Raw genomic sequence first — 72,089 nt, 5'->3', positions numbered from 1 at the left:
TTAAAAAAGAAACTTTATATTTTCTAGTTCAGCATAAGATTTTTATAGATGAACAAATCAAATCTTGTTGATGAAGTGATTTGCTCAAGGTCATATAACTGATTAGTGGCAGAACCAAAACTAAGACTCACATCTGCTTTCTCCTAGGTTAGCATATTTTACTTTGAACCATATTACTTTATAATTTGAAGTTATAATTATGTCCAACTGTTACTCTTCACTTTAGTAATCTGGGATTATAGAGATGTCCACATAGGTTTTATACTCTTAGTCAACTTTTTTTTGTTACAGTGTCTGAACATTTGGATAAAATTTTCCATTATTCTAATTAATTTTGTCACTTTTAAAATAGCCCCCCCAAAACATTAAAAACTGCTATCTTACAGTAGCAAAGTTTCTATTTACAAATCAAACAAAAGCAGAGACTGAGATTTTTGTTTCTATGGCAGGGAGGGTGCAAGATGTAGTAACCTGAAGAAATCTGTTTGTGTGCAGGATTCAAAAACTCCACTAGTTACTTTGGTCTAGATCTTGAAAACAGGTTAATAGGTGATGGAAATTGATTACTTTTTTGGTTACTGAAATAGCTACTTTCGATATCCTCAAAATATAATATCAGGAATATTAAGCGAAAGTGTCAATGAAAGCATTCACTCATAGATACTATGGGTTTAGATTGGAGTATTTACTTATATATCTGGTAGTGTGGGATTGAGGGTGATTAATGCCTTGTACTTTGTGGACAGTTCTGGGGTGCTGATTATTTCTAAAGTAAAAAATTCTAACAGTGCCCAGCGCAAATGGGAGAAATGATATTGCCAATTATCCATTAGAATTCTATGTTTACCATAGTCACTTTTATGAACATTAAGCAATATATCCAGAAAAAAAAGGCTCATGCCCTGCTTTTCAAATCTTATTCTTATTCAACATGATCCTAGGTTACTATTTGCCATTCCGTGGTTCTTTAGTTGTTATACTCTGAATTTAACACATCAGAAAAAGTTTTATAACATATACATGCACATATACACACACTCATATCCCTTTCCCCAGAAGAAAAATTGTATTTAGGACAAATGCCTAAAAGGTTCTTTACCAACTGCCCCATTTTGTAATCTGTGAATATTTTTTTTAAGCAAGAGCAGTGACTGGAAAATCTCCAAAGGAAAATAAAATGGCTCCTCAATTCTAAGCCTCTTTATACAGAACGATTTTTATATATCTAAAGATAGTAGTATTCTAACAAGTTTTAAGTGGGGATGTTTAGTAAAGTAGGATAACTATTGACTGAGAGTTAAATATACATATATACACCTATATATATATATAAGTATACATATAGATATCTAAAATAATTATATGATTAAATATATGTGAAAATATGTGGTTAATACATAATGTATAATATAATAATATATGGTTAAATATATGTGTTTTTATGTGAAGAATTTAAGGGAGATCAAATGTTATAAGTGAGAAAACTTCCCCATCCCCATTTTCTTTGCTCTTCTTTTATTAGTCACCTCTTCCAGTTATTCTGGACATTTTTAGTTCTCATTCTTCCTAATTTCTCAGTTCTTTGCCTTCTACTTTTCATCTTATTCTTTATTTGCTCTAATTTCATTCTTATCTCTCATTTTCTAGTTCTCTCATCCTCCTGCTTTTTAAAAATTTAAAAACTTTTTCTTTGCATTGTCTTTTCCTTCTGCTTTATTATATCTTTAAGCACAGAAGACAAATTGTTGCCACCAGAGGGCAATCTGATCTTACACACACACACACACACACACACACACACACACACCCTTCTGATTACTGTTTTTCTCTCCCCCTTTCCCTCCATCACCCCTCCTGTGGTCATCTTTAATACAGTATTACGTGATTTTCCTCATCATAATCTTAAATATAGAAGATATCTTTCTTAATGGGATTTGGGGAAATATTTAGTGAAAATTGAATAATAAAATTATTCACGTATAGCCAATTCATAATTATTCATAGAAGTAGTGGTTAGGGAGCATATAGCCAATTGAAGTCACCAAATAGATATTTAAAATGAGAGAACAAGCAAAAATCCCACAATTTATTTTGGTCATTGACTTCTCTGCATAAAGCTAATGGTCTCATTTGCATTTGGGAATCAGCTCTTTCAATAACAAAATATGTTAAAAAACTAAAAGTTTCCCCATCCATAAAGACAAGAGAGAGTTGGAATAGGTCTCCAAGATTTTTACAGTAGTGTTGTGATCCCACTTCTAGTTTCATGTCAGTGTTGGAGAAGACCTGTTCTATGTTTATTACTGAGGGGCAATGTAGGTAGCATTGGAATGTTGGGTAGAACCATGGATAGAGAGCTATGGGTGTGCCCTTCAAAGCACAGTACTAGGTTCAAGTTTTTTTTTTTTTTTTGTTTTTTTTCCCCACTGACCATTAGGACATGCTGCTTCCTCAGCTACATAAATTGCTCTCCATATAGCATCAAACCTAATATCAACTTCCTGCTCAACCAAGTCACTCCAAAATAGTCACCAAGTCAGGATTTAGTTGTATTTCCTCTTGGCTCTTGCTTATGTTGGATGAAAGGGCATTTGAAATACAAGCATTCAGACCAGTGATCCCTAACTTAGTCAATAGCAAAGCCTACTCTGATTGACATTTCCAATAAGGAAGGGCCATGATTGGCAGTTACCAGAATAGGTTTTTCCCTGAAAAATGTCAGCAAATCACTTTCCCCCACCCCTAAACCAAATCACAATTCCATCTTCATCACTTTTCTTCTCCCTCTTCTCAATGCTTCTCCTCACAAAGTGGCAGGGGATTCTAATGTACAGAGTAGGTAGGGAATGTTTCTCTTTGTCTCACTGTACAACACTAAGGTGATAGTAGATGCTAAATAAAAACATTAAGTAAGAAAAGTGGGTTTTGCTCCCATTTAATTATACATAGCAGCAAGCTTATTAAAGTTGACAGGCTATGATTCATTGAATAGTTCAACTTCAAAACCAAAACTGAGTGTATGTATATCTCAGGAAGTTCAGATGTGTAGTCTCGTTAGCTTAAATGTGTTATTCAAATTTCTCTTTTGAGTATTCTCTCCCCATTACATATTTCCTTTCAATAGACCCAGATTAATAGTCAGTTCAAGTTTACTATCACAATGATATCAAAAACTATACTTTGTATATATGAAATTTAGTTCAGTTTCTCATTCATGTAATATCGTGTACTTTACCATTATTTTAATTTCTCCTAATTTTATGATAATTTAAAACATTATTTAAACACTTTCAAATTTTTCTCCATATTAAAATTATACTATTGGAAAAAGTGCTTAATATGAATCAGTTTGGATAGCAGTAGAATATGCCGGAACCAGCTCTAACCTGCTATGGAGACTTGATTGTGAGCATTTAGAGCTCAGCAACCACTATAAATCAGGACTTGATTTATTGTTTTGCTCATGTTTAGATTTAGAAAGCATCAATAATGCAAATTAAATATAAAAGCTTATAACACATTCTCCCTTTAATCTCCCTAACCCCATCTGATTGTTAAATATTTACCAACATGCTCCTGTATTGCTCTGTAAGTATTGATTGAGCTCAGAAGAAATGCAGTAGAAGGCTCAAGGAGAAAAATTAATAGCAGACAGGAGGCCTAAAAACTGTAAATTAACAAGACCACCACCACCACCACCACCAATAGCAGCCTCCATTTACATAGAGCTTAAGTTTTTAAAGGTGGTTTTGCATCCATTATTGCTTTGAGGTATCACAATACCCCAGATTAGTTACAAGGAGGGCTGAATAGTGTGCAATGTGATGGAAGAACTATAGATTTGGTTTCCAGTCCAAGTTCCACTACTTGCTTTTTTGTGTGTACTTGGTAAAATTTTAAACTTCATTTGTTTTCTTATCAACAAGAAAAGCACAATAATTAATCGATCAACATTTATTAATCCATTTAGCTCAATACATACAATGCTCACTCTGAAATCAGAAAGACTCATCTGGAGTTCAAATCTGAACTCAAATACAAACTAGCAGTGTGACTCTGGGCAAGTCACTTAATCCTGATTGAGAAGGAAATGGCTAATAACTGAAAATTGATTGAACTTGAACTTGGTGCAAGGCACTGTACCAACCCCTGGAAATACGAAAAGAGATGAAAGTTGGGTTCTGCCCTGAAGAAACTCATAGTCTGCTACTGAGTTCAAATAGTTGGTATGAGGAAATTGCTTGGCAAAGCTTAATGTGATTTAAATATGTGAATTGTGATTCTTTTTAAAAGGAGACAAAATACTTATATTCCCTCCTTGATAGAGCTGGTAAGCCAAGCATAAAATAATGAAGAAAGTAGCCTAATTTAGTTTTACAGATTGCATAGAAAAAGTTACCAAGCTATATATTTTTTTAACCTTGCAAAATTCTCACAGTTATTAGAGTCACTTAGACATTTGCCTTCAATCAGTACTTTATAAGAAGGCAGAAGAGGAACCATTTTTACAACTTTTGGTGATATGTTGTACTAGTTAAAACTCTTCCTCAGTTGGATTTCATATGAATTAGTTAAACTCTGAAGTCAACACTAGAAGAAAAGGTAAATTGTTTGTTTCAAGGACCCCTACCAACCAAGGATACATTTTCCAAGAACAGCACTAAACTTAAAACAAGTAAGCAGAAAATTTCTTGTTCCTTTCTTGCTTACTATTAATTATTATTGTTAACTATAATATTAGGCAGATAGATGACATGGTGGAAAGAATACCCAGTTTTGAATTAAGTTTCCAACACTTATTAGCTTAATGATCTTGGGCAAATCACTTAACTTCTGCCTGCCTTGGTTTCTCTAACTGTAAAAGGGTGATAATGGTAGTACCTAACTTACAAGGTTATTGTGACATAAAATGAAATACTGTTAGCAAAATGTTTATAACAGTATCTGGTATATAGTAGATGTTTAAAAATTGCTTCTTTTCTCCTCTTCTATTGCTTCTAGAAACTCATAGTTATATAGGGTTTTGAGACTTACAGATTTTTCTCCATGAGGAAGGTCATACCACCCTTATTATCCTTATGTATTACCAAGGCATTTGTTATGCAAATGATTGCTTATATTGTAGAAGTATTGTAATTTTGAATTCCTAATTATGAGAAGTGTGCTTTGAAGATGAAGGATCTACAGAAGAACAAATATTCTTATAGTTAATTTTATAAAAATATGTCATTGATGAGGAAAAAAATTTTGAAGTGTGATTTAATTTGACATAAAAATTCAAGTGCTCAACTAGAATACCTTTGATCTAGCTCTGGCTTTATTATTATTGTTATTATTAATCTTTTTAGTTTTTATATCAAGAAATCTTGGTAGAAATACTGCATGTAAAACACTTTAAAACTTGAGTAATATAGCAACTATTATTATCGATAATAACTTATTTTGTTAATAATAGCAGATACATATAATACTTTTAATTTTTGCAGAGTAAGAGTAAACAAGTTCTTTATAAACACAACAATGTTGTGTATGTGTTGTGTTATATGTGTACTGTGTTGTGTATATGTTGTGTGTACCTTGTGTTATGTGCATTATGTTGTTTGTGTTGTGTATGCGTTATGTGTTGTAGAGGAAATAGCCCAAGTATCTATTACTATGATGCTTCTTAGGTTGTTTTGCTATTAATATATAAAATTATGGTGGAGCTTCACTTGCCAGGGTCTTCCATGGATAAAGGTAAGAATGTCTTGGCTAACAGAATGATTTCCTGAAGCCTTGTTCCTCTAAGATGAAGAATTGCTGCATTTCTATTCATTTATTATATTCTGAGCAGCCTGGAGTTGGTGATTCTTTGAGACACCAACTGTGGTTCTGTACACTTGCCCCCAGCACTCTTGAAGAGCTATAGAGTTAAAAGGTCCTTTCAATTGTCTGTTCTCACAAAGGAGAGAGAAAAAAGCAAAGAAATGTGTCCTAGAGCTTAGGTATTCTCTTTATAGTTTTAGTCAGATAAAGTGGAAGACATTTTTGCTCATGTGGAAAATTCTTTGTTCTGAAAACTTTTAAATGATTGAGTCTTGGAATGCGGCAGCATGCTCACTCCTTTGAGACCCTAGGCCTAATTAATCACTTTATCAGGTAATTATTTTCTGGTAAGGCCTATGATGAAATAGTATTGTATTAAACAAACAAAATTTAAAGATAATTTGGGACAAAGGGGTTGCATAGTATGAACTCATAGATAGGTAGCTAAGTGATGTGTAATGCAATAAATAATGCAAGAAAACTGTTCAGAACTTCATAATACAGAAAACAAAGCACTTGATGCAGTTATATGGTGCAAGAAATAGAGCTCTGAGCCTGGAATCAGAAAGAGTTGAGTTCAAAACTGATTTTAGAAACTAGTTGTGTGACCCTGGACAAGTCGACTCTAAAATAAGGTTAAAAACAGAACCTATATCTCAGGGTTGTTGTGAGGATCAAATGAGGTTATATTATAATGTACTTAACAATGCTGACACATAATAGGAGCTTAATGAAAGCTTTTTTCTCTTCTCTTTTGTATCTTAGTAATCTAGAAATACAACATTGCATATCATATATATCATTAGGTAAAGTCACTTTAATAGATATCATTGCTTAACTTTTTTGTATTGTTACAAAGAAACTTTTTTTGTGGGGAGAGGGAGAGTAGTGATGTGAAGTATTTTCAAAATGGCTATCTGAAAGCAAATGGCACAATAAAATTTATTTTTAAATTGCATCACTGAAGACTTTTATTGATGAATTTTATCCAAGGTAAAATAAATGATAGGGCACAAGATCCAATAAAATAAGTGTGATAACAATCTTGAATTTTTGAAGCTAAGATTTATAGTGTTTTACTTTTTCTTGGTCATACTTAGTGGGCAAGATTTTAGCCTATACAATTTAATATTGGCAAGTAATGGATGAATGTTTCAGAGATTCAGATTAAGACTTGAGATGCAGAAATGTTTCCAAAAGCTATCCCCTTCCCCAAATGGCATGGGCTGTCTTGGGAAGTGGTTTCTTCTCTCTTAATATCTTCAAATCAATCTTGGATTTATAGTAATTTGTTGAGATTGCTGTAGAAGGTATATTTGAATAGTTATGAGTAGGATTAAATAATTTCTCAGGCTTTCTTAAAGGCTAGGATTCTATGATTCTGTTTATTTCCACTGGATACTATATCTTCAATTTTCCATGCTGCTATCTAGTGAACAGTGTTACCTTTGACCATTTTGATCAACATTCTCCATTGAAAATCTTTGGGTAAATCTGAGGCTGATCTTTGTTCTTCTAAGCATATAAAAGTACTATTTGAACTGAACGGAACTGCATCAAGACCAAGTTGTTCTTGCTCTTCTTCTTATTATTATTTCTGGATTTGTGAATTTATTGGTACAAGGATCTTTTAGTAAGGAGATGTCTTTCACTACATCAATACAACTGTTCTGTATCTTATAACTTTGGTTTCCCAAAGTGAGAAATGGTGAATTGAGAGGTGAATTGAGACTTACCTAAGATCACTCATTTAATAAATAGCAGAGGGATTTAAATTCCATTCTTCATGACTATAAGGCTAACTCAGTTTATATCATTTTATAAGACTGAGTTATATATATAATTTTAATGTGTTTGAGACTCAGCACCAAATGATGAGATTGAGATTCAGGTACCAGATGATGAAATTTAGGAAAGCAATTGCCACCAAATATTAGGTCTTGGCACCAGATGTTAGGATTTGGTCATATGAAGAATTCACAATGGCCATTCTCTTTGGGAAAAGGTATAGGTTTATTTAGAAGAAGTAGTTACAGACAAAATGAAGAGATAAAATAGATACCAGAAATGGTAAATATTAAATAGAGTTGGGAGACATATAGTTAAACAAGAAAAGTGTTTTTTTTTTTTTAAACAATTAATGATGGAAAAGACAAGTTCTCTAGTGGAACTCATGATCAACCAGGAAAAAGGAAATTTTTCATGAGGTGGGAATATACCATTGACTGGCAAGCTAAATCCACAGAAGAGTTTAGCACTCTAAAAGAGTTAGTTAGCTATAAGAGGAAGAAAGGCACCATGAGCCTTTGGGTGGGGGTGGGAGGAAAGGTATTATGAGGGATGGGAGAAATGTGGGGAGGACACAACAAGGTAGAATATTACAGTGGCCTGACCCAAAAGCGATTCAGTAGAAAGGGGTGGGACATGGACTGATTTATAGGGGAAATTTTACCTTGGGGTTTGATATAACTCATATTTCTGACTGGACACAGCAAGATGGGGCTACCCATGACTTCCTCAGAGGATGGGGCCATAAGCTTGAACTGATCCCTATCAGTGCTCAAGCCTTAGGGAGTTATCTTATCAATCTTTCTCTGCCAGTCCCACCTAGTTGCTCAGGCCCTCATCAATTTGAATCATTTTTAAGTCTGTTTCCTCACTTAGTCCACTTTTTATCAGTCCTCTATAATTACAACATTTCTTTTTTCCTCCTCCTCTTTCTGATCTGTAATGAAGGTGTGCAGGTATAAACATACTCATGCAGACATCTATCTTTATCAAGGCAGAAAAACATCTGTGCAGAGCTTTGGTAGGAAGTTACACTCACCTGCATTTGCCTCCCTCATAGCTTCACTCCTGGCTGCTCCCCATCCCTCTACAACTGGAAACTTCCTTACCTATGCCCTTTGAGTCTCAGGTTAGTTCAGTTACTTGTAGTTCTGACTAAAGTAAATGGTATTTTTTTCTGGGAAGTATTGAAAGCCTTTTCTAGCCATCCAATAATATCAAATGCCATTGCTAGAATATTCAACATTTTTTCTAATTAATGATGTGAAATGTAAAAAAAAAAATGCCTTTCTTGAGTTTCTCAAAGATGGCAATAATGAATCTCTGAAGGAATAGCCAAGGGACTGGGGCTAATTAAAATGCAGCAGGGTGTAGAAGTAAAGGTAGCAGCAGCTCCCCATGTATGCCATGTCTCCAGTAATCAGCAGTCCCCAGTTTACCCACACTAATTGACAGGAGATGCAGTGCTACTGAGAGTGCACACAGCCAACGTTAATGGAGTCAGCACACGCTGCTCTTCCCTGCCTGATTCGTCTCATTATCGACCTTGAACTGGCCAAGGTCAGAGGCTTGGCTGCTTTCATCACAATGACAGGTGTCTGAGGTTCTTCTCTTTGTAGTCTCATAATTTGGCAGTTGTCTTATCCTGTACATGAATTAGTGATCTGATGCTTGAGATATGGTGGGGGTGGGAGGTAGAAAGAATGTTGTCAGCTCTGCACAGGGCTTGAGTTTCCCAATGTCTGTATTAGCAATACGGTTTGCACGCAGGTTTAAAGCTGCATCTCTACCCCTTCTCCTCCTACCCTTTCCACTTTCACCACTACTATGATAAACATGAGTCTGGACAGAATGTTTCCTGTGGAGTCAACCAAGGACCATTTTTCCCCAGAAATTTGGTAACTGGAGAGCAAATTGATGACCAAATTATTAGAATTCACCAGCCAGTTTCTTTCTGCAAGGCTGACAATGACATCTGACATGCTTTATGGTGTGGGTGCATTGATAATGACCATCCTCTGAGCATACTTGAAATCATTCCATTGGTCACATTCATTGAGCAACCCGTGAAGTTCTGGGCACTAGACATAAGGCAAGGGCTGGTAAAATTCAGGATATAAAAAATGCAGCCTAAGAGACTGGTACCAGTGACATAAAAGTTATATATGAGGAAGCTAAGAATATTTTCACAGGACATGTGAATAAGTTCATAATATTGTGATACAAATAGAATTTGTGAGTAAAACATAACATTAAATTAAACAACAAAAATTAAAGAACACATACAAACGATTGCAAGTTGAGTAGATGATGCAGAGAGATACAAAGAGTATAAATAGAGTGGGGTTGGAATAACCAGAAAAATCTTTTTGGACAATGTAGTTTTTGAAACTGATTTTCAAGAAGGGGAGGAACATATATATCAGCAGAGAGGAGGCAAGAAGATATTCATTCCAGATGGAAATAATGATTGTATGCAAAGGCACAGAAGAGGAATGAGCAAATTATATCCATGAGTAATGTAGAAAAACAGTAAACCTATCTCAAATCCTTGCTATGTGGAGGAGATAATCAGAGCTCCAAGTGCTTTACATACATTATATTCCTTGAGTTTCATAAACCCCTCTGGGGTTTGTAGTGTGAGGATTATTATCCCCACTTTACAGAGACTCAGATAGGTTAAATGATTCATTGAAGGTCACAAAGCTGATATATGATGGATGAACCAATACTTTAACCCAAGTTCTTCAGTACTATTTTTACTGTTAGAGATTCTCTCAAAGTTCCTTTTTGGTTGGATCAACTCTGATTGAGCCTTGGCAATTACCATACAATTTTATTCTTATCAATCAATTCTTGTCAGAGTATTTGATCTTGAAAGACAGCTGAGATGAAATCAGGTGGCCATTGTCTTCCACGTAGGGATTTCTTTCAATGGTATGGAATTCACAAAATGCTGTCTCTGGAGCTTAGAAGAGTAGGATAAAAGATCACAATAGTTCTTGTGCGGTTGTTTTGCAACCCCTGATAAAGATGGTTGGTTTAGAGTGGTCATCTTGGTTTGGACAGGGTGTGAAAGAAGCAGCTGCAAGATCTGGATAAAGTTACCTTTTTCTCTTTCTGCCAGCAATCCCAGCTATCATTATCAATGTCCAGCTGAGGTTGTCTACACAGAGGCAAAATGAAATAAAAAGTTGAAACCATCATCAGGATAATTCAAGCAAAAAATGTATATAGTTGCTGAGGGGGTAAGATAAGGTTTTCATATTTGTCTGAATTATTCAGACTGACTGACTACATTGATCAAGTCACAGTATAATTGCTCAACTCTCTGTTCCATTTTGCTAAATGGGAAGAGTTTGCTCTCAGTTTTTCACAGCCAAAGTGAGATGTATGGGTGAAGTAATTATACAGATAATATAGACAGGTGTCCCTTCCCCTTCAACCTAAATCACCAATTTAACTGGATAAATGTCTCCAGGCAATATGAACCAATTGAATTCAAGAACATCTATCTTGGACAAAATGCGTGAAACATTCACTTTCTTTTGGATTCCTGCTGGTGTTCATAAAGCTACTCAACAAGAGCATTTGATGGACATGCTGAGTTTTTCTGTTGAAACACCTGGGTGATGTGATCTTCCTCAATAATATAACTAATTTTATTGACCATGCCACACTTTCTAGTTCCATTTAGCAGTGAAAATACAATAAATAATTTCAGAAGAAGTATAAAGTGGATAAGAACAAATAAGTGTTAGGTAAATCAAGGATGGTTTCCAGGACAAATAAATAACCTCTTTTAATGAATGCTATTGATAGGATTAGCTTTTCAAAAATTATTTAGACTGAATTATCTCTGAGGATCCTGTCAACTCTATAATTCTATGATTTTAGGTACTTTCATGTGTTATATACTAGTATTTCTAAAAGGTGCCCCGGAGCACACTCATGTGGTTTGAGTTTCATCAAGTGTGCAGTGAATGGATATAGAACTTATGTTTGCAATCTCATGCATATATACAAGCCTATCATAAATTGTTTGGAATTTACATTTCCAGTCCCTTGAAGAAGCATAAGACTCTCAACTCTTGCTGATGTTTTTTAATGGCAAAATGATACTGGGGCCACAATGAAAAAAAGAGAGACATTGGTTTACATTTATCCAATAATATTTTATTTGTTTAGAGCATGTTGCAATATTGGTCTGCATTGAATCTTCAATATGAACTATCTGTATCTTGGAAATTGACTGTCACTAGAAATCAGAGTGTGATTTACTGCTGTGTTGATTGTCTAGACCCCCATCTTCTTAACTGCAAGCCAGCATTATATAAACTGTGCCACAATGCTTCTGCCATTTGATAAAACATTTTTAGAGAGTGTGACTACAAAATAATGAGATAAATTTTCTTCCATGATATTCTTGTTTCTTTTTCTTAAAAATAAGATTTATATATGTATTTTTTGGCAACATCCTAGTTTTTGTGGATACTCACTATGTGGAATTGATGTGAGGCCTTCTCAGAAAACTGACCTTGCCATAGTTTGGGGCTACAGTTTCAGAAAAAACAAAACAAAACAAAAACTCTTGCCTGTACCCTTGCTTATTCTTGCACAAAGTGCTTTGTAATCTGTAGTCCCCCTGTCCTTGTACCCTGAGGGTGGAGTAAGTCATCGGCAGTTGGAGCCCAAGATGTGATAAGTTTTAGGGTATTAAAAAACCCAATTCTGTTGCCTGTCCTTTGCCTCACTCTATTAGGCTATGCTAATGGAGGTGATGCCCTTTTTTCTGCAGAAATTGAATAAACTGCTTTCTGCTCTGGCTCTGAAAACCGTCTATTTGAATTATTTTGGGTTAGTGTCACTGTCTCACACACATCTTTCACACCATCTTTTTGTATCTCTTCTTTTGAGCCATGCATGGTCTTTATAATTTTTGCATCATTCACTCTTGACTTTTTGTCTATATGTGATTTTTTCCTGTTTACAGTATGCAGTCATTGTATTCTTGGCTGTGTTTACTTCAGTTTATATCAATTTATATGGATCTTTCCATGTTTTTCTGAATTTATTTATTTTATTTTATTTTCATAGCTTTTTATTTACAAGATATATATAGAGGTAATTTTTCAGCATTGACAGTTGAAAATCCTTTTGTTCCAACTTTTTCTATTGGTTGACCAATACATGTTAAAAATGTTAAAGTATAAGTTAAATACAATATATGTTGTATTTATTTATTTAAAAACATTCTCTGTATTTATTGCACACATCACTTTTTATAGCACAGTACTATTTCACTACATTTGTCTAACTATTTCCCAATTGAGAGGCATCTCCATTTGTTATTAATTTTTGTTATCAAAAAAAGTGCAGCTATAAATGTTTTGTTGTTTTGGAGAACTTTCTTGAGACTCCAAAATGTGATCATTAGCAAGATTGTTGAAAAAAGCAAAAATCTTTTTGAAAATACAGATTTTGATTCATATGATTAAAAAAAATCAGTCTCATTAATTGTAGTAACATCTCACACACAATATTATTGAGAAATAGAAAACTATTGATAAAATAGGTAAATTGAGTTGGAGTTCTCTGGTGGAGAGCAAAAGAAGTAAAATCATGAGTAAAAACTTGAGAAATTTTGGCTATGGAGTATCTGAACATCTTGGTGGAGTGGGGATGGACTTTGGTGGGAACGATGCTAGATAAATGTAGTGAATAGACTGCTAGAGCTAAAATGATGAGTTCAAATCTGATCTCAGATTCTTACTGTCTGTATGACCCTGGGCAAGTCATTTAACTTATGTCTCAATTTCCTCATTGGCAAAATTGCTGTAATCATACATAATACCTGCCTCCTAGAGTTGTTGCTGTGAGAATAAAATGAGATAATATTTGTAAAACACCTTAAAGTGGTATATAAATGCCAACTTCTTCTCTTTTCTTCTTTTTCTTTCTCTCTTCTTCTTCTTCTTCTTCTTCTTCTTCTTCTTCTTCTTCTTCTTCTTCTTCTTTTCCTTCTTCTCCTTCTTCTCTTTCTTCTTCTTCTTCTTCTTCTTCTTCTTCTTCTTCTTCTTCTTCTTCTTCTTCTTCTTCTCCTTCTTCTCCTTCTTCTCTTTCTTCTCTTTCTTCTTCACCTCCTCCTCCTCCTCCATTTTCCTCCTCCTCCTCCTCCATTCTTCTTCTCCATTCTCCTCTTCCATTCTTCTTTCTCTTTTCTTCTTTCTTTTTCTTTCTCATTTCTTGTTCCTCTCCTTCTTCCTTCTCCTCCTCCTCCTTTTCTTTTTTCTCCTCCTCCTCTTTCTTCCTTTTCTTCTTTTTTCTTCTTCTAAACTTGATTTTGGAACATTACAATGCTCACTGTAAAATGGCAAAGCACGGTGTGCTGCAGTCTCCCCAGACACCCAATGAAGGAGCTCTTATTCTCTCCATTCACAACAAGGAACTGCACTTTCTTTCCAAAGTCAGGTCAGGGCATATCCAAAGGATGAGTAATAACAGCTCTCTGTGGGCCTTCTGTCTTGGCACCTGTTAATCACCTTGTAAAGCTGATAATAAAATAATTCCAAAATAAATAAACAGTAGGTACATGAGTACCCTTGGAGATCAGTAAATCTGAGAACATGGGTTGTTAGTACACAGCATTGCTAGAAGCAAGCAGATAAAACTCCTACTTTGGAATGCTTTGATCCTTTAAAGGAGGTTATTAGGGACAAAGAAAGGGGATTTCCACATCTCTAGGAAAGCAGTCATATCTGTAGAGGGTAAGGAAAATGTACTGTCGAGTCAATAGGTAGAAAATTTAGGCCTTCAATCTAGTTTTCCAAGGAAAAAAAGGATATTTATTGTAGAACATTTTCCTTTCTTTTATTCTCTTCTTTTGAGTCTATTTGTAAACATATTTTCAAAATCACAATAGAAACACTGATTCTTATGTCTCCGAGATAAAAATCTTCTTTACATTTACATTTCTTCTCCATCTTGATTCTACCTCCCCCTCTCCTCACTGTCTCTACATTGAAATATCTCTTCTGGAATCCACCCTGAGTACCTTCACCTGCTTTAGATTTGTCTTATTTAGCTTGCTCCCTCCTGCTGCTGTCTAGAGCTCACAGTGATCATTTTCCTCGCCACTACTGAGGCTTACTCACTCTATAGAGACAGTGCAATATAATTAACTAACCTTGAACCTGAGATCTAGAAGACCTGAGTTCAAATCTGTCTATCCACCTTCAGACTCTTGTGTGACCCTGGAAATGAATTCTGTTTTTGTGAATTTTGTCAACTGTAAAATGGGGATAATATTAGCACCTGCATCACATGGTGGTTGAGAGCATCAAGTGAGATATTTGTGCAACACATAGTATATTGCTTGACACATAGTAGATGTTATATAAATGCTTGTTCCTTTTCTCTTCCCCATCCCCCTTGTTAATATTAATAGTAGTCTTCTGAAGGTAATGTTTCCATTTATTTTCTAATCATTAATGATTCTGTTAATTCAAATTTCATATCCAATGGGAAGAGAGAGGCAAAACCACAACAGAATGAAGGGAGAAAGATTTTTTAGACAGGTACCTTTTTCTGTTGGGGCAGTTAGATAACACAGTGGATAGAGATTTGGGCCTGGAGTCAGGAAGACCTAAGTTCAAATCTCACCTCAGACAGGTCACAAGCTCTGCTTTACTACATTTGAGAAGGAAATGGCAAACTATTCCAGTCTCTTTGCCAAGAAAACCCCACAAACAATATGATAAATGGCATCTTGCAAAGTTGGAAAACTTAATTGGATATTGAAAAACAGTGTCTGTTGGATTTTAAGGAAAGTTGAGTGCCTGTAGAATTGAATTAACTTTTTGAGAATGTTTTGAATAGCAAGGAGATCAAATCAAGGAATACTTAAAGAAATTAACTCTATTCATTGGAAGGACAAATACTGAAGCTGAAGCTTAAATACGGCCACATTATGTCAAAACAAGATGCCTTGATAAAGTCCTATGCTGGGAAAAATTGAAGGCAAAAGAAGTGAATGGTAGAGGATGAGTTGAATGTCATGGAAGCAACAAACATATACTTGAAAGATTTTGGGAGATAGTAATGGTGTAATGTGGTCCTAAGGTCATGAAGAGTGAACACAAGTGAACAACAGAATAGCAACAACAGTTTTTTGACAATCCTCAAATCAGATTGTATTGATGTCTATTTGATTATCTCTTTGCCAACTGTAATTGAATTTACTAGATCAATTGTTCCCTTTCCTATTTGAGTTTACCTCTGTAGACACAGTATCTTTCAATACTCTTCTCTTAGACTCACAGAAACCTTTGTGTTTCTACTACACTGTGTGTAGACACAGTGAAAGTAAGACAAGATCCAAAGGTTTCTGACTCATGTATCTATTAGGTGAGTCTAAGAAAAGAGTATTGAAAGACACTTTAGAGATCATCAATTTTCTTATTTTGTAGTTTAGGAATCTTGGCCCTCCAAAGTTAAGCAACTTGCCAATATTGACACAACTAATAAGTAGCAAATATGGAATTCAAATGCAGATCATCAAACTCTTGAAGTCAGCTCTCTTTCCATTGCACCAAGCTGCCTTTCTCTATATAAGGCTCTTATTCTTTTTTTTTTACAAAAAAACTAAGTGTCAAGACAGAAAGAGAATTCAATTTAATTTCAAAGGTCTTAAGGAAAATAAATACACTGCACCAAAAAGGCAACAATATGATTAGAGACAAAAGCAGCATAAATCAGATCTTTAAATATCTTCTTCAGGAAAGTAAACCCAAAATAAAAATAAATGAGCTTTGTATTGTGACTTTTATCCTTATCGGGTCAGAGATATTGCTAAACTTGGTCACATGTGTGTTTCAATCAGCCTACTCTTCTCTTATGACACCTTTTTATGTAAAATTTTAAAGTTTACTTTTAAAACACTTAAAAAACACTGAGTAGCAAAAAAAGTTTTGTCATTTAAATTTTACAGATGAAATTGAGGATCTGTGATTAAGTACTTTGCTTATAGTTGCACAGATATTAAATAGCAAAGACAGGATTCAATCTTGGTTCCTCTCATTACAAATTATATATTATACAAATAGAGACTTGTAAAGTGCTGAAACTTTGAATAGGACTTGAATCAGACAACCAAGCACCTAAAGCTAATTACTTATTGGACCATGACTCTATTAGCATATGTTTGGAATTGCTCTTCTCACAGTTAATGCTGGCTCAATGTTTGGGATTAAGAGAATTGTAGGTAAGAATTAGGGGGTGGGCTGAGAGAGGCCAGAGGACTTCACTAGGCCCATAGGATGAGGAGGAGAGAGATGGTGACTTTGGACTTGAGAATCCAGGAGCCTCGTGGCAGTTTTGTCCATCTCCTTTACTTCTCCTTCTAAAGAGCAAGAACTTTTGCTTATCCTCACTCCGGCTATTCCTGAGGCCCCCAGGGAGCTAGCCTGGATTTTACAGAGACCCTCAAGAGGCATCCCATAAGTAGACAAATTTGTGGTGTTGGCAGTAATTCCAAAGGATAGCCATATCTCTCTTTATTTTAGTAACAATTTATAGCTCTTTCGATCATTTGGCCAAACATTTTATGAATTTATATTTTCTGCCTATACTATATTTTGTGTTTTTTACCTGCTGTGTGAAAGAAAAGGGTGGCCAGTGATGTCAAGATATTTTAAGATAGAGAGAATGGAAGAAAAGGGAAATTATGGTTTGATATTTTTTTTCTCAGCAAAGTAGGAGGCAAGGTCCTTACTTGAGATCTAGAAGGAGTTATATGGAAGTCAGTGGGAGAATGAGGGACGAGAACTTTTGGAATACCTGTTATGAAGAGTAAGATAGCAAATCAATTATGAAGGAACAAAAGAACTGTCTTATTATCTGAGATAATATTGAACAACATGGATTTGTAATCCACTCAGTAAGTCCAGTTATGATACTTCCTTCAGCTATTTCCAGTGGAACATGAGTAGAACTGAAACAATTTCTTATAGCTGAAAACTGTCCCATTGCATTCATGTACTACAATTTGATTCATCATTCTCTAGTCAATGATTTTCATTTTTTTGCTACTGAGAAAAATGCTGCTATGCAAATGTTGGGATTATTTGTTTTTTAAATGCCTAATAATAGCTTTTTATTTTCAAAGTACATGCAAAGTACATGATAGTATCCAACATTCATATTTGTAAAAACTTGTGTTCCAAATTTTTTTTCCCTCCCTTCCTCCAACCCCCTTCCTTGGACAGCAAGTAATCCAATATAGATTAAATTTGTGTAATTCTTCTAAACATATTTCTACATTTATCATGCTGCACAAGAAAAATCAGATCAAAAAGAGAAAAAATGAGAAAAAAGCAAGCAAACACAATAAAAAAGTGAAAATAGTATGTTGTGATCTACATTTAGTCTCCACAGTCCTCTTTCTGCATGTAGATGGCTCTCTCCAATACAAGTCTATTGAAAGTGGCCTGAATTATCTCACTATCGAAAAGAGCCAAGTTCATCAGAGTTCATCATCACATGATTTTGTTATTGCTGTGTACAGTGGTCTCTTGGTTTTACTTACTTTACTTAGCATCAGTTCATGTAAGTCTCTCTAGGTCTTTCTGAAATCATCTTGCTGATCATTTCTTATAGAACAATAATATTCCATTACATTCATATACCATGATTTATTCAGCCATTTCCATATTGGGGTTATTTGGAGTCTTTTTTTTCCCCATTGCCTCCTTTGGATAGGTACCTAATAATGGAATCTTTGGATAAAAAATATTTTAGTCATATTTTTCACATAATTTCAAACTGCTTTCTAGAATGATTATATGAATTCACAGCTTTAACAACAATGTATCAGTTTGTTCATCTTTCCCTAATATTTCCCCAACCTTGACTATTCTCATCTTTTGTGATCTTTTCTAGTTTGCTGGTTGTGAAGTAAAACCACAACATTATTTTATTTGTATTTCCTTTATTTTTAGTGTTTTTTAAAAAAATGTTTTAAAATAATTTTTAGTTTTTCTTTTGAAAAGCTTTTTAAACTACTTATCTATTGGGAATAATTTTTGGTCTTACATATTATTATTAGTTCTTTATATGTAGTTCAGTATTTGGCATTACTATTCCACAATCCATTTTATACTAACAATGTGGATTCCCAGAAGGTGGCAAGATTATTCTTTCTTCACATTCATGGGAATTACCCAAGGGGACTATTGTTATCATTTTAATGTTATTTTTCAAAAGTGCTCACCAATATATTCTCTGAATTATTAGTTGACATCAATTAGCCAGACAAACTCAATTTACATTTAGAAATGAATATTTATTTAGGTAGTATAATAATAACAGTTGATAAAAAGCATCCTCTTCCCCAAAAGAAGGCATATATTCTCAATAGAATTTTTAGGGGAAAAGCTCTTAAGCATATAATTCACAACACATTTATTAGAAGTTCTTTTCTCTCCTTTTTGGGATTCTCAAGAAGTTCCCTTTAGGCATAATATAGTTTTATTTGGGGCTCTCTTTACCATACTGAATTGCCTTTCCTCAGTGTGCCTCGTTGGTTCTCAGCTTCTAAAGCAGAATCTGGTTAGGGCTGATCCTGGACACTGCTCTGAGAAGTTGTACTTTTAACCTTTTGAAGTTCACAGATTTGTCATCTGATGTAGGGATGCAGTTCTCAGCTACCTTCCTATTTCTATTCAAAGGTTGTGATAAGTTTCTTTAATCAATTCCAATACATTCCCTGTATAGCATCATTTCATTTCATTCAATGGATTTTGTTCCTTTCAAATTGATTAAGGACTTTTTCTGTACCTATTTAATGCTTTGAATAGGCTGGCTGATTTAATATAGATATTCTCACCTGATTATGGTATCAGGGTGTAAAGAATCTTGTTAGCTGATTTAAATGGAGAGGAGGTGATTATTGTTTGATTGATTCAATCCCCATTTTACACATGCATTTTGCATAGATTAGGAATATGGAATGGACCTGTGATTTCATTGGTATCTAGAACTCCCGGATGAGGATACGAACTTTATTAATGGAGATTGACTCACCAAAATACTTTGTTTAGATGCAGACAGCCTGTAAGTGTCAGAAATGGGATGGGAACTAAGGGTTTTTTTTTTGGTTTTGACCACTACTCTGTGCTCAGACCTTATGAAAGATATTTGATAAAAAGTTGTTGAGGTTTTTTGTTTTTGTTTTTGCCACTGGGGGATACTTTCCCTTTATATCCTCCTTGCATTAATTTTGTTTAGGCAAATTTTTTTTTCACTTTCTTGTAGCCAAAACTGTCTGTTTTCTCTTTTGTAAATCACCTCTTTCCTTTGTTTGGTTGAAGTTTCACTTTTGACAAGGGTGAAAAGGTGATTTATCTCTTTTACCTTTTTTGTTACAATCTTTCATATTCAGGTCATATATCCATTTTGAATTTGTTGTGATATAAGATTCTCCCCATGTTGAGAAGGCAAGCAGTTTGATTTCCATTATACATGTGAAGTCATGCAAAACATATTTCCATATTAGTCATGTTGCAAAAGAAAACAGAATCAGAAAGAAATTCTGAAACCAACCTGTTCATCATTTCTTACAGCACAGGGATATTCCATCAATATTATATCCCACAACTTGTTCAACCATTCCCCAGTTGATAGGCATCTCCTCAATTTCCAATTCTTTACCACCACAAAAAGAACTGCTCTCAATGTTTGTGTACAAATAGATTGTCTTCTGTTTTCTTTGATACAGCCCTTTTGGCATCATTCCAAATTATTCTCCAGAGTGGTTAAACTAGTTCATAACTCTGCCTACAGTGTATGTGTCCTAATTTTCTACATCCCCTCAAGCACTGTCATTTTTCTTTTCTGTCATGTTAGCCAATCTGATAGATGTGAGGTAGTATAGTTGTTTTAATTTGTATTTCTCTAATCAGCATTGATTTAGAACAGTTTTTCATTTGACAATTAAGAATTTTGATTTTTCCTTCTGAAAACTTCCTGTTCATACTCCTTTACTACTTATCAACTGGTAAATGATATTTTTTTATTTTTATAGATTTGGCTTAGTCCTCTAAATATTTTAGAAATGAGACCTTTATCAGAAAAACTTCCTGCATCCATTCCCATGTCACCTCCACTTTCTGGTTTTTCCTTCTAAATTTGGCTGCATTAATTTTGTTTGTGCAATGGATTTTCAATTTCAGGTAATCAAAATTTTCTGTTTTAGTTTTGTGATCCCTTTTTTCTCTTGTTTGGTTATAAACTCTTCCTTTATCCATAGATCTGACAGGTAAAATTTTCCACAATCCCTTAATTTATTTACAATATCACCCCTTATATCAACATTATTTATCCATTTGGACCTTATCTTGGAATGTGGTGTGAGATGTTGGTTTATGTCTAGTTTGTTTCCAAAACTGTTTTTCAGTTTTGCCAGCAATTTTTGTTAAATGTTGAATTCTTATGTCACAAACTTGGATCTTTGTCATTTACTGCCATGTATTATGTACTTAATTTATTTTCCTGATTTACCACTATTTTTTAGATAATGCCAGATTGTTTATATGGTTACTGCTTTGTAACATAAATTGAAATTTATAACTACTCTACAACTTTTTTTAACATTTTTCCATTGATTCTGAAACCAGATAAATTTTATTACTATTTTTTCTAGTTCTCAAAAAGAATTCTTTGGTAACTCAACTGGTATGGAATCGAGTAGGTAAATTAACTTAGGCAGAATTATCTTTCATATTCCATAATGTTGATAAAATTGTTTCAATTGTTTTTTTGTTTTTTGGTTGATTCTCTAGGGTTATCAAGGTATTCTATCATATAATCTAGAAAAAGTGATAGTCTTGTTTCTTCATTGCCTAATCTTATTCCTTCAACTTCCCTTTCTTATTTTATTGTTATAGCTCTCATTTATTTTGCAATATTTAATAATAGTGGTGATGATGGGCATACTTGCTTCATTCCAGATCTTATTGGGAAGGCTTCAAGTTTATCCCTATTATAGATAATGTTTTGACTTGTTTTTAGATAGATCTTACTTATCATCTTAAAAAAGGTTCCATTGATTCCTATTTTTTCTAGTGTTAATAATAGCAATAAATATTGTATTTTGTCAAAAAATTATGTGATTATGTGATTTTTATTGTTTTTTCATTAATATGGTCAATTATTCTTATCATTTTTCTAATATTGAATGAGTCCTGTACAGATCATAACAAGTCATTATTTATGATCTTTGGACTATTTTACTTTAATCTCTTTTTCAACATTTTATTTTAATTTTTGTATTGACCTATAGTTTTTCTTCTGTTTTTTTCTCACTTTGGTTTAGATATCAAAACCATATTTTTATTATAAAAGGAATTTAGAAGGATTCTTTGTTTACCTGTTTTGGTGTGTGTTTTTTTTTAACAGAGTTTAAATAGTGTTGGGTTTAATTGTTCCTTAAATGTTTGATAAAATTAACTTGTAAATCCATCTAGTTTGGGGCATTTTTGGGAGGGAGCTCATTTATGGCTTGGTCAATTTCTTTTTTCTAAGAAATGGATATTTAAGTATTTTATTTTTCTTCTGCTAATCTAGACAGTATTCATAATATAAAATATTCACCTATTTAACTTAGATTGTTGATTTTACTGTCATATAATTGAGCAAAATAATTCCTAATAATTACTTTAATTTTATTGCATTCTGTCTTTTCATTTTTATACTATTAATTTGGTTTTCTTTTTAAAAATCAAATTAATTACTGATGTAGCTAATATTTTTCATAAAATCACCTTCAAGTTTTATTAATTCAATATTTTTCTTTTTACTTTCAATATCATAAATCTCTCTATTGATTTTTCAGAATTTCCATTTTGGTGTTTAATTGAAGATTTTTAATGTTATCTCTTTTTTAAAAAGTTTTATTTTTTAGTTGCATGTCTAATTTATTGATTGGTTCTTTTTCTCATTTATCAATATAAACAATGTCCCCTACATACTGCTTTGGCTGCATCCTACAAGTTTCAGAATGTTGTGTCATTTTTTAAAAAAATGAAATTATTGTTTCTACAATTTCTTTTTTGACTCTCTCATTCTTTAGGATTGCATTATTTAATTTCAAATTAGCTTTTATTCCATGCTTCCATAGGAGTTTATTAAATATGATTTTATTGCATTATTGCCTGAAAAAGGCTCTAACATGTCTCCTCTTCTGCATTTTTATAAAGTTTTTATACCCTAATCTATGGTCATTTTTGCAGGCAAAGTTGCCATGTACAACTAAGTAAAAGATATATTTTGTATATTCCCATTCAGTTTTCTCTAGAGGTTGAACATATCTAAATTTTCTTTTTCTTTTTTTTTTTTTATTTAATAGCCTTTAATTTACAGGATATATACATGGGTAACTTTACAGCATTAACAATTGCCAAACCTCTTTCCAATTTTTCACCTCTTACCCCCCCACCCCCTCCCCTAGATGGCAGGATGACCAGTAGATGTTAAATATATTAAAATATAAATTAGATACACAATAAGTATACATGACCAAAACGTTATTTTGCTGTACAAAAAGAATCAGACTCTGAAATATTGTACAATTAGCTTGTGAAGGAAATCAAAAATGCAGGTGTGCATAAATATAGGGATTGGGAATTCAATGTAATGGTTTTTAGTCATCTCCCAGAGTTCTTTTTCTGGGCATAGCTAGTTCAGTTCATTACTGCTCCATTAGAAATGATTTGGTTGATCTCGTTGCTGAGGATGGCCTGGTCCATCAGAACTGGTCATCATATAGTATTGTTGTTGAAGTATATAATGATCTCCTGGTCCTGCTCATTTCACTCAGCATCAGTTCGTGTAAGTCTCTCCAGGCCTTTCTGAAATCATCCTGTTGGTCATTTCTTACAGAACAGTAATATTCCATAATTTTCATATACCACAATTTATTCAGCCATTCTCCAACTGATGGACATCCATTCAGTTTCCAGTTTCTAGCCACTACAAAAAGGGCTGCCACAAACATTCGTGCACATACAGGTCCCTTTCCCTTCTTTATAATCTCTTTGGGATATAATCCCAGTAGTAACACTGCTGGATCAAAGGGTATGCACAGTTTGATAACTTTTTGAGCATAGTTCCAAACTACTCTCCAAAATGGTTGGATTCGTTCACAACTCCACCAACAATGCATCAATGTCCCAGTTTTCCCACATCCCCTCCAACAATCATCATTATTTTTTCCTGTCATCTTAGCCAATCTGACAGGTGTGTAGTGGTATCTTAGAGTTGTCTTAATTTGCATTTCTCTGATTAATAATGACTTGGAGCATCTTTTTATATGACTAGAAATAGTTTCAATTTCTTCATCTGAGAATTGTCTGTTCATATCCTTTGACCATTTTTCAATTGGAGAATGGCTTGATTTTTTATAAATTAGAGTTAATTCTCTATATATTTTGGAAATGAGGCCTTTATCAGAACCTTTGACTGTAAAAATATTTTTCCAGTTTATTGCTTCCCTTCTAATCTTGTCTGCATTAGTTTTGTTTGTACAAAAACTTTTCAGTTTGGTATAATCGAAATTTTCTATTTTGTGATCAGTAATGATCTCTAGTTCTGCTTTGGTCATAAAAACCCTTCCCCTTCCACAGGTCTGAGAGGTAAACTATCCTATGTTCCTCTAATTTATTAATAATTTCATTCTTTATGCCTAGGTCATGAACCCATTTTGACCTTATCTTGGTGTACGGCGTTACTAACATATCTAAATTTTCAAAAATTTTAAACATTCTCTTGATTTCTTTACTATTTATTTTATAATTAAATTTATCTAGTCCCGAGAAGGGAAGTTTGAGGTCCCCCACTAGTACAATTTTATTATTTTCTCCAATAATTAATTTAACTTTTACTTTGAGTATTTGGATGTTATGCCATTTGATACATGTATGTTCGTATTGCCATTACTTTATTGTCTAAAATTCCTTTTAGCAAGATTTAAATGATGCAGAGTTGCAAAAGGTCATCAGTCTCACTTCTTTCAGAGGCATCAAAGTCTAGTGGCAGAACATGTCAAAATGATTAGTAATAGCTGGGGATGCAGTGAATGACCTTGGTATTGTCAATTTCTGGCTAAGCTCTAAGCATTCCACAATGCCTGCTTCAGCTGCCTTCATTGCTATTGGTACAAAATTTTTTGTCCTTTCCATTGGAAGAAGTCTTCACATGTTTGAGTAGACATTCACTAATGGTTTTGAGACCAATTAATTACCTTCAATTTGGTTTAGCCCATCTTACTGGGGTGTGACCCATAGCAGGCTACAACTTCTTGAAGTCAGTGTTGAGAGTTGGGTGACAGATAAATACCAAAGGTGGATGAGGATACCTAAAGCATAGTACTGGCAAGGCTAAATTGGAGCTTCTTGTTTTTTTTTTCCCCAGTTTTCTGATTTCCATTTTATATTGGTTGCATTGGTTTTGTTTGTGTAAAAACTTTAAAATTTTACATAATCAAAATAATTTATCTTATATTTTATAATGCTGTCTCTATTTTCTTTGGTCCTAAATTATTCCCTTATCAATAGTTCTGACAAATAAAGTATTCCATGCTAACCTAATTTTTATGATTTCACCCTTTATGTATGAATCATGTATCCATTTGACCTTATAATACTATATGGTATGAGATTTTGGAATATAGCAAGTTTCTGCCATACTGTTTTCCAGTTTTTCCAGCAGTTTTCGTCAAATAAGTTTTTGTTTCAAAAGCTTGAAGTTTTGGGTTTTCATATATAGAATGCTATGGTCTACTTTATTCCACCGATTGATTACTCTTTTTCTTAGCCAATAACAAATTCTTTTTTATAATTGTTGTTCTATAATACAATGGGAGATCTGGAACAGCATAGATCACCTTCTTTCATATTTTTTTCATCGATTTACTTGATATACTTGACCTTTAATTTGTACAGATGAATTTTGTTTTTTCTTTCTTTTTTCTTACTTCTAATACTAGCATTTCTGGATTAGAATTATGTAAAGTAATAATAAAGAAAAGGTAGTTATATGTTTTACTTCTATATGTAGTAGTAAAGTCTTAGTTTTCCAAAACAATGGGGAAATTTGTGTGATATGTCTGTTAAAATTGTTGTGGTTCCCTTGAGAATCCTTCCCTCTTCTAGCCAGTATAGTAAGAAATATTTTAAATAGTCAGTGTAAAGAAACAATAGCAGGAAGTAAAATTGCAAAAGGGAACCTAGGAATAACATATCAATCACCCCAAAGATCAAAGGAACACAAATTACAAACTGCATGATATATTAACCAAGAGTCACATCCTGAGACTATGTGCTAAATTAGGGGAAACTATGCTTTGCTGTCAGGTGCTTTTGAACCTCTGATGTAAATAGTGTATAAGTTCCAGACACCAGCAGTAAGGTCAATAGAATACCAAATATTACTGATAAATTTGAGGTGATATGGATCTAATAACTTCAAAATTTTACTGACAAGTTTGAGATGATTTGGATATTAATACCAGGCTGGTACAGAGAAGAGCTGTTCCTTCATAAAAATCAGAATTTAAACTCCTGCCCATTAAGCATTCTTTTATCTGCATAAAGTTCAATTGGCCAAGTGCTCCCAACTCTAATACATGGTAATGTGAATGATCCTCTGTATATCTCTCTCTTCCCAATCTTCTTCTGTGTTTGTCTTCCTTCACTACACTATCACTATCCCAACACTGTCTCTGTATCTCTTTGCCCACTTGTCTCTGCACATTCTATGCTATTTGCCTCTATACTCTCTTTTTCTTATTAAAATGTAATTACAGCCTTGCTTCCTGCTTCCACTGTCATCTTTCTCAGTGAGTATCTAAAGAACCTGATGTACCTGTACCATTTCAAAATTTCATAAATAAATTAATATCTCTAAAGTAAACCTGTACCCTGTGGGAATATCAGGATGTGTGGCAGATGGATTGAACTATTGTTCTTTCTTTATTAATTGAGTTTAATGACCAACTGTTACTAATGGTCAGAGAAACCCCAAACATCAGGAACAGCAATATTTTCCTATACTCTCACAGATTATTGGCCTGGCTTCTAGCCTACTCAGTGGGAAGCGACTTTTGTGGAAAAAGAACCTGCTTATTGTCTTTGTATGTGCTGCAAATCCTGATTTCTCCACAGCAACAATGTTTGACGACTCAGAAAAAATAAGACTCAGTACTGTGAGTACTGAGCTCAAATGGCTCAATAACAGAAACTGATAGAATTTTATTAATTAAAATATCACTAGAGAAGATGGGTTAGCATGAGGCTTGCTGTTGCAAATTAAATTCCAATGGCTTTGTTTATTGCACTAGCAGCTGAAATCTTTTATTTGTCCTTTCTCTTTCTATTCAAATAATAGTTCCATAAAAGCAAGGAATGTATCACCTTTCTATATGTATTTCTAATGTTTTGCACAACGTTTTATGTGTAGGAAATATTTAATCAATCATTTTATGCATTTAAAAGTTTTATAAAATTTACCTGTAAATCAATATAAACAGAGCTCTTTCCCATCTGACTTGGCTAGATAGTTTCTTTACATCTAGTTCAATTTCTTTTACTGAGATTAGATTATTTCATAGTTTTATATTGCTTATTATTTATTTTGCCATTTTGATCTACCTCCCTCTTCTGTTTAATCAGTTTGACAAAGGTTTTTCTTTTTTTGTTTAAGGAACCAATTTTTATTTTTTGTCAGTTGTCTAGGATTTTTTTTTGTTTGTTTCTAATTTATTTCTTTCTCTTCTAATTTTCAAGATTTACTCTTCTGCTTATTTTGTGTTTACTTACTTCTTTGCATTCTAATTTTTAAATGCAAGCTCAGTTCACTATTCTTCTCCTCTTTTAAAATTAATATATGGATTTTTTTCTCTTGAAGAGTTTTAACTACAACCAAGAATTTTGTATGTTCTCTTATCATTATCATTTTTTTACATAGTTATTAATTATTTCTATGATTTGTTCTTTGACTTATCCATGATTTAGGATTTCACTATTAAGTCTCTATTTGGGCCTCAACATTTTACTTGTGCTTCTTGACTTTATTATTCTTATTATTCCATTAAAAAAATGTACTTTTTTTGTACAAATATTTGCAATTTTCTGGCCCTTGATACATGGCCTGCTTCTGTAAACATAAACATTAGGTTCTGATAAAGACATAAACAAACAAATTAATAATTAAATGAATATAGGCTTATATATGCATGCATTATACATACACATAATTATATATATTTAAAATTAATTTAATGATCCCATTTAGCATTGCTGTAAATGTTATAGTTCTAAATTCTCCAATAGTTTGTTGTGTTCCATATTTCCCATTTTTTTTTTACCTTTTTTTCATATTACTAAGCTCTCAGGAATATTAAATTTTCCTACTAACATTATTATAACAGATTATAACAATGTCTCTTTGCAATTCCTTTGTTTTATTTTATAAATTTAGACATAATGCTATTTGCTTCATGTACATGTTTAATTTTAATATTATATTATTATTTCTGGTCTCTGGAAACACAATTTTCTTATTTATCTCTATTGACGGGGTGGATTTTTTTCTTTGAAAGGATGACCACATCTCTTGCTTTTTTGGATTCATTGTAGTTGGGATTCAACATAATTTTGTTCAAGACTGATTTTGCTTCTTTGCATGAATCTATTTTTTAGATGTATTCTTGTAAATACAATATCATTTTTCTTTTCCATTCTGCCATTCTTTTTTGTTTTATTTGATTATTTAGTACATTAATATTTAAAGTTGTTAGGCATGTATAAGATTGCCTGCTATCTAGGGGAGGAGGTGGAGGGAAGGAAGAGAAAAGTTGGAACAGAAGTGAGGGCAAGAGATAATGTTGTAAAAAATTATCCATGCATATGTTCTGTCAATAAAAAGTTAAAAAAAATAAAATTGTTAGACTTGAGTTTTCCTCCATTTGTGCCTCTTGTATTTTTAAATAATTTATAAAAAATCTTTTCCTTTTGTAGTCAATATTTGATTTCTGTAAATGATTGTATTAAACTACTTTTCTACAATTCTTTCCCTTCATTCTTTTTTCCTCATTTCCCCACATATTTGTCACATTTTAAATCCTTTCTCTATGTTTTGGGGTTTTGCTTAATCATGGGTTCTCTTTTTGTTATTTTTATTTGCTAATCAAATTTCCCCTTTTTTTCTTTTTTCACTTTCTTTAGGTGACAGAGATTCAAAATTCCCCTTCCTTTCTTCTTTCTCTTTAACTTCTTTAATTTTTTCCTTCTGCTCCTTGTTCTCAGAATAATTTCATTGCTTTACTCCAAATTCTCTTTCTTTTTGTCTATGTGAAATTGTATTTTCTAATCCATGGTCTACATTATTCCTTTTGTAATCCCATTCTGTTCTTCATATAGTTAAAGCTCCTGAAGTACTCAAATTGAGGTCCTTATAACCAATTGATATATGACTACCATCATAGATCTTGCCCCGTTATTTCATAGAATTCTCTCAGAATGATGGTCTTTCAATATACAAACCTATACGAAGGCTTATGTCTCCTATCTCAAGTATATACTTTTCCCATGCAAGGTCTTCAGCATGACTCCCTTCCTCCCTTGTTTATTTCATGCTTCCCTTCATTACTCTGGTTATGATCACTCCAGTTTCTTATCTCTCTTATTCTGCTGAAGTCCATTTTTCTTTCTAAGAGAATAGAGTCAGAATCATTTATTCATTGTTCCTCCATGGACATTATGGGAGAACTGGATCCATTCCTTTTCTTCTCCCTTCTTTTTTCCCCACGTATGCTACCTCTTAAGCTTAATTTGTCTGAAAAAATACCTTAGTATATGTGTGTATATGTGTGTTTCTCAATGCTTCAGTTCTGCTCTTTCACTTTTATTTCTTGTTTCTTTGAATTCTGTTTACATCTTTATTCTCTTTTTTAAAAAAATATCTTTTGAAAGTCTTTTTTTACCTTTTAAGTCAGTTTGTCTCTTTAAAAATAATGTTTAAATATGGGTTAATTTATTTAATTACTCATTCTTGAAAATTATACTTATTTCCCTTTATTAAATTTTTATTGTTTAGTGTTTATGAGATTACACATCTGTTTTATAATCTTTTAGAATTGCCTCCAATGATTCTCTTTTATTGAACACTTATCTTTTGATAATTAGACTCAAAATTTTAAGGTATATCCATTTGTGTTGCAATTTGAGATATTTTGGTCACTAAATACTCTTCTATTCATTTTAACAACTTCAAATAGTTGAAGAATAATCTAATTTTATTTGAAATATCTTTCATATTTTAAGATTTTTATATCATCTGCTCATAGAATGTGTTGTTCATCACTGTGAATGTTAAATTTAACCACTGTCTGACTTGGAGTTAAAAGAAAAAAATATAACAGAACAGAATCCATGGATTCTTTTGATTAGGGAAAAGAATACGCATTTTTAAAACACTTACTTTGATCCAGGCACTGTTCTAAGGAATTTTAAAATAACTAATTTAATTTTTACATCTATACTTAGAGGTAGGGGCTATTATTATTGTTATTATTACTATTTTATATTTGAGGAAACTGAGGCAGAAGAAAGTTAATTTCCCAAGATCACAAGGTAATTAAGTGTCTAAATAACTGGTCTTCCTGATGCCAAGTTTACTTTTTTATCTACTGTTCCATGTAGCTACATCTAGTGCTCTGTTTTCTGTATTACCAAGTTCTGAGCAGTTTTCTTGTAATATTTCTTTCATAATACTACTTACATTTTGAAATTTGTCATTTTTGCCTTGGAGACCTATGATCCTTAATTTTTTACTTTTCATCTTGTCTTCAATATTAATGACTTTTAGAGAGATTGAGTTCTTTTTAAAGAATATTGATGTTTTATAAATTTTTCCACTTCAATTTTTAAATGCAAATCTATTACTCTGGCCTTTTTACATAGAAAAATTATTTTCTATGAACTCGAGGTTTTTTAAAAAAATTCTAATTGAGATATATTAATTTTGACACATTCACTCCTAGTATATTCTCTCATGAATTCCAAGAAAAAAGAAATGAAATTTCTTGTTCTTCCATGGTCTTTTTGGTATTCTCAAGATTCTGTATTTAATTGTTTCAATTTTATTGTTAAGAGAGATTTGTAATCTCTTTGAAATTTTTGTGTTCAATTTTCCATCTAGTTTTGGAGCTCTCTCTATCTACTGTTCTAGAATTTTATTGAATTTTGTATCCCCTTGAAGATTTTGGAATTTCGGCTGTTTTTTCCTTAACTTTCCTGGCACTCACTTTTTTACTCCTCTGTCTTTATTGTTGCCTACACTCTTTGTGCTGGAAGTGGGATAAGGATTCTTCATCTTTCTCCTTTACTGAAGAAGGTAGTATTCATTGCCCTTTATCTCTTTTCTTGTTAGCCAGTAGAGATAAAACTGAGAACAGCTGGGTTTCAATACCCTTAGCCATGGTGTAGTCATCCTTGTCTAAGTTCTTCATTTGGCTTTCTTCCTTTCCTTCTGTGGGTTGGTTGAATTAATTTGTGACACTTTTTTCAGAGTACAGAAAAGATGAAGCAGATGTTCTGGGTAGTTTCTAAAAATATAGATTTTCCTAACCTAGGGGTTTCATCAGGCAGAAGGAAGCATCTAATCCCACATATTTAAGAAATGTTAACATTTGTCTCTTATTGCTGGTCCAGGGGCAAGAAAGGGCTGAGATGTGTAAGAAAGGTCTCTGTAGTTTCTAGAGATCCCAACAAGGATCACAGGCATTGATCCAAGGATCAATTTGTGCATCCCATTAGAAGTATGGAGGTTGGTAGGGATAAAATGCTAAAGAAAAGCTTTAAGAATTTGTTTTTATGTGATGATTATTATGGTGATAGATCTCTTTTTTTTTGTCCCATAGATTGAGCTATAATTGCTCTAGTTTTGGACAAAGTGTTTCTTCTTCTTTTTAAAAAATATTTATTTTAACAAATGTTTCCCAAATACATTTAAGATTTTTCACATTCAATTTGAAAAATTTGAGTTCCAAATTCTTTCTCAATTTCTCCTGAGAAGCCAACATTATTATATTGATTATACTAGTGAGGTCATACAAAATACGTTTTTATATTGGACATGTTACAATACACCCTCACCTCTCACTGCCTCACAAAAGAAAAATAAAATGAAACAAAACATACTTCAATCTGCACTTAGAGCTCATCATTTCTCTCTGGAGATGGCTAGCATTTTTCTTTCTTTCTTTTTATTTATGTATTATATTTTTAATTAAAGCTTTTTAGTTTTCAAAATATATGCATAGACAATTCTCCCACATTAGCACTTGCAAAACCCTGTGTTCCAATTTTCCTTCCTTCCCCCATGCCCTCCCCTAGATGGCAAGTAGTCCAATATATGTTAAACATTGTAGAAATATATGTTAAATCCAATATAAGTATACATATTTATATAATTATTGTGCCACACAAGAAAAAAAAGAGAAACAAAATAAAATGCAAGCAAACACCAACAAAAAGAGTGAAATGCTATGTTGTGAGCCACACTCAGTTTCCACAGTCCTCTCTCTCTCTGGGTGTAGCTGATTCTCTTCATTATTGAACAACTGGAGCTGGTTTGAATCATCTCATTGTTGAAGAGAGCCATGTGCATCAGAAATGATCATCCTATAATCTTCTTGTTGCTATGTACAATGATCTCCTGGTTCTGCTTATTTCACTCAGCATCAGTTCATGTAAGTCTCTCCAGGCCTCTCAGAAATCATTCTGTTGGTCATTTCTTACAGAACAATAATATCCCATAACATTCATATACTTTAATTTATTCAGCCATTCTCTAATTGATGGGCATCCATTCAGGTTAGCATTTTTCTATCATGAAATTTTTTTTTGCATTTGTCTGGGATTTTTGTATTGATCAGAGTATCAAAGTCATTCACAGTTGTTCATAATACAATATTATGTTTATTGTGTATACATGGTTCTTCTCACTTCGCTTTGCATCAATTCATATAAGACTTCCCAGGTTTTTTTCTGAAACCATTCTGCTCATAATAGCACAATGGTTTTATATCACAATCATATGCCACAATTTGTTCATCTATTCCTCAATTGATGAGCATTCCCTTAATTTCTAATTCTTTGTAACCATAAAAAGAGCTGCTGTCAATATTTTTGCAAACAGTTTTTTTTCTCCTTATTTGATCTTAATATCGTGTGGATCAAAGAATATGCATTATTCTATAGCCTTTTGAACATAGTTCCAAATTTTTCTGCAGAATTGGTGGACCATTTCACAACTCCACCAACAATGAACCAGTATTCTAATTTTTCCACATCCCTTTAAGCATTTGTCATTTTCTTTTTCCATCATGTTGGTTAACATATGTGAAGTGGTATCTGAGAGTTGTTTTCATTTGTATTTCTCTTTAGTGATTTAGACCACTTTTCCATTTATCTATTAATAGCTTTGATTATTTCTAAAATTTTTTGTTCATATCCTTTTACCATTTGTCAATTGGAGAATGGCTCGTATTTTTATGTATTTGGCTCAGTTGCCTATCTATTTGAGAAATTAAGTCTTTATCAGAAAAATGATGCAATATTTTCCCCCTAGTTTTCCCTTTTTCTTCTAAATTTAGTTGTGTTAGTTTTGTTTGTGCAAAAGTTTTTTAACTTCATGTGGTGACACAGTGAATAGATCATTGGGTTTGGAATCAGAAGCTTGTTTATGAGTTCAAATCTAGCCTCAGATACTTATTTACCTGATGATCCTGAGCAAGTCACTTAATCCTGTTTGCTTCAGTTCCTCATTTGTAAAATGAGCTGAAAAGTAAATGTAAATTTATGTGAAATGTAAAAAAGTGGCATTCTAGTGTTTCTGCCAAAAAAATTCCCAAAGGAATCATGAAGAGTTAAATATGATTGAACATACATACACACTCTCATAAACACACACACACACATACACACACACACACACATATATACAGAGACACATATTCAAAATTATCCATTTTACTTTCGGTGATTCTCTCTATCTTTTGTTGGGTTATAAATTCCTTCTTTATCTAAAGAACTTACAGGATAAAATTTCCTTGATCACCCAATTTATTTATGATATCACCCTTTATATATGAATCAGTTATTCATTTTGACTTTGTCATGGAATGAGGAATGAGATGTTGGTCTATTCCTAGTTTCTTCCAAATTGCTTATGATCATTTACTACTGCTTGCTGAATTTTTTTCACTCACTCACCACTATATTTTTATTAGATTATTTTGATGGTTATAACTTTGTAATATAGTTTGAAATATGTAGATCTTTCTTCATTTTTCCTATGGCTTCCCTGGATATTCTTGTTCTTTTAGTTCTTCAAGATGAATTCTGTTTCTTTTTAGCTTTATAAAATAATTCTCTGGTAGTTAGATTGATATGACAATGAATAAGTAAGTTAATATAGGTAGAGATATCTTTTTCATTAGCTCACCTCCCCATGAACAATAAATATTTCTCCAACTGTTTAGATTCATCTCTCTTTGTGTGGAGTGTTTTATACTTTTGTTCATATAGTTCCTGGGTTTTTCTTGGCAGGTGAACTCCCAAGTATTTTGTGTTGTCTGCAGTAATTTTAAATGGAATTTTTCTTTCTCTTTCTTCTGGATTTTGTTGGTAGTATATAGAAATACTGATGGTTATGTGAATGCATTTCATCCACTTTGCTAAATCCACATCATTACTAAAGTTGTTCATTGTTTCTATTATATTTAGTTGATTTCCTAGTGTTTGCTAAGTATGCCATCATAAAATCTGCAAAAGTGATAGTTTTTTTTATCTCCACTGCCTAATTTTATTCCTTCAACTCTCTTTTCTTGTTTTATTTCTATAGCTAGCATTTCTAATACAATATTGAACAATAGTAGTAATGACAGGCATCTTTGATTCACTTGTGATCTTATTAGGAAAGCTTCAAGTCTATCCTCATTATGGATAATGCTTTGCTCTTCATTTTAGATAGAATCTACTATTTTAAGACAGAATCAATTGATTCCTATTTTTCCTAGTGTTTTTTAAAAATAGGAATAAGCATTAAATTTGTCAATTGTTCTTTCTGCACTATTGATATAATCATGATTTTTATTGTTATTTATCATTGATACATTTATAATTATCAACAATTATATTGATAATTTCCCTAATTTGAACTATCCCTGAATTTCTGATACAAATACTATCTGGTTATAATGTATGGTCTTTGGAATATATTGCCACAATGTCCTTTACAATATTCTGTTTAACATTTTTGTATTGGCCTATGAGTTTTCTTCTCTGTTTTGTTCTCCTTGGTTTATGTATCAAAACCATATTTTTTCATACAAAAGAATTTGATCAAACTCCTTATTTACATATTTTTTCACAGTCTATATTTCACAATATGTAGTATTGATTTTACTTATTCCTTAAATGTTTGGTAAAATTCACTTGTAAATTCATCTGATTTTGAAGATTTTTTTCTTAGTGAGTTCATTTATGACATAGTCAATTTCTTTTTCTAAGATGGGGTTTTTAAAGTATTTCATTTTTATTTTGTTAATCTGGGCAGTTGGCATTTTTTATAAATATTTATCCATTTTAATTAGGTTATTGATTTTGTAGTCATATAATTGGCTAAAATAATCCCTAATAATTGCCTTAATTTCATCTTCATTGGTGTGTGTTCACCCTACATATTTTTGTTACCAGTAATTTCATTTTTTCTTTCTTTCTTAGAAATTAAATCAACCAATGGTTTATTATATATTTTTTCACAAAATCATCTCCAAGTTTTATTTATTAAACTCTTTTAAACATTTAATTTAACAACCTCTCTTTTGATTTTTAGGGTTTTAATTCAGCTATTAAATTGTGAATTTTAAAGTTTTTTTTTTTCTAGATTTTTAGTTTCATGTACATTTCATTGATCTGCTCTTTCTTTCTTTTACTGGTGTTCATGTTTAGAGATATACATTTTCTCCTAATTGGTGCTTTGGCTGCATAACACAAATTTCAGAATATTGTCTCCTTGTCATTCTCTTTAATTACAGTATCGATTGTTCCTACAATTTGTTCCTTGGCTAATTTATTCTTTAGAATTAGATTATTTAATTTCAAATTAATTTTTAATTCATGTATCCATGGTGCTTTGTTGAATGTAATTTTAATTGCATTATGGTCTGAAAAGTATTCATTTAATATTTCTTCTTTGTTAGGTCTTTATGTCCTAATATATGGTCACTGTGTATATATGTGTGTATATATGTGTTTTTGTGTGAACATGCTATGTGCAATTGAGAAAAGAGCATACTCCTCTTTATTTACATTCAATTATATTTAGAGATCTATAATATCTAACTCTAAGATTCTATTCAGTTTTTAAATTATTTATTTATTTAATGTTTAGATCTATCTCATTCTGACAAAGGAAAGTTGAAGCTTCCCATTAGTATTGTTTCACTATTTCCTCCTACAATTCATTTATCTTTTCCTTTATATTTGGATGCTAAGCTACTTGGTGAATGGTACTGCTATTATTTTATTGTTCTTTTAGCAAAATGTAGTTTCTCAGGTTATCTCTTTTAAATAGGTTTATTTTTGCTTTTGTTTTGTCTTAGATCATGATTGATTGATTGATTGATTTTTTTTTTTAGTTCAGTTAAAGCATAATATATTCTGGTCCAGCTTTTTATTTAACTCTGCATGTATATATTTCCAGTTTGTGCCTTGTAAATGACATTTTGTTGGGTGTGGTTTCTAATTCATTCTGCTATCTGCTCCTGTTTTATGGATGAATTCATTGCAATCACATTTACAGTTATGATTATTAACTGTTTGTTTCCTTCCATTTTATTTCTCATCTTTATCCTTTTCTCTCTGCTTTTCTCCTTTCCTCCTTCTAAAGTTTGTTTTGTTCCTAACCATTGTCTTTTATCTACTCTTTTTTCATGGTCCCCATTCTCTTGTCCTCTTTTCTCCTACTTCCCTGTTGGACAAGACCGGTTTCCATACCCAACTGAGTTTGTGTGTATGGACACACACACACACACACACACACACACACACACACACACACTTCTTTGAACCTTGTATATTTCTTTTATGTGAGATAATTTCTCCCATTCTTCCTTTCCCTTATAGCTTTTTCCAATGTATTTCTGTTTCTCACTCTATTTTGTTTTGGATGATCCCAATGCAATCAACATATTCCTTCTGTCTATGTAGAATCTTTCTATCTGCCCTAATAATGAATAAGTTATTGGAAGTCACATGTATCACCTTCCCATATAGGAATGTAAACAGTTTAACCTTGAATTCCTTATGATTTCTCATTATTATTTGCCCTTTTGTATTTCGTTTGAATCTTGTATTTGTATTTTTTCTTTCCTTCAACAATACTTGGAAGTCCTTTATTTTGCTAAACATCCATTTTTCCCTTCCATCCCTCCACCCACACTTGCCCTGTATGGTTATATTCTGTTTTGGTAGGTAAGTTATTTTTGTTTGCAATCTTTGCTCTTTTGCCTTCATATTCTAAGACTTCTACTCCTTTACTATGATAGCTGCTAAATCTTTTTTGTTTGTTTGTTTGTTTGTTTTCCTTTTTGTTGAGGCAATTGGGATTAAGTAGCTTGCCCAGTGTCACACAGCTAGGAAGTGTTAAGTGTCTAAGACAGATTTGAACTCAGGTCCTCCTGAATTCAGAGCTGGTGGGTAGCAGCTAAATCTTGATTGATCTTGACTATTGCTCCATGATGTTTAAATAGTTGCTCTCTGGATGCTTGACGTCTTTTCTTTTTGACCTGGGAGCTCTGGAATTTGACTTTAGCACTCCTTGGAATTTTCATGTGGTAATCAGTGGATTCTTAACATTTCCAATTTAGTTCTACTTGTTCAGTGATGAAGAGAGCTATCTACACCCAGAGAGAAAACCATGGGAACAGAGTATGGAACACAATACAGCATTCTCACTCTGTTGTTGTTTGCTTGCTTTGTGTTTTCTTTCTCAGTTTTTCTTTTTTCTTCCTTCTTGATCTGATTTTTCTTGTGCAACAAGATAACTGTATAAATATGTATACATATATTGGACCTTACGTGTATTTCAGCATATTTAATATGTATTGGATTACCTGCCAGCTAGGGGAGAGGGTAGAGGAAATGAGGGGAAAATTTGGAACAAAAGGTTTGTAAGGGTCAATGTTGGAAAAATCACCCGTGCATATGCTTTGTAAATAAAAAGCTTTAATTTAAAAAAAAAAAAGGTAACCCCCCCTCAAAGAAATTCCCATTTTATCCTCTGCTTCTAGTATATCAAGGCCATTTTCCTTAATAATTTCTTGAAATATCATGTCTAGGCTTTTTTTTCTGATTATGGCTTTTAAGTAATTTAATAATACTTGAACTATTTCTTCTTGATCTATTTTCTTGGTCAGTTGTTATTATAATAATACATTTCACATTTACTTCTATTTTTTTCATTCCCTTCTCTTTATTTTACTGTTTCTTACTGTCAAATTTACTGTCAACTTAATGGTGACTAGGGAAACCGTCTAGTCTGCAATCTTGTTGCAGATTCCTTTTATGAGTAAGTAGTTTACAGACCATCAGGAAACCCTGTAATTAGATGCACTTAGTGTAATGCTTCATCCATCTTGAACCAAAAAGAATTTCTGATGTCTAATCCTGATAAAGATTTTTTTTTTTAAATCACAGATCTTCCTGGATATTGAGCAATGTGAAACAACTAAGGAGATACATCTACATACAGAAAACAACTATTAAATTTTGTATAAGGATAACATCTTTGTAACTGGAATTAAAAATCTTCATTGTCTTTAAAGAATGTGCAAAGCAAACATAAGCAGATTATTCTAGAGAGTTTTTTCTTTTAATATGAAGCAATTTACCAAATATTTTTACACAGCTGCGGTAATGAGAATGCAATATATTTGTTTTTACATCTGAGTTTTGTATAAGTTAATTTTCTCCCCCTTTCACCTTAATATCTCATGGAATAATTAGTCATGAAAAGGTCAGAAAATGGTCAAAGGTAATAAATTTGTAGGAAGGCACTGTGGATGGGTGTAAGATAGGTCTTTAATTTTGTGGAAGCAATATAGCTACCCACTCTATTTAAGTAATCGCACAATTTTAGTCTTCTCCTTTCTATTTCTTAAGTGAAACAGAGGAAATTAAATTTAAATGGCTATTTAGAAATTGAAACCTCTATATTTCTACCTACAAAAGGCAGGAAATTCAGATTGGATATTTTCCCCCCTGACTTCATTCTTTTGTTTTTCATCTTTGCCCTTTCTTTTATGTGTATTATTTCCTGTTTCCTATCTGCAAATAAGCACTTAAGACTATTCTTTTATGGCAGTTAACTTTTGAATTTGCCAATTTACTTAGATGTGTAAACCATGTTCTGTTTTCCTTCTAGTCTATATTTTTTAAAAAATCAATAAACAAACAGCAATACTAAATGAAAAAGAAAAGAAGATCCCATATTTTTAATGTCAAATTATTATCCTTCAAAGTCCTTTTAACTCTGTTACACAATCAGGGAGTTGAAAGACTCTTTGTGTGCCATAGTTCTCTCTTTTCCTAAGATGAGGTCTGCAGTATTACTATTACTTTGTGTGGGGCTCTCCAGGTAGGCATGCGTGAGGCTTTTAATTACTTGCCAATTACTGTATCTTGTAATTCATGTGCTGGATATTGATATTCCTGGGTTATGGCCAAAGAGACAAATGGGAAGGCTTCTCTTAGTTAATAAACATAACTTAGCAAAGCTTTTCATCTAGTGTTTAACATATAATATAAATGCTTGTTGATTGATTCAGTTATTGTTTTCAAATATAGATAAAATTCTTTTTGAACATCGTAAACTATAATATATTATAGAGCTATGGGTTTCAATTTGCCTTCTCAATTCAATTAAGAAAAATATTTATTGCTTACTCACTATGGACATAGTCTTATGCTAAGATTTAAAAAAGAACCTAGATAATAAAAATTTCATCTTTGTCCTCAAGGAGTTTGTAATCAATCAAGCAAAACATCTATTTTTTATTGATCACTTTCTTAAAAAAAACAAGCTTGATTTGACTTTTATTTATTCTATTCTTTCCTTGCTTTCTCCTTTAACCCAATAACAAGAAAAAAAAGCCATGCAACTATGCAATAAACTGTCCTATTCTTCAACTGGTTCTTTTCCAACTGAAAGGAAATTCTCGAGCTATTTAGATTCTCTAAGCTTCCTCCTTCATCAAACTCCTGATAGTTGACTCTTCGGTGATTTCCTTTTTCACTGGCAGATACATATTTCATATAAAAAAAAAGTTCTAATCTTGACTCTGCTTCTTATTCCATGTCTATCTTGAACAAATCAAGATATACTTCTGTGCACCATTTCCTCATCTGTAGTATAAGGATGTTGGATTAAATAATATGTTTTGAAAAAACATTTTAAATAAATAAATAATATCTCTTTTCTCCTTCAGGCAATTGGGGTCAAGTGGCTTGCCTAGGATCACACAGCTATTAAGTGTTAAGTTTTGAGTTTGGATTTGAAATCAGATCCTCCTCATACTATCTAGCTCCCTCTAGATTAGATGATATCTCTAAAGGCCTTATTCAATCTTAAATTCCATGATCCTATGAAAGATGACATTTTTAAAAGATCTTTTAAATACACAAACACACACATATGAATAAATAGAAGATAAAGACATTCTGGTGGAGTTTATAGAGTTCTAGACACAGACCCATGAAGTCCATTTTAAATTCTTACTCAATACATTTTGGCCACACTCTTCCAGGCAACTCCCTTAAACTCATAGCTCTTAGAAATTGTGGAGAAAGTATGGATTTGCAATGATGTCATTTCTTCACCTGGGATTTTCCTCTATCAATGAAATACATATTTTTCTTATCTTGATCAACTCTAAATTCACAAGAGATACCAAGAAAGATCTATAGCTCTCAGATCCAGCAGGATTTCTTTTTATGTGTCTGGAAAAGGTAGGGAGAATGTGTGTTCATTGTCAGAGAATTACCTGAAGCCAGGTCCCGATGTTTAATGGAGTATGTTTCTTGACCAGGATGATAACTCTCCAGAGGTTCTTTCACAATTCAGACAGCCACCGAACTAGGAAGATACTCAATATTGCTATTAGATTCTTTAGTTCTTTGTTGCCTCTTCCTCTTCCTCCTCCTCTCTCCCTATCTTGGTTTCAGGCAAAGTCATCTGTAGCCCCTGTGTAGCCTGTTTATTTATTTTTTTTAAGGAGTTTTGTTAAGATTTTTATTACATGGACTTAATTATGTAACTACATAACAGACCTGAAAACTGCTTCACAGGAGCCATTCTAATCTATTGGGTACCTAAGATAGTCTTTAAAGAATGCCTTAATTACATAATTACAATACCTAATAGCCTGGAATAACAGGAAGGAGGAATATTATTGGAGCACTAAGAGAAACCTTATGGCCTTTAGGGTATATAATACCAGTTAGGAAAATAACACCCCTATTATGTTATTACATAATAGCGCATATTAGCTAAGGAAACATTAATGGCGGCATGATGAATATTTTGGATGCTTTGTTTTCTTGTCAGCTATGACTTCTTTTCATTTTCCTATCTGTATCTATGCACTTATAAATAATTATATTCAAGTTGCTACAGAACAATGAGGGAGGTCCCTGGGGTTCTAGGCTTTTGAACCTAAGCTAAGTGCAAAGAGGTGTATAAAGAGGCCAAAAAATTCGCCAGGATATTTTAAAGGTTGCACATATGTTTAAAGTTTTGAAACTAGCTATTTCCTAATGAATATACTGTCTTTCCTAGAGCAGAACTGGTAAGTTTATTACTGAAAAGAAAACATCATCCCAGATTCCCCAAGACCCACTTGTGCTTCAGCTGTATATCAAGTGTCAGATGATCAAAAAAAGGGTCACTTAATTACAAATGTGAGTGAGTTGAAATTCTAGGTATTCAAATATTTTGGTCTTGCCAAGAATTTTCCTTTGAATTATTAAATTAAATTTTCTTTTTTGGAAATTTAAGCCTAAGCAAAGGTTTCTAAGTCCTTTCATTGTAACTCACTAACTCATGAAACATTTATTTATGGGTATCATATGATTGAGACGCCTTTTGTGTCTTTAAGCAGGGCTCTTACAAGAGATTTCGCTAACTCAAGTATTCTTGCAAGGGAAAATATTCACCAATCATAAAGAAAAATCAGGATAGGCCTAGATTTTAAAGCTCAGCCAATGCCATGATATGCCAGGCAGTGGATCTAATAGAAAGTCAATGTACTTTCTCTCTCTCTCTCTCTCTCTCTCTCTCTCTCTCTCTCTCTCTCTCTCCTTTCTATTGCCTTTATTTACTTACTTTTCACAAAAACACATTTGTGGGGAAACTTGTAATTTAGTTAATGTTCATAAATGGCTATGATCTTGCATGGTAGGTCAAGGAGTAGTCAGTAATCTGTAAGAGGAACTGCAACTAATTTTGCAGAGTAACTGAAAGTTTTGCAACCTGACAGTCTGGGAAAACCTTTTTTCAAGATTGGTCCACTGAGCCTTTAGATATCTTACCTAGGATGTGGTCACTTAGAACAATGAATGTTCTTTGGATCTAACAGTAGTTTTTACTGAAGGTCAAAAAAATTTTCACTTTAGAAACTAAGTAGTTTGTTGTCAAGATGAGTCTTGTGAAAAGAAAGCAAGATAAAGTATTTTGAACTCATAAAGCAACTTATAAGCTTAACTGTTATAAGAAGTAATATATTTAGGCATTCTTCTTTGGGTATAATGCAGCTTCCTCTACTATAATGTGAGACACAATAACTCTTTCAAATAAGACTCAAGAAATACCCTTGAAATGTAATTAGAAGACAGAATATTGTTGCTACTAGGATGCAAACAGACCAGGAGTCAAATCACTCTACCTTATACAACTGAAGAGTCTCTGAAGGCTTGACCTCCACCTTTCAACCAGTGGGGGCATTGTTTAATGAGGAAAGACTCCGGCTGCCCCCTCTTTCTCCCCTGCAGAGTACTTCTAATAATCTGCTCATTTATTACTTGACTCTGAGAAGAAAAATAGTCCATAATCAGCATCTTTAATTATTAGTCTTCATAAGGTCCAGAAAGGTTTTTGACTGCCTAATACTGGTGACCTCAAATTCACATGGAGGGAAACTTATTCTTGAGATTAAATCCTGAGACAATTAATTTGGCCCTTCATATATGCTCTGATATACAAGGACTCTCTATGATGATGATTAGTGCCATTGAAACTTCTATCGTAGGTACTAAGATAGTTACTCATTAAAGGCATATCTTCTATGAGGTCTTTGATTTATTTACTGAATGATGCAATAAGGAATGAATCCCATTCCACTTTGTCCCTAACTAAATCACTTCTCAGAAGCATTAGACAGGATGCACTGCCTGTTGGCAGATTATATTGCTGGTTGCCATACTTAGTCCAATGAGGAGATATATCCTTAGACTGAAATTATATAAGTTATTACCTCTGAATTGGCTAAGAAAATGTCCAGAAAGAATTCTACATAACCCAACATTTTACAGAAACAAGAAAGCAGGATAATAGTTATCCAGTCAGACATTTTACAGCTACTGTTTTGAAAAGACTTGAAGAAAGCATCAGGTATCTACTATAGGTCCAGTGTGTATATAATTTGTTCCAAATTATGTCAGCATCACCAATTATTTGAAGTCATGGTAATGCCAAATATTTATCTCAAAGCCCCTACCTAATTAGTGAATGCTTATAATCACTTATAGATTTTGAAGTTGATGTCACATAATTACCAAGTGATTTTGGAAATTACTGACATAGTAATAAAATGAGATGTATTTGGGGACACCCATCAGTTGCCAAGCAACTACTCACAGGCATTGAAGATGCAAAGACTACAATGAAAGAGTCTCTCTCCTCAAGAAGCTTACATTCTGTCAGAGAGATTCCATGTAAATAAACAAATGTAAGGAAAACATATGTGTGCATACACATGTATGTACACATATATGTAAACATAAACATATGGAGAGAGAGCCAGAGAAACAGAGAGAAAGAGAGAGACAAGAGAGACAGAGAGAGAGAGGAGAGACAGAGACAGAGAGACACACAGAGAGAAACAGAGAGACAGAGAGAGAGACAGAGACAGAGAAAGAGAGAGACAGAGAAAGACAGAGAGAGACAGAGAGACAGAGACAGAGAGAGACATAGACAGAGACAGAGAGAGAGAAGAGAGAGAGAAAGAGAGAGAGAGAGACAGAGAAAGAGAGAGAGAGAAAGAGAGAGAGAGGGAGAGGAGAGAGGGAGGGAAGGAGGGAGGAAAAGAAGGAGGAAAGGAGAAAGAAGGAGGAAAGAAGAAAGAAGGAGGGAGGGAGAGATTTGGGGAATAGGACATTAGCAATTGAAGGGATCAGAAAAGACATTACACAGAAGGTATCATTTAAAAAGAGTTTTGCAAAAGACAATGGATTCTAGGAAGCACATGTAAAATATTTTACATATGGGAAACAGTCAGTGCAGATGGGAGGAAACAGGATGTCAAATGTCCATGAAAGGAGAAACAAAAAATCTAATTTGCTGGACCATAGAGTAGAATAGCGGTCAAAAGGTAGGTGGGAGTAAGATTGCAAAATGCTTTAAAAGTCAAATGGAAGATTGTGGTTGATCTTAGAGGCAATAGGGACTATTGGAATTTACTGAAATGGTCTTGGATATTTAGACCTGCACTTAAGGAAAATCCTTTTGGTAATAGTTTGGAGGATTGATAAGAATGAGTATAGACTTGAGGAAAGAATATAATTTAGGATACTACTGAGACAGTATAGATGTTAGTGGATGAAGCTCTGAACTAAGATAGCACCTGTGGGAATAGAGACAAAGAAACTTTATAATTATAGCGCCATATGCTTGCATTATAAAGCCAGTGTAGAATAGGGAGATATAGGGCTTGAAATTAGGGAGGCTCATCTTCATGAGTTCAAATCCAGCCTCAGATAACTACTGGCTGTATGATTCTGAGCAAGTTGCTTAATACTGTTTACCTTAGTTTTTTTATCTGTAAAATTAGCTAGAGAAGGAAATGGCAAATCACTCTAGAAACTTTGCCATGAAAATCTCCCCAAAAATAGGATAATGGAGAGTTGGACACAACTGAGTAATAAAAACAATAAAATGGGATAGAATACTAAACTTGGAGCCAGGAAGACCTGTCTTCAAATATTATTTCTGACATGTATTAGTTATATGACCCAGAACAAGTTGCTTATTCTCTACGTGGCTCAGGAAACTCTTTATAGCTTACTTATAATAAGTCCTCAGATTTGGAATTCAGAGGATCTGCATCAAAATCCTATCCATGGTGTCCTTGGAAAATTTATTTAATGTTCTTATACATTAACTTACTCATCCAAAAAATGAGAGGATTAAACTACATGGTATCTGAAGACTCTTCCACCTCAAAATTAATGGATCTATGTTCCTAATCATGGACAGGCATGATACCAACTTAAAGATGTAACTAAGAAACTTCCATTTGGGTATATTCATTATAATGGATCTGGCATAAGATGAAAGTATGAGAATGTGTTATATAGGATTGTTTTACAAAGCATATGTTAGTATCTATTCTAAAACTAATAGATTCCACTTGACTTCCATTTGACATTAGAGGCATTCCTTTGGGAATACCTATTACTATTAGGTATGTATTTACAGAATAGTGATAATGGTGCTGGAATTTGGTTTGATTATTTGAATATTTCAAAATTGAGAATTTATTCAAATTATTATGTTTATTCCAATGAGATAGTATAGCAGATTAGAAAAATGATTTCCACTGATAACCAGAAAGGAAAAAAAGGAATGCATATAAAAATATACCAGTATCCAGAGACACCCCTTTTATTTATTTATTTTATTAAAGGTTTTTAAATTTCAGAACATATACAATGATAATTTTTCAACATTAATCCTTGCAAAACCTTTTATTTCAATTCTCCCCTTTCCCTCAACTCCTCCCCTATATGACAAGTAATCCAATATATGTTAAACATGGTAAAAATATGCTAAATCCAATATATGCATATATTTATACAATTATCTTGCACAAGAAAAATCAAATTAAAAGAAAAAAAGTGAAAGAAAATAAAATGCAAGCAAACAAAAACAAAAAGAGTGAAAATGCCTTCTTGTGATCTATGCTTAGTTCTTACAATCCTCCCTCTGGGAGGATGACTCTCTTCATCACAAAAGCATTGGAACTGGCCTGAATCATCTCATTGTTGAAAAAAGCCACCGCCATCAGAATTGATCATTCAATCTTGTTATTATGTACATAGATTCCCTGGTTTTACTCACTTCATTTAGCATCAATTCATGAATGTCTTTCCAGGTGTCTCTGAAAATCATCCTGCTGATCATTTCTTATAGAATAATGTTCCATTAACATTCATAAAGTATAACTTATTCAGCCATTCTCCAATTGATGAGCATCCACTCAGTTTCCTGTTTCTAGCCACTACAAAAAGGGCTGCCACAAACATTTTTGCACATGTGGGTCCCTCTCCCTTCTTTAAGATCTCTTTGGGGGTATGAACAGACAATTTTCAGATGATGAAATTGAAACTATTACCACTCATATGAAAGAGTGTTCCAAATCACTATTAATCAGAGAAATGCAAATTAAGAAAACTCTGAGATACCACTACACACCTGTCAGATTAGCTAAGATGACAGGAAAAAATAATGACGAATGTTGGAGGGGATACAGGAAAACTGGGACACTGATGCATTGTTGGTGGAACTGTGAATACATCCAGCCACTCTGGAGAGCAATCTGGAAAAAAAGTTATCAAACTGTGCATACCCTTTGATCCAGCAGTGCTACTATTGGGCTTATACCCCAAGGAGATACTAAAGAAGGGAAATATTTATGTGCCAAAATGTTTGTGGCAGCCCTGTTTGCAATGGTTAGAAACTGGAAAATGAATGGATGCCCATCAATTGGAGAATGGTTGGATAAATTGTGGTATATAAATGTTATGGAATATTATTGTTCTGTAAGAAATGACCAGCAGGATGGATACAGAGAGGCTTGGAGAGACTTACAGGAACTGATGCTAAGTGAAATGAGCAGAACCAGGAGATCATTATATACCTCAACAACGATACTGTATGAAGATGTATTCTGATGGAAGTGGATTTCTTTGACAAAGACACCTAATTCAGTTTCAATTGATCAATGATGGACAGAAGCAGCTATACCCAAAGAAAGAATACTGGGAAATGAGTGTAAACTTTCTGCATTTTTGTTTTTCTTCCCAGGTTATTTTTACCTTCTGAATCCAATTCTCCCTGTGCAACAAGAGAACTGTTTGGTTCTGCACACATATATTGTATCTAGGATATACTGCGACATATTCAACTGGACTGCTTGCCATCTAGGAGAGAGGGTGGAGGGAGAGAGGGGAAAAATTGGAACAGAAGTGAGTGGAAGGGATAATGTTGTAAAAAATTATTCTGGCATGGGTTCTGTCAATAAAAAATTATTATAATAAAAAAAAGATCTCTTTGGGATATAAGCCCAGTAGTAACACTGCTGGATCAAAGGGAATACACATTTTAATAGCCCTCCCAAAGACTGTAAGTTACATATGAGTTTCCAATCTATACTTTTGGGAGGTCATTACCTACAATAAAACTGTAGGTATAAATCCCCAAAATATAGCAAAAAAGGAGTAAGGAACATTTAAAAAAAAACCCAGGGGAATCACTACTATTTAACAGTAGAACTTGGATATATTTCCATAATTGTCAATTATCAATAGGAATTTATTAAATATTTACTATATATCAGTTATTGCATTAAGCAATAACTGGGGATAAAAGAAAGAGAATACTTTGGACTCTTAAGGAGTTTACAATTGAATGTAGAAATCAAATACACACAATCCCATACAGAAAAGATACATACAGGAAATCTCAGAGGGAAGGCACTGATAGTTACTCATGAAGCCAGGATTTCAACATAAAAACATAGCTACTTTATGATGGTCTTTCATGGCTTCCTCAAGGACATACAAAGGACAAATGTACAATTTTTAAGAAGGCAGCTATATAACTCAGTGGATAGAGTCCTGGGCTTGAAATTAGGAAGATCTGAGTTCAAATCAAACCTCTGACACATAATAGTTGTTTAACTCTGAGCAACTCAGTTAACTTCTGCCTTAATTTGCTAGAAATCCATGAGAAGAAAATGACAAACCACTTCAGTTTCTTTGTAAAGAAAACTTCATGGACAGTATGGTCCAAGGAGTCATAAAAGGTCAGACACAACTGAACAATATACTCTCCTTTACCAAGAAAACCATTTGGGGGCAATTAGATGACACAGTGGATAGAGCATTGGCCCTGAAATCAGGAGGACCTGAGTTCTAATTTTATCCTCAGACACTTAACACTAACTAGTTGTGTGATCCTGGGCAAGTCAATTAACTCCAATTGCCTTGCAAACAAACAAACAAAAAAACTTTTTAAAATAAATAATGTGAAGATCGTGTATTTTAAGATCAGCACGAGACAGGAATTCAGGTTAGGGGAAAATCGTCAGTCTTTATTCTCAGTAAAGAAGGATCGGAGGTGGAAGAGAATCGGCGATAGCAATGTGTGCAGCTGAGTCAAGAAGCTAGCTCGACCAGCAGCCACACAACCAGCAGCTCGGAGTCTCGAACCCAGCCCAATCTCTCCCAGCTTCTCTTCCTGTCTCTCTCTCTGCCTCCACCCACCAAAATCGTCATTTCCTATACAACACATCAGGACTTGCACGGAGAGTGGGCAGGGACCATTCTTTATCCAATCATGTATATTAATAGAGTATAGCCCAATTGCTATCTAGCCTCATGTACTTGGGACCTCAGTGCATCAGCTCAAACCTCAGCCCATTACAAAATAATAAAATAAATTTTTACAAAAATACTCTAATAAAACTGACCAACATAAACCCAATGTGATTGTGTTGGTGTGTGTGTGTGTGTGTGTGTGTGTGTGTGTGTGTTTCCATTTATGTTGTGGTCATTGTATATGCAGTTTCCCTGGTTATATTTACTTTATTCCATATCAGTCCTAAAATTCTCTGAATTTTACTCAATCATCACTAAGTTTATATTAAGTGTTCAAAAGTCTTATCAACTCATTCACTGAAAGGAAATAAGAAAGATCCCTGTCCTTGTCTTTAGATTTTTTTTTTTTGGTTTTCAGAATGGAAAATAACTAAAATCTGGGTAGTACCTTAAGATTTTTAGCAGAAAGGAAAAAGTGCATTGTAAATTAATAGCTCACATTTATAAAGTGCTTTGAGGTTTGTACAAAATTTTCTTTACAACAAGACTCCAGGTTGGAAAGTATTATTATCCTAATTTTTCAGACAAAATCATTCAGACTCAAAATAAAATAGCGTGCTCAGGGTCACATCACCAATAAATGTCAGAGCCAGAATATGAACCTAGATTTCTTCTGATTTTGAATTCAGTATTCTTGCTTCTATATCTTATAGACTTAACAAAATTAAACTACTAAGTATGTGAGGCTAGATTTGAACTCAGTTCTCCCTGACTCTAGGTCCTGTGCTCTATCCAATGAACCATCAAGCTACTTTAAAATGATATACTTGAAGTTAATGAAAAGACTAAAGATCTCAATAATTGTTTAAATGTAAAAGAAAAAAGTAAATGTGAGATCCCCAGTTAACCTCAGACCTTCAATCTACCAAGATTCTGACCCTTTGCAAGAGTAAAATTCTCATGGGAACTTACCTGGACCAATAGGCAGTCCTAGCAAAATACTGTTAGAAAGAGATATCTTTAGGAGTCCTTAAGAGTCCACTAAAAAAATAAATCATGACAATCACTAGCTGGAGAGAGCACAAGATGTGGAGAGCAGCTATCAGAGAAGCTTTTGTTTGGAGAAGCTGATAGACCAAGAGAAACCCTATCTGAATGTGCCTGAAGGACTTGGGAAGCATCATTGTACATTCCCATTAAAATATGAACATCTCAATATAGAGAATGTGATGGCCATATCCAAGAACTTCAGAAATGTTCACAGGAACCCCAGTTTTCATTCCTTTCTAATTCTATGCTATGTGCTTAAACACATCTTGTAGACTAGTGATCTCAAACTCAAAAAGAAAAAAATACCTGCCAGTTACATATTTACTTTTAAAGCCACAAATTAGTCATATCTATGCTGTATTATATTTTCATTTATTTTGTTAATTCTACCATACACTAATGCACTTTAGGGACAAGTGAGTTTGACTTCTATACCACTACATAGATCCCATAGTCTATGGGGTGACTTAGTATTAGTAGAAAATGCTTTGAAATGTCTTGGTTTTTATGTGGTAGCCTTTAGGGTATGTTTAGATCAGAATATTTAACAATCTATAAAAAGATTGGATGAGATAGGGGAACAAGCATAATGATTTACTTGACCTGCACAAGTAATTTTTATAATTGTGTTTATACCAGTGTAAGAAACGACTTTTCTTTTTAAAAAATTATGATTTTTTTTTAAAGAATCCAAGCATATAGAAATATATCTATTCCCTCAAACTTGCCAGGCATAAAACACAACTCTTCTCCCTCTTTAATCTGGCTCTATTTTCCATCTTCCTCATTTTATTAATGATATCACTGTTTATGTCATCCCAGGCTTGAAATACTGAGTTGGATATGGGAGACAAAGGAGAAGGAATCTGACTGGGTGAAAGTTGGCCGCAAAACATAGAAAGATGGGCTGTCAAGCAACAGAAATTCAAATACACCCAATATCCACTTTCCAATTTGCCTGAGCAAAGAACTATGAACTGGAGTCAGAATCGGCGTTCAGTTGTGTCTGACTCTTTGTGATGCTATGGACCACAGTGCACCAGACCTTTCTGTCATCCATTATCTCTCAAAGTCTGTCCAAGCTAATGTTCATTGATTCTATGACACTATTCATCTCATTCTCTGTTGTCCCCTTCTCCATTTACCTTCAATTTTTCCCAGTGTCAGGGTTTTTTCAGTGAGTTCCATCTCCTCATTATGTGGCCAAAATTTAAGTTATAGCTTCAGTATTTCACCTTCTAGTAAATAGCCTGAATTAATTTAAATATTGATTGATTTAATCTTGCCATAAAGGGGACTCTCAAATCTATGTTCTAGTTCCATGATCTTGGATGAATAACCATTCTGGACTTTGGTTTTTACCTTTGGAAAATGAAAGGGTTGGACTATATTTTGAAGAGCTAATACAGTAGGATTAACACTTTTCTGGTCCTGGAAGCCAAAACTCTCATGTTATATAGTCTTAAAATATATTTGCTTTTATCTAATCTTGAGCTTACAATCCACTGAAGTCTGTAAATACTTTTCAGATGTCTAGTCACCCCACCTTGCTTCTTGCGAAGTTGATTTTTGAAATCAAATATTAAAACCTTCTAGTGCTTTCCTTTTGTTAAGTGTCAACCATTGAACCCAATGATAGTGCAGCTAGTGATTTATGTGGACATATTTGAACTCAGGTCTTTTTGATTCTAAGCCCAGCACTCTAGCCACTATACCACCCAGAGGCCACTGCCTCAGAGGGTTTCAAGAGCTATTATGACACATAGGAAAAGCAATAGATTTGTAGTCCAGAAGGCTTGGGCTCAAATCCTAGATTTGGATTTGATGGCAAACAGGAAAGGCTGTTTCATATTTGTTTTTGTGTATCCAGCAACTAGAACAGTGTTTGGCAGAGAGTAGATACTTAATAAATATTTATTGACTGATTGATTGAAAGGCTCTAACAAAGATTTAACTAGATTTAGCTAGACTGATAGACATTTAGATATTTTTAGCAAACATTATTGATAATAGCTTGTGAAATTTAATTTTTCATATTTCAATATATTTGGAGCCAAATTTATATTCAATCTCATTCTGACTCTTCTAAATGATCACCACAGATGTTACATATGTGCTTATTCATCTAATTACAATGTCACACAGATATTAATGTGAAAAGTAATTTTTATTCTGTAGACTATAATTAATTGATCATATGGACTGACCCACCCATGGTATTTCAAAGCAGTTATAGGAAGATCAGATTTCTGGAGGTCACCTACTATTTATTTTCAGTTACTCATTAGATGTGTGGCTTTGTACAAGTCATTTTGTTTCCATAAATCTCAGTTTCCTTTTCTGAAAAATGATAAGGATAAGCTGGGTGAGATGATTTGTAAGATCTTTCCCCATGATCAGCTTTCTGATTTTTGTGGTTGGCAGAGGCAGAATTATTTATATGAGAACTTTGTAATTATATATATATATATATATATATATGCATACATATATATTTATATATCTATACACACATATATATGGATATATATAATATATATATATATTTTTTTTTTTTTTAAAGAGGTCTGATCATTTCTTCTTTTCTTTGGGCCTGATTGTCTCTGCTTGTTTATGGCTGCCACTAATTTGCTCGTTTGCTTGCTGGAAAATAGCTAATTAAAACCCACTTCAGCTAACAAGCTGACTGGGACCATGCAAATGTCACTCTCTGCTGTCTGCTATTTCCGCTTATACTTTACATTATTAGTGTTGTTTTTCCTCCCTCTGTAGTAATGAATGCAAGGATAGATTTAGCGCCCTCTTCACAGGTGTGCACTGGTACATCATCCCATCATCCCCAGGAAAAGGACTGCTGTTTCACCGTTCCTCACCACTTTGAGTGTTATTACCCCTGACAGTTAATGGTTTCAGACTACATTGCTTGTTAGCACTAGATTTTTGAACAGCTTCATCTATCTTTTTGTTTTTACAGTGACTGGTCACATTAAGTATATGTGTCTGAGCTATTAGTCCCGTCTGTTCATCGCATGCATTTCATTTGGTGTAGGGTTTTTTCCTCCCTTGCTAAAATTAGTATGTATTGTCATCCATATACTTCAACACATCGACTTTTGTTATAATTATGCTGTCATCATTGTGCTTCCACACATTTGCTAATTTATTGTAGCTAAATTAGACCTAATATTAGCAATTTTGCAGCTGTTCCCATAGAACACGCGTGGCCATATATTTGTACATTGTTTGGTAATTGTATTTTAGTGCCTAGGAGAAGGCCCGGGACCCATCAGGGAGGGAGCTGGGAGCTGGAGCAAACATTCTTATCAGAAAATCAGTAAAGTAGATGAGAACAAATAAATACAGAAAGAGATTTCTAGGCTAGGTGTCCAAAATGAGAATAATGATGATTTGCCCAGGATTGAGCAAAAACAAAGATAGTGTACTAGACCTGAGATTCTCAGGAAGCAGTCTGTGGGATATTAGTTACTTGGTCATTTTTTCTGATTAGCATAAAGAAATTAGATTTATTTTACCAGTTGTTCTGGTAGAACTAAGTCTAACTCCAAGAAAAGGTGGGACCTTTCTGAAACCTTTGAAAATCATACAATACAGGCAGTTGCTTATTTTTACACCATATTTAAGGTCCATCCAGTCTCAGACACTTGCTAGCTGTGTGACCCTAGGCAAGTCACTTAATTCGGTTTGCCTCAGTTTTCTTATCTGTAAAATGAACTGAAGAAGGAAATGGCAAATCACTTCAGCATCTCTGTCAAGAAAACCCCCAAAGCAGTCCCAAAAATCTGGACACGTCTGAAAATGATTGAACAATACCTGACAATCTTGAGGCATATGAGCACAAGTCTACTCAATTTGGGAACTTGTATCTCTCATTTTTTCCTTCAGCAGAGACATAATAAATTGACTTAACAGCAACAGAAGCAGCACCAGCAACATGAAGAGGGTGTAAATTGGAAGTACAAATTAGAAAACTTGATGGAAATGTAGAAGGGCATGAAGATAGGAGATAGTACTTAGAGGCCTCCTGTGGAAATGAAGTTTCAATTGCTACAATCATTAGTATAGACTGAAGTTTTAAACCATCAGACCCCCTGAAAGACATAATTAGGAGAGAGGAAGACAGCTGCAAAGAGGACAATTGAAGTTCAATGTCAGGAAAAACTTGCCACAGATTCAGGCTATCCAAAATCAAAGTGGTTTGCCTTAGGGGGTAATGGCCTTTGCCCCATAGGGTTTCAGGCAAGGACTGGATAACCACATGTCCAGTATATTGTAATGAGAATTCTTCTCTAGACATGGAATTGGACTAGATGTCCAGATACAAGATACTAGTATCTTCCAGTATCATTCTGTGAAGGGTGCATCTACTAAAACTGTTGGATATAGAGATGAAATTTGTATTTTCCTTGAAATTAATGGATAGTTTAAAATGAATGTTTTTACTCAGTTGCCTCTTCCACAAACAGGGCAAGGAGTGAAGCAAGAGATGAGTTGTTGTGTGGCAGGGGGTATCAAGATGGGGCAGGAACCTATAAGATCATCTTTTGGAGGTCTTAGAGTTCTTGGCAAATAGTGAGTCCTCAAGCCAGACATTGCCAGTGTAATATTATATTATATATTATAAGTATAATAATCTGGAGCAACTTAGGAACCCATATAAACTCTTTTACTCTTTTTGTTTTGTTTTTATTTTTTGTAAGGCAACTGGGGATAAGTGACTTGCCCAGAATCACACAGCTAGGAGATGTTAAGTGTCTGAGGTTAGATTTGAATTCATGACCTCCTGACTCCAGGGCCAGTGCTCTATTCACTGCACCATTTAGCTGTTCCCCCCCCATGAATTCTTTTAAATCACTTGAGTACCATTTAGTGTATTGACTTGTTATTTTATTTAATGGGATCTGTTCATGGAGTTTCCCAAAGTGTCTTACTTAATCCCAGTAACTTATTCACTAGAAAATTCCCATCCAATAAATGCTGGTAAGTGGTAAGAATAATGTTATTCATTTTAACTGGTCAAAGGCACTCTATGTATGCTATGCTTTTTTCTTCTGATACAAATGTAATAATCTACTTAAAATGTGATTTTCAATTTTAACAAAAGAAATTTGACTTGGATACTGGATTTCACAAACCCTCAACAAATCTGCCACTCTGGAACCCTTGGAAGTGGCTTACTATTGCTACTTTGGGAGCCTTTCAATTATTCATGTTTTGTCTCTTAGATGCCATTTCTGGCATCTTACTGGGGACACACTAGCCTCACTACAAAAGCATGAGGACTATACTTGATTTGGACTTTGGAATCGTACCATCTTTTTCCCTCCTCCCCATGAAGTCATTTAAAAAACAGCTTCATAAACAGCTCAGCAAATTGTGGAGACTCCACTTATGCTCTATAGTCCACATGATGATTCCTATTTCTCCATTCCATCAAAACATGATTTTAAATTCTTCACTTACTAAACCATAAATGAATGATGAAAGATGAAGTAAAGTTATTGTCTTATTCAATGCTATTTATATTTAAGCAAGAATCAAATTTGTAATGGAGAAATTTTAAGTATTAGAGATCACAAGGAGTATTGGGAAGACATAAGATCCTTTCTGTGACAACTGAAATACCTTATAGGCAGTTGCTTATTCCATATACATATAAGATTAATCTTATTTCTTTGTAATATTGAATGTCTCCCCAGAGTTTTTAAACTTTGACAGAATAATTTGTTGGAACTACACAAGAGTCACCAGGAAAACAAGAGCCATACAAGGTTTGGGGTTATATCAACTTTTTTTTTTGAGATGTGAAAAGCCAACTTCACAAACAACACAGCAGCAACAACAAAGTAGAAGATATCAAAATAAAAAGCACTCCTTCCCCATGCCTTCCTCTCCAATATTATATTGGTGCCGCTTTGAGTAATATCTTATGCTCTCTATTGTTTAGTGATTAAGTAGATATGAGAAAAATTCTTTAGAAAGCAAATTTCGGGTTGTAGAGAGAAGATTCTGAAACCATTTCTTGGCGTACCACTGCCTTTGAGGGACAATAGATTCAGAGCATTGAGTCTGTTCTGCAAGAGCTGCAATTGGACTGATTTGAAATTCTTCATACCTCTGACAAATCTGTTATTTTGTCAGTTCAGGCATTCCAGGATTTAGGCAGTCTGAAAAAATGAAATTATGAATTGCATTGGGCAATGGAAGGTCATATGGTGAATGCAAACTTGGTGAAATACCATGTAGACAAAGAATTTAAGCAGCAAACAACATCAAAGATGCCATTGAAGAGGTATATTGAAATAATCAAGTCGATTTGTGTGATCTCATTTATGGGTTCTGACCAAATGTGCTTTAATTCAATGTCTCCTAATTGATATTACAAAGAGAAAGTGGACCACTCTGACTGTACCTATTATACTTCATCTTTGCCATATAGTTAGCTTACTTTTTTTTAGTTAAACATTTACTTAATCCTGTTATTCAATCATGTCAGTTTTGCCTGACTTTTCATGATCTCTTATGCGGTTTTCTTGGCAAGATACTAGTGTGGTTTGCCATTTCCTTTTCCAGATTATTATTTTTTTTTTTTTTGTGGTTGTTCAATTGTTTCAGTCATGTGTAACTTTTCATTATTAGAGTGGTTTGCCATTTCCTTCAGCTCATTTTATAGTGAAGAAACTAAGGTAGATACTGTTCAGGGTTCCTCAGAGTCACACAGATAGCAAATATTTGAAGTTGAATTTGAACTCGGGAAAATGAGTATTTATGGCTCCAGGCCCAGTACTCTATCCACTGTTCCTCCTGGATTCCCAAAACATTTGCCTAAGACTTCTTTTATTCCTATTCTCCTTCGAAGTTCCTTATTTGTTACAGTTATCTATTTCTCAGAGTCAGTATTTATCTTTCCATTTTCTTTTGTGACACTGATTTCCAATTCTTCTGAGAATGTTGTGTTTATCATAGCATAGAGATCCTTTCCCTTTGATGCTACTGGTGGAACTGTATTGTAGAAAGTTTCACATTCTTACTGTGACAACAGAAAAAAAAGGAAAGAAGATGCAAATAAATGAAAGAATGACTCACAAGTACTCTTTGAAGAGAAAATAAAGATACTGGCAGAGTTGTGGATTTTTTTGCGAGATAAAAGGCAACAAGGACATATAATGTTGTAGCACATTTAGTTATCTTCTTTTACAATGCTCTTCATAAGTATTTGCAAAAAGGCTACCATGAAAAATAACTACACTTTATGAATCAATATTTATTTTAGAAAATGAGGAAGTAGGAAATCATATGAAGTAATTAGAAAGACCCTCTAAATTAAAACATCCTATATTTTAATACTTAGTGACAATAATGGAAAAGTGGGGAAAAGTGAGGATGGCAATAAGTATATTGCAATACATCAGAAATATAGAAAAAGGGAGGTCAGAAACTTGTAAACTATACAGAAGTCTCTCATGTCATGGATACTTTCTCAGGCAAAAAAATATTGGTAGAACCTGGATATGGTGAATACCAAATGAAAGTTTTAAAAGAGAATTTTTAAGATTTTATAAAAGTTTGTTTGGTTTTTTGATAGCACATTGTTTTTTAACCTGGTGTCCTAAACATTACATAAATACAATACCAACTATATGTTACTTCTAGTATCAAATATTACTATATCTAAAAAGTTCAAGAGTACAACCAAGTATATTCTTGAAGTATATAATGATCTCCTGGTTCTGCTCATTTCACTTAGCATCAGTTCATGTAAGTCTCTCCAGGCCTCTCTGAAATCATCCTGCTGGTCATTTCTTCCAGAATAATAATATTCCATAACATTCATATACCACAATTTACCCAACCATTCTCCAATTGATGGGCATCCATACCAACTATATTATAATAGAAAAGACACATTACTGCTGTGGGAGACATTTCTGAAACAATGTGTACAGTCACACCAACAACTAACTTAAAGAACAGAAGAACTTATGACTAGAGAAAAAAAATATGGAGTGACCAAGTGGTGTGAGTGGAGAGTATGTATTATATTACTGTCCAGGCAAAATTGAGAGATACTGGGAAAAACCCCTATGATATTGGGTGGATCCCTTGTGGAAGATTTGTAGAAAAGAATGAAGAGTCAAAAAGAATGATCAGTGGATGAATATGTTGCAATTTTTATTATTAGAGCAAATATTACTTTGATATTTTCTACAAATCATTTTTATAGATTTATGTAAAGGGGATGCATTGAAAATATTCTCTATACATTTTTTATCTTAATCTAATTATCTCTGCCTGTATCTAGCACCTTGATACTATGGGAAGGAAATGAAAAATATTTAAAACGATATAATGAGACAGATAATAGTGTTTGGGACTTAGCAACTATTCTCAGCAGGAAGCAAAAGACTTGTCAGGAGAAAGTCTAGTCTCTCAATCAATAAGGACACAGAGTCAGAGAGAAAGACAGAGAGAGGCAGAGAAACAGAAAGAGAAAGAGAAGAAAGAAAAAAAAGAGAGATTAAGAGATAAAGACACAGACACAAAGAGATAGAGACAGAGACAGAAAAAAATCAGAGAGACCGAAAAAAAAAGAAAAAATTAAAATGGAATATTAATCTATATTTCTGCTAATCCAGCTTTGTTTTAGTTCTATCACAGATCTTTTTCCTTTCAGGAATTAATTGCTTTGTTCTGTGGTACTATGACCCAAACTATTTTAATCTCTTTTTTCTTGGGAAAATATTATTAATTTCTGACCAACTCCCATCCCAACCCTTCTCTTTGATTTGGTTTCTCCTTTCACCATTCATATGGTTCTTAGCTAATTTTTTTTCTTATAATTAAAGCCATTATTTTTTATATTTTTACTGATAATGTCCTTGATTTTGCAGTTTTATGATTTTAGATACCACAAAAAGTGTCAGTTGTTAAAAATGGGCAATTCTAAATATATAGGTATACGTAATATATAAAATATGCATATATTCATAGCTATCTAGTTATATATATAATATATATTATTTATGCAGATAGTATGTTATTTGCTATCTGTATACATTACATATATTATGCATATATATTAAATTGTTGATTTTTTAATCTTAATTCTAAACATAAACATGTTTATGTATGTGTATATATTTATATCCTAAACTCCAAACCAAAATATATTTTTCATCCTAATTCTAACTCTATATAGAATAAATATAAAATATATATACCAGTAATTTATTACATTGTTAACATAACATAATAATAATCCTTAATAAATATTTACATGTTTTTTTAAGGTTTATAAAGAATTTTCTTTATAAATTTTTCTCAAAAATATCCTTATAACTATCATTATTCCCATTTGCCAGATAAAGAGCCTGAAACTCAGAGAACATAAAAGATTAATCATGGCTGCCATAACTACTTAGTATCATATCTGGAACTTAAACCCATCCAGGTCTTGCAACTACAAGAAACTTCCAATATTTTTGAAAAAGAACATGTCATTGACTTAGGTGTATGAAATAAAATGGCTCTATAGCAATGAACCTATTAATCTATTAATTTGATCTTATGGACACTCAAAGTTTACATATAATTCAGTCACATATAATAGTCACTGAATTACATGTAAACTTTGAGTGTCCATAAGCCCCTATGGTTTGTTGTTGTAATTTTAAAATCTAGATTGATCATTTTAAAATTCTAAGTATCATGTCACTTTGAGGTATGCCTGATCTATAGGTTTGAGAGAAAAAGAAGAAAATACAAATAAAAATTTAATTGGTATTGTCTATTTTACTTATTATATTCTTTGGAAAATCCAGAGAAAATATTAACCAATTCATATCAAATGTAGAGCAAGGGCTTGGGAAGAGGATAGAAGAATGAGAAAATTAATCAAATTCAAAATATACCTGATTCTTTATTACCTCCCCAAGCTCTAATTAGAACTGGTCTTCTGGGGGATGGGGAATCAATCCTTCTCTTCTCCCTCAAATCTCTCTTTTTAGTGAACCTCAGTGCTTGAAATTCCCAATGTTCTTTTTCCACTAAGCTATTGTTATATGGAAAGCATACTTAAGATTTTTAGCTAGCTAACATATCAGCAGGGATTAGTGTATCAATCTGATTAAAATTCATTTCCAATGGAGATTTGAAGGGCAGGGTCTTGGAGTTATGGGACACCTATAATAGGTTAAAATTTAATTTGAGGGAAAGTCAGGAACCTAAGCATTGATGAGGTGTTCCCTGAAGTGCCCAAGGAATACAAATGAATCCTGGGTATTTGTTCATTGGATTTTTTTTTCCTGTTTCACCAATTCTCTTTTTCAAGGACTTGTCTCCTTTTTCATTTCACCAATTCTGTTTTTCAAAGGATTTTTTTTCCATTTTGCCAAACTTTTTTTTTTTTTTTTTTAAAGAAGTGATTTTCTTCAGATGATTTCTGTGCTTCCTTTTCTAAAGCTCTAATTTTCTTTCTCCATTTTTTTTTACTGAGGCAATTGGGGTTAATTGACTTGCCTAGAGTCACACAGCCAGGACTATTAAGTATTTGAGGTCAAATTTGAACTCAGGTCCTCCTAATTTCAGGGCTGGTACCCTATCCACAATGCCACCTAGCTGCTCTTTCCATTTTTCTTCTAATTCTTTTTTAACATCATTTTTGAATTCTTCCTAGGGCATTTTTTGAGTTGGAGACCAACTCATATCATCCTTTGAGGCTTTATCTGGGAACATTTTGCCTTTAGTGTCCTCAGGGTTTGAGGTCTGTTCTTCCTTGTCTCAATAATAGCTATTTATGGTCAGAACTCTTTTTGTTCTTTTGCTCATTTTTAAAGGTCTGCTCTTAGGGCAAAGGGGAGATTGTCCCGAGTTTCCTCTACAAGTGATAGTCCTGGAGCTGATGATGCCAGCACCTGTCCTGGATGGGCCCACTTGTTATACTGGGGTTCAGGGGCTCACTATTTGCCTTTTGTAGTTGATGTGGATGTGTCCCAGTTAGTCTGGCTTCTGAACCAGCACAGAGCAGCCAACACTGCTATATTTTGGCTAGGAGTCTCCCACTTGATTCACCTATTCATGGGAGCCTCTCCATCCTGATTCTCTCTGTTTTGCACATGCACTGGACCACATTTCCCCTACCCCTCTCTACTTGAATTAAACCTTTCCTGAAATTCTTCCAAAATATCTTGTGCTGGAATTTGTTACACTCCAATTATTTGTGGGTTTTTTCACTCCAAAATCCCTTCAGAGACTTGATCTGGTGTTGATTCTGAAGGAAGCCAGGAAGAGCTCAGACCAAGACCTGTCTATTTTCTACCATCTTGACTCTATCCCTGAGTATCGGGTATTTAGAGAAAATATTCTTTTCTTTCACTATTTGGATTAAAAATATACCAGAAAATAAAGACAAAATCCAACTCTTGGAAGAGATGGAGCAATTATCCTCTGTTGTATTCATACACTAGCCTTAGAGATCTAGGTTCTCTTATTTTTTCCGATTTTTGAAGTGGTAAAGATAGAGTGTCTGAAGACTTGGAGCTAATGCCTTTAAATGGTTTTATTCCTATGGTTTCAGTCCTGGCTATTGTTAAAGACAAGCAGCTTCACACATGATTTAAGCACTTTACTGAATTGAGAAAATGGAAAATTTGAAAGCAAATGATTTGGTTTTAGTGTGTTATGGCTAGGCCCCCCCAGGGTACACTTGATCTCCAGGGATTCTACTGTCCCTAATCTAGCTCTCTCTCTCTCTCTCTCTCTTTCTTTCTCTCTCTCTCTCTCTCTCTCTCTCTCTCTCTCTCGTAAACATATATCCTTAGGGAGACAATATGTTGGGAAAAAAGTGGACTATAATGTGAGTCAGAAGGCCTGAGATTCATGTTAATGTTTCTACTTTCTAGCAAAACAATAGCCATTCCCTCAAACTCTCTGAGCCTCGGATTCCTCATTTGCAAGAATAAGAGTTAATACTACTTTCTCTGATTACCTCATGAGGTTTTTGTGAAGGACTAATGAACTGCTGGCAATGGGGTTCTCATTGGGTGTTGTGTGTAGCACCTGTGTTCAACTCTGTGTTCAACAGAATCTGAGAAATGGACATCTCAGATTATTAAAACCATTCTATCTCTAATGGGCTCTCCTTCATACCAATCTGAAGTGAGGAAAATCTCTTTTCATTTTTAGATCAATGTCTTCTTAGTCCCCAAATGTACACTCAATAAAATTTGACCAGAATTATTGCAAATGACTATACTTTAATAGAAACTTCAAATAGCATAGAAATGCAAATAAGAATATAAAGGGCTAGATATCTATTTCCAAACATCATTGACTGCATCTAGGTGGGTTGAACCTCACCTCTCCCCATTCTGATCAACTTGGGGGGAAATGACAAATGATGAGGTCTGACAAGTAAAGGGGAGATAGGTTTGTTTTTTCTGTAGCAGAAGTCAAGGTAAACAAAGGCTGAGGGAAAACTGTGCAGTGGAATGATTCCTGTGATCTCAGCAACCTATGTTATCCAATCTAATTACATCTCTTCTCATCTCTCCCCCTCCTCAGAATTCTGTTTCACTTGAATCCAATTCATACACAAGTCAAGACATCCTTCTTATGATGTTGGTCCTTTTTGGAAACAAAAATGGACAGCATATCCATTAATATACCATAAGAAAAGAGACCCATCTTCATTTTCTTTCTGCTTTTTTTCTCTTTCATAGTTTTCTCTAGGGAAAAATATTGTTTCCTCCACTCTCCCATTCTTTTCTGGCTTGACAAAACCAACATGGAGGATCAACAAAGCTCACAATCAAGTCTCCTCTTCCGCTACCAGAGAAGTATGGCTTCTTTCCATTCTCAATGTAGTTTCATCCAGGATGTAAGTTTTTTTCAAGGACAAAAACTCTCGGAATCTTTTCATTTGTGTGAAATGATTGCTCATTCCCTGAAACCCCACTAAGGCTCCAAATAAATGAGAGGGAGAAAAATTATAGAGATAATGAAAATGAACTAATATTGAAAATTATAAAGTTTGTTAAAATGTGAGAATAAGTACTTTGTTAAGAAGCTACCTCTCTTGAGAAAATGTATATTTAATTTTAATTTTAATGATAACTTTTGTTTTCAAAATACATGCAAAGATGGTTTTCAACATTCACCCTTGCAAAACTTTGTATTCCAATTTTTTTCTTTTTCTCTTCCCCCTGCCCCTCCTCTAGACAGCAAGTAATCCAATACAGGTTAAACATGGGCAGTTCTTCTAAACATATTTTTACATTTATCATGATGCATTGGAAAAATCACATCAAAAAGGGAAACATGAGAAAGGAAAAAAGCAAACAAATAATAACAAAAAATGTGAAAATACTATGTTGTGATCCATATCAAGTCCCTATAGTCCTTTTGCTGGATGCCGATGGCTCTCTTCATCACAAAGTTTATTGGAATGGGCCTGAATCATCTCATTGTAGAAAAGGGTCAAGTCCATAACATGATCATCTTATAATTTTGTTGTTGGTATATATAATGTTCTCTTGGTTCTACTCACTTCAGTTAGCATCAGTTCATGTAAGTCTCTCCAGGCCTCTCTGAAATCAGAGTATTTATATTTTAAAAGAGGAAAAAATGGGCAGATTTTAGCCTAATGAATGATAGCTTTATAGAAGCCATAGAAGGCCCTTACAAACCCTTAGTATATTCTTTTCTCCATTTTTTCAAGGTCTCCCAAGGTAACAAGTGTTAGGGCTAGGATTCAAATTCAGGTTCTTTGCTTCTAAATAAATATACTACTTCTAGGAAACAGTTGAGTTGTGAAGTGGATAGAGCATTGGACTTGGAGTCGTAGAGACCCAGGTTCAATTTCTGCCTCATACACTTACCAAGCACAATGTAGACATTATCTACATGAAAAGCAAAAGGGACTAGTGCAATTAAGTAGTCATATGCTTGTTTGGGCTCCATTTACACAACCTTCTGACTCATGGAACATCTGTAGAGCTAAGGTAGCTGTGGTGATTCTGTCAATTGTGCAACTGAGGTCCAAAAGTGGAAAGAACTACTGACAGAACTGGATCTAGGTCCATGAAGACTTTGAATTGAATCTCACCACTAATGCTTACTACAGACCTTTTAAGTTTCTTGTGAAATATATCCTTCATACATTTGTAAGAGGATGCTCTTAATTCAGAAAGTAACCATTAAAATGACCATTAAAATTCACCCCAATTGAACCCCCTTAAGGGTGTTTATACAACACTAATATATAAATGCCAGCTATTTCTATTATGTAAGCCTACTCTCTGGCTGCCAATCATATGGCTGGCTAATATGTTCTTTAAACTATCTAGCCAAAAAGATTCTATCTACCTTGGTTACTGTGACTTCATGTTACAATGATTGACATTCATTGTCATTTTTATTGTTGTTGTTGGGGTTTTCAGGGAATTGCCATCTAAGCTTTAAAAAACCTTGTTATGATGCTATTGATTTCACAGACAACAGGTACCAGCAGCTACCCAAGTGTTTGAAAGCTGTGACTAAGTGGCCTGGGCACTTCTTTGTGTGAAACAGATGTAGAGAGATAACATAAATCAGAAACGAGTTTATTAACAAAATGTAATTTATTTATAAACTCTGAATTGTAAAATTTCAGAGCTTGTAATTTTAGAGGCTATATAGAACTGACAAAGTCCCCTCTAAATCATATCTAATGAGTGGTCATTCAACCTCTGATTGAAGACCTTCATTTAGGGGGAACTCACTACCTCCCAAAGCAGCTGACTTCTCTTCTGGACAACTGTAATTGTTAGGGAACTTGATTTAGTATTTTGTTGATTACATTTAAGAAAGTACTGTAGAAATGTTAAAAATATATTTAAATTAAAATATGCCACTCAAATGATTTTTTTGGGCAAATTAGTTGTTAAATATTTGTTTGAACACCTCTGGGTGAACTCACATAAATCTTCCAAAGTTGGTGTGTTATCCATACATGTTTACTGAGAAGAAGATAGAAGTACAAAGAGGAGGGGTAATCAATCAGTTTCATAACCTTTAAAAAACTGGAAATTATTTGAATTTGACATGGCCAATTCCTCCCACAATCTCATTGCTTTTTAGTGTTCATTATGCACTTTATGGATGCTCAAAATCCACTCTTTTCCAATGAATCCTAAAATTTTGCCTGTAACAGGAGTCAGGCACATTCTACTCCCTACCCTTTAAATATAATATATAAATATTGTGTTCATTTCTAGTCAAAGGACACTTCTCCAGTTCTTTAAGATTTTTAAACAAATTTATTGATAAAATTTTAACATTATGATGCTTAGTGATTCCTCTCCACTGTGACTGATAGAGCTCTCCTTTATAACGAATAAAAAGAAGCAAAATAAGTCAAGATATTAGCTATACCATTGTCTAATACTTTTTTTGTCAATAGTTATGAAGCATTGGTTAATATTAAGTTCTCTAAAGTCATGGGAGGTCATTGAATTAAACAGAATTCTGAAATTTTTCATTGTTGTTTTCCTTGGCTCACTTACTTCATTCTATATCAATTCATGATTGTTTTCCTAAGCTTCTTTGGATTCTTCATACACATCTTTTCTTACGATGCACTAATAATCATTATGTTTATGTACTACGAATTGTTTAGCTCTTTGCCAGTTGATAGAGATCCAGATATTTTTGAGTTCTTTGTTACTGTCTCTTTTTGTCTCCCTTGTCTTTGTCTCTCCTTCTCTCCTCCCTTTCCTCTGTCTTTGTCTGTCTCTTTGTGCCTGTGTCTCCCTCCATGTTTGTCTGTCTCTCTCTTTTCCCTCTTCCTTATCCCAGTCTTTCAGATTCTTGTCTTGACACTAGATTTTGATGATTCTAGAAGAGAAAGAGAGAAAAAGAGAGAGAGGTAGACAGATAGACAGAGACAGACAGAGAGATGGAGAGGGAGAGAGAGAGAGAGAGAGAGAGAGAGAGAGAGAGAGAGAGGAAGAGAGAGAAAAAGAGAGAGACAGAAAGAGAGAAAGAGAGAGACAGAGACAGAGTTGCAGAGAGAGAGAGAGACAGAGACAGAGAGACAGTGAAAGAGAGACAGAGAAGGGGAGAGAGAGGGAGAAAGAAAGAGAGAGAGAGAGAGAGAGAGAGAGAGAGAGAGAGAGAGAGAGAAGAGGGAGAGAGAGACTAAATACTTTATGCAATTCTGCCTTACTTAAATCCAATTCATGTAGAAGGCAAGACATCACCTGTGATGTCATTGGTACTCTTTGAAAACAAAAGACAAGAAATAGGAGCATCAATCCATTATGCTCTTTCCAGATTTCTTTCCTTTTCATTACCAGTTAAGGATCTAGAAGGGCTTGAGGTTTTACTTTCATTTGTCTTTTTATCAGTTTCAAATTGTGAGCTATGACACATTCTGTCTGATATTGTTGCTTTCCTATTAGACTTGTTCCAGTGTCATATCCTTCACAGGCTCTCTCTGAATATTGAGAACTGTATTCTAATCCTTTTCAACATTTGTAGTTCTTTTAAATAAACAGAGATAGCCTTTTTTTCTCTTTAAATCTGCTTTATTTTCTCAAGGCCTATTTCAAGTCTCTTTGTTTGTATGTCTTGGTATGCATCTCTCCAGTAATCACAATGTTTCTTTTAGTATTAGTTGCACTTATTCTGAAGCAATTCTAACAGTTAATATTTTCATAATATCCTTGGATAAAATGCAATGTATTCATTAGGTCAATTTATCTTCCTTCCTACTTTTTTCAAAAGAAATGTGTTTATAGCTAATGTTTTGGATTTTTTAGCCTCTTAGCCGAGACTTTAAGGTTGTTATTTTCTTCTGTCCAATCTGTCAGGAGGGAAGCTTGATGAGGCTTCTGCCGTTCTGGTCTCAAATATCGGTAGTATGACAAAGGAAAGTTAATTGTTGGTTATGTTTCCTGAATTTTGGGAGAATCTCTGAAAAGTTATTTTTTTCAGTTCTTCTCTTTCTCTCTTTCTATCTATCGCCTCTCCCTGTTTCTACCTATTTTCTATGTCAAACAAATCTTTATGATCTATTATCTGGTTATAGTTTTATTTTTTTCTGTTGCTGTTGTTGTCATTGTTTAAATCCTGATTGTCTCTTCCCATAAACATATGTGGTTGATTTCAGCTGAGTGAATTTCATTGAGTAATTGAATTATAATTTTCATTCAGTATAATTAAAAATAGAGTGTGCAATACTGCTAGCTAAGGATATTGTAAATTCTTAGGACCCAAGTGCTTGAACCCTTTTTCTCTGGCATTGGTGATCTCTAACAATCACATGGGGGCAATATTGAGCTAATTTGGATTTTGTTATACTTTTATTAACAATTTGGTAGATAGGCAAAATAAACTACAAACAGAAAACAAAACAAAAACCTCAAAACAAACAAAGAGTCCAATGCAAAATCTACCAAAGAATTTAAAAAATGGAGTTCAGGACCTTTCTTCCTTTGTTTTTTCTTCCCTACATTATAGTAGCCCCAACTACCTTTCCATATTCATTGGATATTATTACTTTTTATTTATTTTGTTATTACTTTTCTGCACTTTGCAATGGAACCAAATTAGTCTTCTCTCTGTTTAACCTTTTTTCCTGTGCCTCTGCACCATCTAAAATGTACTCCATCCTTTCTTCCTTCATAGAGACATTTTCTTCCTTTAAGCATCATCTATTATAATATTTCTTCATCTCCCACTCCCCCACAATTGCTAGTACCCTCTCTCTCAAATTATTTTTTATATATTTCTATAAATTCAATATTTATATGTGGACTTTGCCATCCTTACCATGTGGATATAAATTTCTTTGGATTCAGTCAGTAAACATTTTTAAAGTATCTATTATATGATAGGCACTATTGTTAGCATTAGGAATACAAAAAAAGGAATCAGACATGAATTTTGACCTCAAGGAATTCACATTCTAATAGAGGAAACACCATGCAAAGAATTATATACATGTAAGACAGTGAAATTTGAAATAGTGAAAATGGGAGATAACTCCAGAAGAAAGACAGTAGATATGGGAAGGATAGATTAGAAAAGGCCTTTTGAAGAAGGTAGACGTCAAAGGAAGCCAAGAAAGTCATTAAAGAGAAGTGAGAGGGGATAGCATCCTAAGCATGAGAGATAGCCATTGAAAAGTACAGAATCTCAAGCTGGAGTATTTTGGTCGAGAAACAGTAGGCAGTCTGTGTCTCTAAATTGTAGTATGTGTGGAGGAGAGTGTGAGAAGATTGAAAAGTTAGAAAAGGGATGGCCCAGTACCAGTGTGATTGGAAAAAGGGGGAGTTAGGTGAGTTGTGGCTCTCATCAATAGATGGCAACAGTTTGAATGTGTGAGATGACTATATGTGAGGAATGAAGATGATAACAGCATATGATGGTAACCTTGTTAGTAACAGGGAATTTTGGAAGAGGAGAGAGCTTTAGGAAAATACAATTTTGAGATGTTTAGTTTGAGATGTCTACATATTAACAAAGACTTTTTCATTCCTTGTAGTTTTATTTTCAGTCCCTGGAATGTAGGAGGCACTCAATAAATGCTTGTTGACTGGAATGGAGTAACTTGGCCAAGATCATATTGTAATGTCCGGGTTAGCTTTCTGGAGATCCTCAGGAAGGGCCTTGGTCTCAGCTGGATAGTCACCAAGAGAATGGACAAGAATAGAGTCCAAAGTTTTTATTGTCTCCTTCAGAGTCTTTGTCTGTCCTAGTCTGACCCAGATTCAGTCTGACCCAGTCTCTTCCAGCAATCTGACAGTCTCAACCAATCTCCCTCTAAGTCTGACTTTGTCCCCAGTTTTAAATACCCTATTACAATTACATCATTTCAGCATACTGAGTATGTGTGAACTAGAGAACCATTAATCACCATGCTAAGTACTAAGTATATGTGTGAACTAGAGAACCATCATCTCATCAATTCCACTGAGTTAACACCTTGTTTCAAGTATACTTCTCCAAAGTTTCGCCCTCTAAATCTCCTGCTTTCTTTTGTTTTAGAACACAGATGGTTGCACTCTCCCAGACTTCTCAGAAAGGTGAGAACATAAAATCAGATATGGTTAGCAGGTTTCTCTGGACTGAAGGGTCTTACTTGAAACAGGTATACACAAACCCATCAGCATGGGAGGTATTACACAAGCACAGAGTAATATAACACAGGTTAGTAGTGATGTAACAAACAAAATGAATCAACATGAGGAATTATACATGTCCATAAGTCCTAGAAAGAAGGTATGTAAATTACAATCAATCTGTTGTCCATTACTTCACGTGTCAGGGAATCCAATGATTCCTGCAAGTTTTGAAGTGCTGCTACAGTCTCGTCATCATATTGGTAGTTAAGTGGGAGAAGGGGGATTTGAACCCACTTCCCCTTACACCAGATCTAAGGCTCTTTTCTTATACCACACTTAGATACATTTATTAAGATATATAAGAAGTCAACTTCTAACAAAACAAAACAAAGTGCCACTTTAGATCAGGAGTATCCTTTGTCCTCTCACAGGAACATATCTTTTTCATCAGCCTTGTCAGAATTGCCATTTTTCTTTGCATGTGACATTTGTATCATAGAGGATGAAGAAAGGGAAAGGATATATCTCTTATAGAGTAATATTCACCTCTTCTTCACATAATTCAAAGAAAGAACAAAATAATACAGAGACTAAATTCCAATTTCATCAAATATATTTCCCATAGAAGTGAGGTTTGATTATGGTTATTTTCCCTCAGCATTACTATTTAAAATGCTAAAATCATGGTCAAGAAATTCATCTAGTTCATCCCATGACCTCTGGACAGGGTAGGAACAATCATGGGATCTCTTCTTCATCTTAGCTGTAGTAACTTGAAGAGAAAGAAAAAAATATAAATAGCTAATTATTAGGAACAGGACTGGAGTTTTTATTTTGCTAATATAGGGAATTTCCAAGTGAATTCTCTCTACCAGTATAGATCACCATATTCTCCACCACTTATAGCCATAAAAGCTTTTTCTGAGAAATTAAGTGACTTATCAGGAGCACACAACCAAGATAAATTAGAAGTAAAAGTGAAATTCAGGAATTTCTGATCCAAAGCTCAGGTCTCTATTTACTGTGGCACACTGCTTTCAGTTTTTTTTTTTTTCTTGTTAGAACTGGGTATCTGATGAATTTTTTTCTGTTTTTATGCCATTTCCCCCTGTTATTTGTAGTGTGGGGCTTGGGAATAAGTGGAGAGCAGGTAGGATGTATATACTGTGTATAAAATTTCAAGTCGGTACTTGGGGGAAAAATCCCACTCTACTATTCCTATGTGAAAAACTCTGAAAGACTTGTTGGTTTGAAGTATGAATGAGCACAAAAGCATAGTTGCTTATCTTAGACTGATCTGAGTCTACTGAAACTTCAGAAATAAAGTTATTTTCAAGAATGCACCAGGCTTGAGAGTTATTTGGTCACCTTGTGGCAATACAATAGCTTTTCCCTCCACATGTCCATACTCCCTACATTCTCCTCCCCAAAATGCAAGCATACAGCAAGCAAGTTTGAGATGGGAAAAGCCATTTGTCCTGTTTGGTCAACAAGTAAAAGATGAATATTCATCTTTGATGAACCTGATACAAATTAAGTATTCTTTACATCAAAGCTTCTTAAACTGAGTCATGACCTCATATTGGTCAGGTTACTGAATGTGGGAAAGTTACAACATTATGATTTATTATCAGTAAATGTTTGATTTTTACACTTATTTTTTATACTTATATATTTGAGGTCATGCAAAAATTTCTTGGGTGAAAAGAGAGCATGAGGGGAAAAAATTTAAGAAGTACCACTTTATATTACATTTTATTATAACAAAATAGTACTTAACTTTTGAATCAGCTGACCTAGTAAATATTTTTTTAGATTTCGGGTTCATAATTGGAATCTATAATTCCTCATTTCTGTTTTAAAAATATTTCTTTCTATTTTCTGGATTCTGCCTCTATCACTACCTTGAAATTGAGTCTACCCAATGATCAAATGCCTAATCACAATATAAACTCATTGATGTTATTTTAACTATTTTTTCTTTTTCTTGAAAATCCTGTTTTACTTGGCTTTCATGACACCTGAAATTGTTTACATTCCTCACTCTTCTGGCCTTAACTTTATATGCTTCTCTTGCTATATTCTCTCTCTTGAAGATTTAAATTTACTCCAAGATTGAATCGCCATCTCCAAGCTAATGATTCCCAAATCTCTCCTAAAATTCAATTTGGAATCTCCAACTGTGCGCTTACCACTTTTACTTGGATTTAATCAGTCCCATCACCTCAAATTCAAACATACTTGAAACACATATCTGGAGGAGTTGCCTAGTGTCTCAACGTTTTGGAGGATCTTAGGTTGTTTTAGTTACTGACAAGTGAGGGATTCAGGGATATATTTAGTTGGACATGTACAGTCTTTTATTCAACTATCACCATAAACACAAAGGAGGGCAACACTAGATAGCATGTTAAGAAAATTTCACAGCTTGTTACACAGGAATCAAGCTTTTGTTCCCTTTGAGTACCTCCCCTCTTTGCCACACACTCACTCTACCCTTTTGGAAACTACATAGGTAGCTGATAATCTTGATGTCAAACAATACAAAACCTGTATTGTTCAAAATGACCAATCATCCTTCTCCTAAAAGTGGAGTAGCAAAAACTGAATCTGTACATGGATGTATTATTTCTTTTGGGTTTTAAATTAAACTGATATTTACTATCTCTTTATCACTTCTTTTAGAGCATTCACCATCTCAACTTTGACTAGAAACATACTTATGTTCTGCTTTTAGGATCATAGATTTAGAGCTGGTAGGGACCTCAGAGATCATTTAGTCCAACTGACATATAATAGATAAAGAAATTGAGATTCAGGGACGTTATGACCTATTTAAGGCTACATATGTAGTGTTATAGATAGGATTTGAACCCACATTCTTTGACTTTATAGCCAATGCTTTTACCATGATACCATAGACTTCCTATTTCCTGGTATAAGCATTATATCATAAACTGAGAATTAATTAAATTGAATTTAGATTTATTTATAGAATTATATTTATTTTAATTTAATATCAAAAACAGAAAACTTATATAATATTTCATGATTCGGGAGGCAGCATATTTCTTGCCTAAAACTTTTAGGTTTTCGTAACTCAGCTAAAAATCCAAAGCATCCCTGATGATGCATATGTGAACAGTAGCAGGAAGGCTTTTGGTGAGGGGCTCAGAGCTATTGTTACAGTTCTCTCTAATAAAGATGGCATTAGTTTGGGATGCAAAATGAGCACATAAACGTATAACAAATTGTTTAGTGATACCAGTGCAGTAACGAGATTAAAAACAACAACAGCTCAAATGACTGAACCAGTGTAGTTAATTAG

The sequence above is a fragment of the Sarcophilus harrisii genome, chromosome 1 (genome assembly GCF_902635505.1).
Source record: "Sarcophilus harrisii chromosome 1, mSarHar1.11, whole genome shotgun sequence".
In the NCBI taxonomy this organism is placed as follows: Eukaryota; Metazoa; Chordata; class Mammalia; order Dasyuromorphia; family Dasyuridae; genus Sarcophilus; species Sarcophilus harrisii.
Note: the sequence above shows the minus strand (reverse complement) of the source record.